Below are 72,089 nucleotides of genomic sequence, written 5' to 3' on the forward strand. Positions count from 1 at the left end.
AAGAATATACAGTAAAAGGCATTATTGTCTCTACTGTACTGTACACTGCCATAAAATAGCCTGGCACTTGCTGCGTAAACACAGCACTGAAGCTGATGTAGCAAAAGCAATAAGCTTTCCATTAAAATCCAGAGAAAGGAAGCTGCACTTAGACCTGATCAGGAACAAGGGAAATCGGGTCCACAATAATGAGGTCTTAAAATCTGGTAGTGGAACACTTGTTTCAAGTCAGCAAACTTCCAACCCAGTGAAACCAGGTGATTACATGCACTGTATTAACTGTGCAGCTTTACTCAAAAGAAAGGCCCTGTGGAGGCATATGTCCAGATGCAGGCTTTCACAGAAATGCAGCACACACAAATCAGGCAAAACTCAAATCCAGTCAATATGTGCCTTTGCACAACCTGTTCCTGATGGTATCAGCAAAAAATTTTGGGACCTGGTCAATGTAATGCATCAAGATGATGTTTCTGATGTGAATTCAAAAAAAGAAAACCCTTTTGAGGCTTGGTGAACATTTATATGCCAAACATGGACACAAGTCCAAACACGAATACATATGGCAAAAAATGAGAGAGATGGGAAGACTTATTGTGCATTCAAGATGAGCAGGAAAACTTCAGAGAATTGAAGACTTCTTCATACCTTCCAATTTTAACCTGGTGGTGGATGCAGTCAAGGATGTTGCAGGTTTTAATGATGACAAAAATACATACAAAACTCCATCCTTAGCTCTTAAACTATGTCATACTCTTAAAAAAGATTGGCAATAGTGACACTCAAATGGCAGAGTCCCCCAGTGAAGAATTTCTTGAAAATCTTCGAAGAGCAAGACTCTTCAAACTCTTAGAGAAGAAAAGTGGAACAACCCTCAACTCCTTCCATTCACTGAGGACGTGAAACAAATGCATATGTACCTGGAAAACTGCAGACAGGTCTTCCAAAACCAGCTCAAAACTGACCCAAATAAAAAGAACTGGTCCAAGCTGGCCAATATCACGCTGTGTGAGGTGATACTTTTAAATCGACGAAGAGAAGGGGAAGTTTCAAAGATGCCACTTAATGCGTTCACACTTAGAGACACTTCTGCCGTACAGTCAGATGTGGCGCTTGGACTCTCTGAGCTAAAACAAAAACTTTGTCGGCATTTTCAACGAATAGAGATTAGGGGGAAATGAAACAGAAAGGTTCCCATCCTCTTAACTCCTGACATGTTATCATCAATGGAGACCCTTGTTGCACACCTGCGGGCCTGTGGTGTGCCAGATGAGAACCCCTTTTTTTTCTCCCGGCCTGAGGCTGACACTCACCTAAGGGGATCGGATGCCATCAGGCACATTGCAAGAGAGTGTGGGGCCAAACATCCAGAAACTCTGTGCTCAACAAAGTTAAGGAAACAGTTAGCCACTCTATTCACTGTGCTTAACTTAAAGGATAATGAGATGGGCACACTTGCCAGTTTTCTTAGGCCATGACATCCGGGTCCACAGGAAATATTATAGACTCCCTGAAGGCACACTGCAACTGGTGAAGGTCAGCAAGATTCTGATTGCCTTAGAGCAAGGTCGACTGTCGGAGTTCAAGGGGATGAGCATGGAACAAATACAAATAGATCCCCAAGGTAAAGAAAATATAATCTTTTATTAGCGAATAGATGTTTTGTGTACATATTTAGTTTGGTTATGCCTCATTTTCACAGGAACTGCCAGAAAATATTGACACGGATCCCTCAGACACAGAGAACTCCTCTTTTTCGTCTCATTCATCAGGTGGGTTACACCATTTTTAGCTTGTTTTCACCTTTAAAGCAGAAGTGTAACTCAACCCTTCTGTTATTATTTTAAAGAAATCTCAGGATCCTCTAAAAGAAGCCTGGAAACCACCCCAGAGTCAGAATCTGCACCCATAGGTATCCTACAAAGTTTTACATGACCCTTTTTAAAAAATATATATATATATATATATATATATAATAATTATTTTAATTTTATGTAACCAATGAGAGTGGTGTATATTGTTTCAATTTTCCAGGAGCATCCTCAACACCAAATAGAGCAGCACAAATGTCTGACGATGATGATCCAACATCAGGTATTTTATGCATGTAACCATAGCCTTTAGTCTTTTGTAAAAACAGGGTTTTACTGCTAAATACACATTTCAGAAGTCTTAGTCTTCATCACTACCAGTTTAAAAAAACCCTTGTGGGCCCACCAGAATTAACAGGTGTTTGTAATCAGATTGTTGAGTAAGCGAGTGCAAGCATGTTGTCTGTGACTTTTCTTTTTATGTTCATCAACAGGACCCTCAACAAGTCAGAAAGCATAAGAACTTGCAAAGCCTGAGGGTGAAACACCAAAACCCAGTATGTATCACACCACACCGGTTTATTTTGAAGAAAGTTAAAAACTGTGCAGCGTTATTCCGATGACTGCAGGCTTCTTTAACAGCATTGATATTCAACTAAAATTTAAAGAGATCCAGTTAGAAAAAATGTTGTAAAATATAAAATCACTTTGACCATATTCATATGAATGTTATTGTGCAGTGAACATGTGGCTCAGGCCACTTATTTTCTGTAATCTTCAGATTTGAGTGGGCATGTTTACTCAAAACCTTTGTTTTGTCTCATACTGGCATTTTTGGAACATAGGACACACACTGGTTTAGTGCTCCCTGTGGAACATCTTAATAAAAATGAGTGTCTATTCCAGTGTTGTCAAAGACAGTTTCCCCATTAGGATCTGTTAGCCCTCCAATTAATCTGAAGCCCTGTCCCATCCATACGGGGAAGGAGGGAGGAAAAAGGGATTTTTTCTCAACAAACTTATTTGTTAACAGTAATTAATAATAATAATAATTTAATGTTCAATCAAAAACATTTATTTGACAAAATTTTATGTCATTTTATAATAAAATATATTGTGTTATGATGCAGCAGAGCCACCATGGTAACTTTTAAAAAAGTGCAATCTATTATGCCAGTGAGAGAATGCTGGTACTGGTTGTATGAACGGGTCGGTGGTATGGTGTCTAACCTGCTTGTTGGCACTCTGGCAGCAGTAGTTCCATGGTGCTTGCCAGTACAGTTTTATGCCTCCAGTGTTGTGGATTTTGATTTCTGACATGTCACTCATCAGTGAGCTGCTAATTAAGAAATAATCTAATCTAGAATAGGAATGGTGAACTGAAGAGAAGAAGGTGTATTCTCTTAGTGTGGGATGGTGAAAGCGCCAAGCATCACAAAGACCAAAATCCTTCATTAACAGTTTCTTAGGAATTCCAGACTCGATGATTTCCTGTGGCATTACATGCCTGCAGCAGCAAAGGACTTGGAGTAACGTCTGTCTCCTTCCTAGCAGCACCTGTCCTCCTCCTCTCCTCTTCAGGTAGCCTGATCACCTCTCCTTGTGTGTTATGGTAGATTATCTGATGTTTAATGAAGTTTGTTGGCTCCACACACACATCAAACTGCGCATCATTGCTGTTTGTAGAGTTGAAATATCTCCTCTCATCACGGCGTTTCAGACTGATCCCTGAGCAGTGGATGAACGATGTTGCTGCAATGCGACACTGCTTCATTTTCAAACATGCCTATAGCAGGCACAAGAAGAAGTAATTCCTACTTATCCTGGAAGTTTAGTTAGTAAATGTTGGTATAGGATGGACAGCTTGATACACACCCAGTCTTTGTATGTAAATAAGTCCCAACCGCGCCAATATTCTACGCTGTGATTGGACTAACCGCGCAAAGCCCCGCCTTAGCCAGTAAATATTATCAGAAACTTAGAGAATTCAAGTTAGAAGAATTGTGAAGTAAGAAAAAAGAGAGAAGTTCGATTCGAATTCAGAAGAATGAATGAAACAGATCTGTAAGAAGAAATAAATCCATGGATTAACATTAGTTGTTCAACTTTGTTTTTGTCTTTGTCCTCGTTATTTATGTTTTTTTTTTATATATTTTTGATCAAAGCAACCCAAAACCACTGCTACGCAACTAAGATAGAAACTTTTAGTATACAGCTCGAGATATGTTCAAAACCTGCTGAATTTTTATGACTTTTTCTGTTGAAAGACACTTTGGGAAGCCAGTCCAAAGTTCTAATCTTCAGAGCCACTTCAGTCAGAAGCGTTCTGATTAATAATGCTTAATTGTGGACATATTCAAGGAAAGGCTCTGATTGTGGTTTCCAAAACTTCTGGAAACACCGTTTTGCCAGTTGAGAACTAAAGACCACGAGGTTCGCCTTGGAAGCTGAACCAGACCGGTTCCGGACGGGCTGTCTCCTGCTGAGCATCTACCCAGATTTCAGGGAAGTCTTGCTCCGCTAATAGGCCCTACCGTCTGCTCCATGTAAGACTGAATCGGACTTCCAACTGGGCTTAGCTGGTATTTTTTTAAACTCTAAACTAAGTTCCCCTTTCATTCCAAATTTCCATTCAGTTTATTTCTTTGATTCAAATTGGTCATCCTTGAATTGCCTTACCAAATTCCTTCCTGTTTACTCTGTTATGTGCTGACAGAAATTAACTAAATGCTGTTGATTAGTTTAGTTATTTTCCCATATTCCAAACTTCACAAAGTCCAGATATTATTTCCTTTATAATCTGTGGCTTGGTTTAAATGTTATTCATTATTCTTACTTTATTTTCCTTTATTCTGCCTTATTTCCACTGTCTTTTAAGCTGGTTCACCCCCCTTTAGAAAAAGTACTCAGCAGCATTTTTTGTGCATGTGTGTGCTGTTTTATGCTTGGGAACCAAGGTCGAGCTGTGGATAAGAAGAAAAGACATGATTGGGCAAGAAAAAAGACCACTGCATCCCTAACTCTTATCTTTAGTGGAAAAACTCTGTAACCTGAGATTTGTGTAATTCTGGGAAGGACTTCATTAATCCCCCTTTATAATGTATTGTGATGTGTGAAACAACTCAGTGTGTGTATCATACTTGTCTGGTGCCCATACTCCTTGCAAGTAAATTTGTATACATGGAATAACGCCCTGAGGTTCTTCTTTGTGTAGAAGGTTTAGTTTTGCAATGCATGGTGTTGGGAAAGAATTTTCCTAACAGTGACCAAAGAATGAGGAGAAGAGGGAGTGAAAGAAGGAGGGGTCATAAATATTTGGACCATACATATTTGCAATGCATAACATTTTGAATAGATAATGTAACTGTTTGCCTAGAGTTCGACAAACTGATTACACATATGGAAACTAGACTGTTAAAAGAAGATCTATTGTTGAGTTTGATAAATGAGTTTCTTGAAGGAGGACGATGTCTGCCTTAATTTTCTGCAGCCGATTGAAAATCTTTAACCTCTTTTCCCTTGTACCAGCTCCACGCACATTTAAAGTAACAAACCTTAACGTGTCCATCATCCGACAAATAAAAAGAGAGCTATATGCATATTACTGTGTGCGTGTGTGTGTCCTACTGTTTCTCCACATGCATGTGTATCTCCCAGCTGAGTGTGTAACATGGATCTATGTATTAAATGTCTGCATGTGTGCTTGTGCTGTTCCCTCATACATTGCACGTGTGTTCGTGTGAATCATGCAAAATGATAATGAGTGTCAGCAAGCTGGGCCTGATGTTCCAGCGTGTGCGTGCACCGCAGTTTGCATTAATATAATGACAGCTGGGATTACCATTAATCGTGTAAAGTTCGGAAAGAAGAAGAGGGAAATGTGAAGAGCGACAGTGCCAAAGGAAAAAAATTTTTTAAAACCAAATCTGTTTTGAGAGCAGCATAGCGGAGACGGGCAGTGGAATTACTGTTAACTAAATGATCTTTTATGGAAGTTTTATGCATTGATAATATCTAGTACGAAAATACGAAAATTAAAGCACATACCGACATGTCAGTAGAGCCACGGAGTGATGTTCCCGTCACGGTACAACTGCCCACTAATAAATAATTTATCCACTGCGATGTCAGCATGAGTGCCTTTGATGCAATGGATTTTCTCCTGATGGGAAACAGGACTCTTCACCTACCCAGGACCTCTCTCGGATATTGGTCGTTTACTCCGAAGTTCGTTCCCTTCAGCCCTGGTTCTTCACCTGCTCCTTCTGTTTGAAGTTGACGAACTTCGCTACACTGAGTCTTGGTCTGCTGGCCCCAGGTTTCCTTGCACCCAGCTGATGAACCCTATAAAAGGAGATGTTTTTTTTTTTTTACCATTTTCTGGAATCCCTGCAAATACCAGATTCTCTCTTATGCTCTGCGCCTGCAGATCAATCACCGTTTCTTTGATCTTTTTATTTTCCTCAGAGAGTCGGGTCAACCCCTCGGTGAGGGATTTTACAGACTATCTGAGGCCATCATTTTCTACAGCCAGGGTTTCAACCTGCTTCTGGTTGAGTTCCAGTGATTCACATAGTGCCTGGAACTCTTTGTGGAGAATCTCCACCAGACTCATACATGCATCCAAACTACTAAGATTCTTATCTATCGAGATAAGAATGTCTGTTGAGTCATTCAACAACATCAGCGTCACTCTTATAATTAATAGCCACACAGTTCTTTAATGAAGCTTGATTATTAGTGTGATATTCATGGAAGACTGTTTAGGTGTAGGTAAGAAGGTTATGATGTTCACCAGAAACTAAAGGTATTTCCCATGGGTGATATGAATGTGAAGGAGTCTTCTAACTTCAGTGCAAACTGTGCTGTGTTTGAGTGACTCTTAAGTATGACTTGCCTTTGGTCCACCAAACTTGGCTCATAGTCCTTAAGGTAGAAAAGAGGTTGTACTTGGTGTGGGCGTGATGATTCTGGGAAAGCTTCACTGAACAGGTAACTAGGATGCAAGGAAAACACTATCTGGCTTGAAGGACCAAATAGTGTGATATTCACGCAAGACTGTTTATGTTTTGATAAGAATGTTATGATGTACACCATGGGGTGTCGGTCAGAACACATAGCATTCTTTGGTAAGATTAACTGTCTTTACTGTCACTCGTAAACAAACAAAATAAAAGGTAGAAAACAAACCACAACAACTGTACAACATTTCTTGTTTTATAGACCACACACACATTCATTCACCTATATGTCAGTCCTGTAACCCCACACCTGTAAGCCTGTGGTTGCATTACAGGACTGACTTATAGATGAATAGCCTCGTTTCCATTTTCGGGGTTTGGGTCAGGTCGGTACTGTCCGGTGCAATATTGAATGGTCCAGCTAATTCTGGTGAGCGTTTCTACAGCAAGTCGGGTGGCGGTGTTTAGACCAAATGCCTAGCGTGGCGTCATACTAGTGCGACGACAGCAAACAAGACGCTACTGAACAAACAACAATGGAGGCCATTCAGCAGCTTGTTTTTGTTTTGCTTAGCTTGTGGTTCTTTATACAAACATCACAAGCCGTATTGTACGAGAGAAGGTTGCGGGAGGCAAAGAGAAACACAGCTGAAAAGAGAAGAAAACTTCTGGTTTGGGTCTTTTATTTATTTTTTTTAAACCTTTATTTAACCAGGTAAAAAACCAGTTCTCATTTGCAAACTTGCGGTGGTAAGCGAGTTCATGCCATGTTATCATGTATGTCATGTAGTTGTACTCATATGTTTACTAACTTGTACAAAATAACCTCTGTACCCAAAAAAATATTACATGGGTAACTTAAATATTAACTGCACTGTAATAAAAAGGAGACGTGCAAGATATTCTCCAACTTCAATGCAGCAGTCTTTTGTTAACTTCTTGTGTTTATGAAAACAAAAACATAAACATAACTTTTCTTTTTTTTCTGCAGATGCTTCTTCTTTTGTTGAAGCAGCACCAGTCATTTAGGCTTTCAGCCGGGCCAATGAGTGGTGGGATGTGATAGTCCCGGAGTTCACACACATGCAGTGGGTCCAGAATTTCCAAATGTCTGAGGAAACATTTTCATACCTTTGAGCACGGCTACATCCAGCAATGGAGAAGCAAAACACCAACTTCAGAACCTGTTTGCCCCTGAGGAAAAGAGTTGCCATTGCACTGTGGAAGCTGGCAACCAACAGTGAATACAGAAGTATCATCTTTTTGGTGTCAGTAAATCACCAGTGTGTGCAGGACTTCTGTAAAGCTGCCTGCACATTGTTAGTTCCCGAAATGATTTGTTTTCCGGACCGGGAAAAGCTTGAAAAAATGGCTTAATACTTTGAGAACAGCTGGGGCCTTCCACAGTGATTTGGTGCTATTGATGGCTCACACATGCCAGTAATACCACACCGATTACTTCAACAGAAAATACTGGCATTCCATCATTCTCCAGAGAGTTGTTGATGGAAAGGACTATTCTGGAGCGTGAATGCAGGAAAGCCTGGGAGTTTGCATGATGCTGTGATTGTCCACACTGTAAGACTTGGTTGGGCAGGGAGGCCTGTACCCTGTTTGCACAAAGAATATTGGGGGTGTGGATGCTGGCTACTATGTGTTGGGGGACCAAGGTTATAATAGTTTTGGAGTTTTTTTATTGGTTTTAGTTTTTATTTCATTTCATTTCACTTTTTATTTTCATATTCAGAAAGTTTTGATTAGCTTTTAGAGCAAATTTTCTAGTTTTTATTAGTTTTCATTTTTAAAAAATGCTTAGTTTTAGTTTAGTTTTTCTTAGTTTTAGTGTTAGTTTTAGTTTTTTGTTTGTTTTTTCTAAAGTGGAGTATTTGCCAGGTGCAAAATTCAAAATAATCAGAATAAGCACTGCTGCTTCTGAGATAGTGTGCTAGGAAAAAAATCAACATACTAAAGACACACATCAACATAACATGAATCCATTTAAGAGACAATTTACAGTCCTTGGCATCCAGGAGTCTAAATGAGCTCAATCTGACTAATCATGAACAACCCCAACAATCCAACAAACTCTAGACCAGAGGTTTAATTCATTCAGATGAAACAATTCACAATTAACTAAATAAAGAATTGCACTAAAGGTGCAGCAACTTTAGTACAAATCACTGCAGCTGATTATCAGTACAGGACCTCACATGTTATACTGGACATGATAATGAAGTGAATATTTTAGACACTGAAAGTGCACGTGTCTGATAGAACACAGAGCCAGCAGCTGGTTAAGATACTGATCTATATCAACTGGATGTTGATGTGCTTTTCTTTTCTTTTCAGACTTAAAAGTTTAGTCTCCCAGAAAGACCAGGAGAAAATCATCCATGAATCCATCTCCAGTAGCTGGATTACTGTAATGTTCTTTTAACAGGACTTCCTAAAAAGAGCATTAAAAATCTGCAGCTCATCCAGAACGCTGCTGCTAGAGTTTTATCTAAAACACATCTAAACACATCACACCAGTTTTGAAACCTTTAAACTGGCTTCCAGTCAGTCACAGAATAGACTTTAAAACCCTTCTGATTGTTTACAAATCCCAGAACAGTTTAGGCCCAGAATACATCTGTGATATGTTCAGAGAATATAAACCTAGCAGAGCTCTTAGATCCAAAGACTCTGGTCAACTAAACCAGACCAGAGTCCAGACTAAACATAGAGAAGCAGCATTTAGCTGTTATGCTGCAAACAAGTGGAACAAACTGCCAGTGGAGATTAAACTTTCACCAAATGTAGACACTTTTAAATCCAGGTTAAAAAATATTTCTTTTCTCATGTGCCTATACACGAAATCTCCACGGTAACCCTTACCAAAAAGTAGTATACTTTAAGTTTATTTTATTAAGTATACTTAAGTATTAAGTAAGTATTAGTATACCAAGTATACAACAGAACATATACTAGTAGAGGACTAGAAAGTGTACTGAATTAATACTTTTTTGGACTAAATTGGAACATTTTTAGTTTATAAAAGTATACTTTAAGTATACTTCATGGGGTAATTTTAAGTTTAAAAAAGTAAATTTTCAAGTACAATACAAGTCCAGTCTCTATACTTGTAGTGTACTAGTTATATACTTCAAGTCTACATTTTAGTTTATTGAATTATACTTTAAGTACACTTTTATAAGTAAGTAAGTAAGTAAATGTTTATTTATATAGAACCTTTCAAGATAAAATCACAAAGTGCTTAACAACAAGATAAAACACCAAATAACAGTAATACAGAGATAATAAAAACAAATAAAACTAAGTAAAAGCAAGTTTAAATAGATGTGTTTTTAGCTGCTTTTTAAAAGAGATCATGGAGTCCACAGATCTCAGGCCTAGAGGAAGTGAGTTCCAGAGGACAGGAGCCACTGCTGCAAAGGCTCTGTCACCCTTAGTTCTCAGCCGTGTTGGTTTAACAACCAGCAGATCTTGATGACTCGATCTCAGGGACCTGCTGGGCATGTAGAGCTTTAGGAGATCCCTGATGTATTCAGGTGCCTGGTCATGTAGGGCTTGATATGTAAACACCAGAATTTTAAAATGCACCCTGTAATAGATGTAATAGCCAGTGCAGCTGGATTAGTAGAGAAGTGACATGGGTGAATTTGGGGGATTTAGTTATCAGCCTTGCAGCAGCGTTCTGAACCAACTGGAGACGGTCAAGCGATTTTTTTGTTTAAACATGTGAAGAGGGAATTACAGTAATCCAGTCTGGATGAGATGAAGGCATGAACGATCATCTCCATCTCAGATGATGAAACAACTGGGCGCAGCTTAGCAATGTTTTTGAGGTGATAAAAACAAGAGCGAGTAAGTAATTTTACATGTGCATCTAAGGACATTGCAGGGTCAAGGGTTACCCCAAGGTTCCTGACCGAAGGCTTAATGCATGAGGCAAGTGGGCCAAGACTCTCAGGTAAAAATCTGTCAGGGGCACAAACAAGGACCTCGATTTTTTCATCATTAAGTTGAAGAAAGTTATCATTCATCCAGCTCCTGACAGCATCCAAACACCCAAGCAATGTCTGAATCTTAAAAACATCCTGAGGTTTAAAAGAAATAAAAAGCTGAATATCATCAGCATAACAATGATAAGAAATATCTTTAAAAGAGCCAATAATGTGCTGCAGAGGCAGCAAATATAAAATAAACAATTAAAGAGGACCCAGAACAGACCCCTGTGGAACACCAGAATCTAGAGCTGAAGAAGAGGATTTAAACTTTGCAGCAGCCACGGAGACTAATCTCCCAGAGAGATAAGAGGAGAACCATTTAAAAGCAGATCCTGAAACCCCCACCCAGTGTTTCAGCCTGTCCAGCAGGATACGATGATCTACAGTGTCAAAAGCTGAGGTCAGGCCCAGTAACAATAACACAGAACAATGACCTGCATCGCTCTGCATCAGGGTGTCATTGGAGACTCTAAGCAGGGCTGTTTCAGTGGGGTGAGCCCTGCGAAAGCCAGACTGAGGATGATCCAGGATATGGTGTGTCTCTAAAGCAGCTGTAAGCTGCTTAGCAACAATTTTTTCTAAAATTTTAGAGATAAATGGCAAATGTGAAATAGGTCTATAGCTGCTAAAAAGGGAGGGATGGAGCTTGGGTTTTTTTAAGAGTGGATGAATGACAGCATTCTTGAAATAGTCAGGAACTTGACCAAGCAGCAGAGAAGAGTAAATTATTGTGAGGACACAGGGACCAATAGCCAGGAAGACACCTTTAAAAAGGGATGTAGGTAGAACATCAAGAGAGCAAGAAGATGCCTTCATTGAGCCAACTAATGTCACCAGCTCGGATAAAGAAACAGGTGAAAATTTATCTATAATCACAGGCCGAGATGGACTGGGAACAGACAGAAACACAGCTGATGGAGACAAAGAGCTTCTCACTGTTTTGACTTTATCAGAAAAAAAGGCTAGGAATTTTTCACAATCCTCATTTTAATGGTGTTAAATAACACTTTAGGATTACCACAACTTTTTGTGATTAGATCTGAGAAGTAGGCAGCCCTTGCATCTCTAACAGCATCATTAAAGGAAGCCAGGAGATCCTTCAAGTAAAGCAGGTGGACATGCAAACCAGTTTTCTTCCACAACCGCTCAGCCCTTCTACAGCAACATTTTAGACAGCGAGTGCTGTCGTTTAACCAAGGGGATAACTTAGCAACAGAAGCAAATCTAGTTTTAACAGGACATACTTTATCTAAAATGGAAAGACTAAAATCATTAAAAAGATCAATGGAGCGATCAAGGTCGTCATCAGAGGATAAGACTAAATCAAAAGCATCAGAAAAAACAGCAGCAGTAGAGGAGTCGAGGATACGAGAGCTCACCTCTCTCCGAGCAGGAGAGATCAACACAGGAAAGGACAAGTTAAAAAAAATACAGAGGTGATCAGAAATAAAAATGTCCTCAGAAAAAAGACAATCAATATCCAACCCCAAAGTAAAAACAAGGTCTAATGTGTGGCCTTTGGCATGTGTGGGCACAGACACATGCTGGGTAAAATTAAAAGAATCCATGACACTGATGAAACCTCTGGCAAAGAGGTCAGAGTCATCATCAACATGTATGTTAAAATCACCAACTATAACCAGGCCGGACAGCTTCAAAGTGGAGGATAAAAAGGTACTAAATTCAACTAAAAACCGACTGTTTGGACCAGGTGGACGGTAGACAATCGAGCAGGAAAAGGGGGTTTTATCACCCACTTTAATCAGCTGCAGTTCAAACGAAGCAAAGTGTCCGACGTTCACGGATTGACATGCAAAACGGGCCCTAAAAACCGCAGCAACTCCGCCTCCACGGCCAGATGTCCGAGGCTGACCGATGAAGGAGTAACAAGCTGGGCAGAGTTCAATGAGAGATGAAAAGTCCGAGGAACGCTGCCAGGTTTCAGTCAGAAGCAGGAAATCAAGATTTTTAGAGAGAATTAAATCGTTCAACACCAAAGTTTTATTTGATGCAGATCGGGCATTAAGGAGAGCCATGTTCAGAGGGGCAGAAGCCTGTTTTTTTACAGAGACAGCCCGAGTCAAGGGCCGCAGGAACTGTGGATTAACTCCTTGATTCTCTGGTAATCCGCTCACAACGGGAAAATGAGACCAAGCAAACGAAGAGTTTGGATGAACACTCCGAAGATAGCAAGGCCTCAGAAATCCAGGCCCTGCATGTCCAGGCAGGGACGCGGAGGAAAACTCTCACCCATGGAAAACGACCGAGCACAGTTGACCATGAATGCTCGACGTCGCTTACCGGACACTCCACGCTTCCAGAGCAGCCTGATCATCACCTGGACACCAGCTCTTTTTCCTCTCCTCCGCGGTCTGCGTGATCCCGAGACGCCAGATGAGAAACCAGCCTCCGGGAGTAGAGAATGGAGAACACCAGCGCACGGAGATGAGGTATCCTTTCTGATCATGAAAGATCCGATGGATAAAAGTGTCAGGCGGTCGTAAACTATAGCAGCAAAAACGTTAGTGGAACTAAGCAAAAACAGCAGAGCAAGAAACAGCAGTAACGCCGCTTTGCTAGACAGACAGCTGCCGGTAGCGGCAAAGCCAAACACAGGCGCCATCATACCGGAATTGACTGAGAATTACAAGCCCCCCCCCCCCCCCCCCACACACACGCAAAAAAAGTATACTTGTAAGTTTGCCTATATTACTTTTGGCATACTATTCATATACTTGAAATATACTTCAATTTTTCTTAAAGTGAATTTAATCAGTATGTACACTAGACTGTAATGTATTTACAAAATCAAAAGACAGAATGTTTAAAACAAGTTTGAAATATGTATTTACAATTTTAAAACATAACATACAGTATATTTGCAAATACCTGCATAAACCATTAAATACATGCTTTTCAAAAACATGTAAACTCTAAAACAAAAGTCCTTTCCTGAAAAAAGTTAAAGGAAAAAGTGCGCATTTGCTTGTAAACATGTAACCATAACAGTCTCTCCAATATCAAGTCTTTCTTTGCCAAAGGTTTTGTAAAAATGTAAAACAAAATAGTGTCTCAAACTGACAACTAAAGCCATTCCTTTTTTTAAAAAAAAAAAAAAAAGAAAAGGTAAAAGAAAAATGCACATTTTGAGGAACAAAATAACTTGAGGCAAACAGAAAGGCTACTTTTATGACTTCTTTTCATTTACTTGCTTGGCATAGCTTATGTTGTTGCATTTCTTTCTAATGATTGGTCTCACATCTTGCATGGCGATATCAAGGAACTTCGTCTGGGCATGGACTGTGAGTAAAAATACATACAAAACAAAACATTAGTTTAATGTTATTTTTATTCACCATCTGCAACTAACACATGTGTCACATGTACATTTCTGAACTTACATGCAATTAACAGAAACTGCTATAAGCACATACATCACATCCCAATCATCCCAATAGACTTAAAAAACAACAGTGGTAACTGCAATGGCCAGCATGCAAGCAACAGATGCAAACCCTCTAATTTACAACTGAAATATTATCTATTGTTTAAAATACAGTATACTATCTATTAAAAGTGACCATACTTGTATCAATATAATTTTTAGCATTACAGTACATGAAACATTATAGTTATTTTCTAATAAAAGAAGGGGTAAAGCTTAGGCCTGTTGCGATAACAAATTTTGCTGTGCGATAAATTTTGTAAGAATTTATTGCAATTAGCGATAATATTGCGCAAAGCTGTCATGTGTTGTCATTTTGAGACCATTTTCAACTAATATGACAATACTTGTTATGCCATAATAATGCAAATATACCCTTTCAAAGATAAATAAACCTCATTTCTAAAGAACATTTTACACTGGAACTGGAAGAAATTTTAAATATGGTAAAGTAAGATAAAAAAAAAAAAAAAAGATCGCGGCTAGCAAATTCATCACACTAATTTTTTTTCTTACCGTGCAATTAACTGACTTATTGCTTATCACGACAGGCCTAGTAAAGCTATTTGTATGGATTTATTTTAGAATGAGTTTTGTCTTAAATTAAATGAACTTACCAAGTAGAGCATCAAGCTTTGTGATATCCAGTTGTGGTTTTGACTCCACATCTTTGTGAGCCCCTGACTGCCTCCCAGTCAAACTTGAACTGGACAATGTTTCTGTACCATAGATGAGCACAGCAAGATCCCCAATGTACAAAGAAGAACTTGCAGTCCACAGAGACTTCAGCTTTCCTCTTGGGACTTTTACATCATAGTTTGGCACAAGAGGCACCTGCAAAACATTTGAATTTTACTCACGAGGTAATGACTAAACAATATACAGTATTCTTTGAAAATCTACTTTATTTATTCATCTGTTCAGTGAATATGCACAGGCCTATAGTCTATAGACTAACTTCATAACATGAGAAATCTGGGGATTTATCATAACATCTCCTAATCCTAATCTAATTTTTTTTTTTTTTCTTTTTTGTTTGCTTCCGGCGCTGTAGGAGACGGCTGCCTTACCAGTGTCTCTTAGGCACCCGAGTGTTTCTTTCCTTCTTTCTTTCTTATCGTTTTATTCCTTATTTTACATATATATATATCCTATTGAATATTTTGAACTCTAGCATGGCACTTGCACGTCATCTTGTTTATTCAAAAGAGGAACTTTTTGCATTGAAGACTAATGTCAGAATGCAGCACAACGTACCGACAGAGCTGAGGAGGAAGTACAGAGGCTGCAAGTCAGGATCTAAGCTAAACGCTGCTCGACAACGTTTTAAGCCAGTGATCCCCTCTGTACTAATGGGGAACGTCAACTCACTACCTAACAAGATGGACGAGCTGTTGGCACTGAACAATCAACGGAGTCATAGTGAGTGCAGCTTCACAGAGACATGGCTCACTGATGCGATACCAGATGCTAATGTGGATCTACCGGGTTTCACTGCTGTGAGAGCAGACAGAGACACGAACGCCTGCGGTAAGAGCAGAGGTGGGGGGCTCATCATATATGTGAACAAACATTAGTGTTGCCCAGGACATGTCTCAGTGAAAAGGAACAGTGTTGCCAGGACTTGGAACTGTTAGCCGTTAGTCTGCGGCCATATTACTTGCCGAGGGAGCTTAGTCACGTGACCGTGCTTTGTGTTTACATCCCGCCGAGCGCGGAAGCATCAGCTGCCTGTCAGAAGATACATACAGTAACAAGGCTGCAGACAAAGCAAGAGATGGGTGCAGAAACTGGTGGGTCTACAGATGATGTAGGTGCTGACCAAGTAGATGCAGGAGTAGAGATTTTTTCAATGACATCCTTTAGCTGTGCAATTACTGCTGGAAGCTCTGTAAAGGGAATAAAAACAAAGAGTGAAACAAGGAAACAAAAGCTTGTGTCATTACTGTGTCCTGGGACTGTTTAAAAACTTTACATTAGTCATTTGTGTTATGAAGAACATGGGTGGAGGTGGAGCTGATTAAGGAGAAACAGAAAATAGGAGGAGACTGGATCAGCCACCTTAAAATAGAGGAGTGAGGGCTGGTAAGGGCCATTTTCAACACTTAGCAGCTGATCCCAGCTCTCTATTTGTGTTCATTTTTGACGTCAATGCTCCATTACTGGAGTATTTATGATAAATTATGTAGGTTAATGGCTGCACAGAACACTAATGTAATTCTCAGTTTAAATGGTCATTTCGTTGTATTTGGGAAGATTTTTCAGCCATTATATTTCTGTGTTTCTATTTAAATGCAACAAGCTACCAACTTGTCACATTGACAATAAAACAAATTAATGTTCTGGATTTCTGAATCGCAGAGATTTATAATTTGCTTTACTTGAATTAATAAACAGAAAATACCTTTGATGGCATTTAGTATTTCTTTCACATGGTCGTCTTTCAGTCTCTTGATTTCTCTCTGAAGCTCTTTTAGTTTCTGCTGTGACACACTCCAGTTTCTGGGCAGCTGGTCCTCTGATCTGATGACTCCTCTTTTGAGTTAGCTAACTACACCCCCCCCCCCCCCCCCCCCCCAAAAAAAAAACAGAATAAAATCAAAGAATCAGTCTTCTCTGTGTCAACAAAATTCAATCCATAATTATTGCATCACAATTAAAATAGTCAAATATTTTACCTCTGAAGACGCTTTGTTTGCCAGCTGCTTCTTCAACTCTTCAACCATTTGGTTTGTGGACTCTTTTGTTGTACAGGTTTTTGCTTCTCTTCTGTCAAATTATAATTCAGTTTTGTAGTTTTATAAAAGGAATTTGTGTTAAAATCTATGTTAATAATAACTTAGTAATAATTACTCAATCTACTACTGATGGATCATACATAGATTCTGAAATGTGTAAATAGTCAAAACAAAAATCATTTAACTATGAACTTGGCCAGTTATTATTAATCCATTTTCTATATCGCTCAGTCCAACTCAGGGTCGAGAGGTTTGCAGGTGAGAGGCAGGGAACACCCTGGACATGTTGCCATCCGTTACAGGGCCAATTAATAAATGTATTTAATTATCTACTGATACTAGTAACCAAGATTCACACATTTATCTAACAGTGTATAAAAAAACAAAAGAGGTACTGAAATTTTAAACGATGCGTATCTATACAAATTTAATGCATACCTGAAGAAATAAAGAAATGCCACTTCTAAATTACAATCAGCTGTTGTCATACTGTCTTTTTATCCCAGCAACTACCTTTACTGGTAGTACTTGATGATCATCCTCTTCCATATCTTTCCACTTGCTGTTTGGCTTACTCTTCCTCTTGGTTGCTTCTAGCCAGATGTCTTCACCTTTAATGAAAACCTGTCGCTTCTTGCAGAGATCACTCTAGTTGTCTGTGTAAGAAACGTCAAATTAAGAGCTTGAATGTGTGATCTGTCTTTGGATATATATGTATATATATATATATATATATACATATTAGTGCTGGACATGTTAATGCATTAATCGCGTGTTAACGCAACGCTTAATTAACGGCGTTAAATTTTTTAATCGCGAGTAAATTTTTATTTATTTTTTTTTCTGGCCGCTGGCTTTGATGACAGACACATGCCATGTTTCCCTTCCCTGCTGCAGCGGTGCGTCTGACGTGATCGGGAGAGAGCGGGTTTGTTAAAATAAAGGGTGTGTCCCAATTCAGGGTCTGCACACTTCGAAGTAAGAATTCGTCGGCCACATATGTCATCGCGGTGCGCGAAGTACTGTCCCAATTCACAGAATTTGAAGGACCCTCCCAATCCACCCTTCGAATCCGCACTTCGTTTGGCCTCAAACGAAGGCTGCTGGTGATGCATCCTTCACGGCCGCTTTTCTCCCACAATTCATTGCGCACAGGACAGTGGCGAATCAGCAACCTCAGAAGAGTCGTATTAAGTTTAAATAAAGTTTTACTTAAAAAAAAGTATGTTTTTTAACTACAGTTTAGTATAAACGTTACAAAATCAAGTACATTTAAAGCATGTTTGTTAAATGGTGACATTAAAATTCGGTAATATTTGATATTCTTTTAAGGGGTTAATGAAGTGTGTACCGGCTGGAAAACAACAGAGCCTCAAACCGTTTTTTTTTTTTTTTTTTTTTTTACTGTGGGTGTTGCCGCTCCGTGTTCAGTGTCTACTGATGTTTCCTACGAGTAATTTCTGAGGTTTAAGTGATTCAACGTCCTGTGTTGTTGCTATGGAAAATTCTTCTAGACTAGGTAGGCTGTCCCATTTCACAAACGTTAAGCAGAATTCGAAGTGTGTAGACTACGGAGGACACTCTGTAGCCTACGTAGTCTGCGCACTTCGAAGCGTGCAGACCCTGAATTGGGACACAGCTAAAGAGATGTTTTCTGTCTGGAACAGGACGAAGAAAAAAAGAACCGAAGTTTCTCTTTGTCAGAATACATGCAGATGGACAGAACATCGTAATTATTGGACGGGAAACTTTATTATTATTAATTTTTTTAATAAATGTGGTTTTAATTTATGCATTTATGGACACTGTCGGCAGTCACTGGCAAGCTGCCGGATTTCTGTGCTGGTGTGTGCCGAGCTACGAACAATCAGGCTGTGGCGGTACAGGAGCTGAATCGTAAACTGGAGGCTATTCCAGTTCTGGATGGCAAACTGGTTGCGCTTTCTGGGCTTGTACGTGAGGTGGTCACCAACTTGGAGAAGTTGTCAGCTCGGCTGGATGGAAATTGACCCAAAAATTCGGATCATTGGGAGTCGCCAGTGGGACCACTGAGAGACTTAAGGCAGACGAAACAGCTCTGGCCTGAACCAAAACAAATGCTGTTATCAAATTTGGCTCCCTGTGCTGGCCTTGATGGCTGGCTGAAAGCTCCCTGGAATGTTTTGTTGATGGACGCTCAGTCCCCCACCCTCCCCTCACCCTCTTCACGGGCGATGGACTTCAACCTGGATCAGCCCTCAAGGATGCCCCACTATCATCAGGTGGCAGAGACTGTGAGGGAGAACTGGGGCAAAGTTCATATGCTCTCTTCTACGCACACACACGCACCACACTCAAGTACACCACTACAGATACACCTCCCCGTTATTCACTGCCTTGCTGTCCTTCCACCTCCCTCCACTCCCGGGCAGTGGGTTGATTGGACGCGCTCTGAGAATGCAGCTGCGTCTGCACTTGCTGCAATGGGAGACCCCCCCTCCCTCCCCCCGCCACGTGTTTCTGATGTTGTGATTGTCTGACTTATGTTCTGTATGTACTGAGGAGTGTTTTTTGTATCTCAATAATGGGCCCTTAGGCCCAGTGTGGAGATGCCTTTTTTATCCTCTCCAGCTACATCTTACTCCCCTAATGTTACCTTTCACCTATATCTAAGACAAGGAGCGCTGTAGAAATGGCTGCTCCGTCAGTATGCCTGTTCTGTTTGTGTCATCATATGTTGTTTTGTCTAGTCTTGGATGGGTTGTACTGAAAACATGAATTTCCCTGCAAAGGGATTAATAAAGTATTTTTCATTTCATTCATTTCAAGACAGCAAAGGTAAGACTTTCTGACTTTTACAAACTTGCAGCATAAATCAGGTGTTTTTCTGCCTCTGGTTCGGTGAATCTTGGTCATATCGACATAAAACTTCCAGCTGTGGAATCTGTGAGATGTGAGCTTTCAGTAGAGGAGCCATTTGTTCGTGTTCATGCCGTGGGGGGAACATGGGGAGACATCATCTGTGTTTACATATTTTTCAGACTTTGTGTAGCTGCTCTTTAAAAAAATTGTTGTCTTAACTGTGTTTGTTGGTGATAGAAATGATAGAAATGGTTTTACTGAGCTGGTAGCTGAGATTCTGGATTTTCTGTGGATACCACACGTCTACAGACCTGACGCTAAACCCGGAACGAGATGTTAACCCCTTAACTCCTGGTAGCGGAGGCTGAAAATGAAAGTTTAGAGAAATTATAGGCCAGAAACCTGGATAATGAAGCACTGAAGGTGCATGGATGGAAGTTATTGTGCATATTGTGAATATTTCTCTCTCCTCACCATCTAGAAGCTGTGAGATTCTAATCCTGCTTTCTGTCTGTTCACCTGATGCTGATATTCATCAGATATTGTTCTTCTGTGTTTAGAAGGAAGCAGCTTCACAGCCTTAAACTCATCCGGCTGACTTTTTACCTTTTAGTTAGTAAATCCTGAACATTTCATCCTTCTTTCTCATAAATATGTGATTTTATAAATATATATGAAGAAATATTTTAACTGTTGCTGTTTAAAGAGAAAACTGCTGCTAAACCTGTTGGTGTGTTTAGTGCAGGGGTCTGCAGCCTTTCCAATCCAAAGAGCCATTTTTCCCTCAGCCAGCTAAATAAAACTACTTTAGAGACACAAATGTTACGAGACTTTTCAAAAAGGCAAGTTAATATATATTTTTAATGAAGAGCCACCATAGGATGTTTGTTATTTTTGAAGAACCACATTTTTATTTCCATTTTTAGATTTTAAAATAAAGAAAAACATAAAACCTTTATTAAAAAAAAAAAAGAGGATAGACAGACTTTCTGCTAATTAATGTAGATATTTGTGGAAAATGATGTAAAAGAAAGGGAAAAAAAAGTCCATGGTTTCCAACTTAATGACAAGAAAGATTTAAAAAAAAATATTTTAACCACGTATTTAGAGGCATAGTGGTAGGTCCAGGGAGACACTTGCAGCTCCAGAGTTGCAGGTTGCAGACCTGGAGTCTAGTGGAGTACCACAAGCTAAGCATGTAGGTCAGCTATCATTTAAAATGAGTTTAAGAGTGCTAAATTTATACTTATATGCTGAATAACTTATATCACTGTATTCTGCCACTTTCAATACTTGCTTATTTTAATATTTTGCCATGGACTAACCTTGTTTAAAAAAAAACCAAAACAGTCACATTGGCGCGTAGATCAGCTTTTGTTGAACAGCTAGCTTAAGCCCCACTTTGAGAAGTGGGCTGACAAAAGTGACAGATTAAATCAGTACTATCAAGGTATAGTTGAGGGGAGACATCTTACCACCAAACATTAAAACCTTTGCTGTGAAAAGCGATGGGCCGTCAGACCTTTTTCTGCCTTTAATGTCCCACTTTACCTCCATCCATCCATCTTCAGCTTCTAGGTTCGGACACTGGGTTATTAATTTTGGAAATTGTTGTGGGTCATCAGTACTCATCCACGAAATCTTCCCAACTTCTACAATCTTGTCCTTGAAATAATAAATGGCAAATGCCATTGTGGTAGCTTAATACTGATAATCAACTTTAACTATGTGTGTCCCTCCTTTACTTGAGAACTGACTTTTTTTTTTTTTTTTTTTTTTTACGACCGTTAACTGCCGAGGAGGGTGCCAATTTGAAATTGGCTCCCATTGGCTGCCAGGTAGGAAGGCGGGAACATAGGCAGGAAGTGCAATGACGCAGTTGCAGTGAAAGCTGGAAAAAAGCTTCTAGCTCATCCAGCCAACATGGCAGAGCATCGCAGACCTTATAATAGATATTTTGAGGATTACGCAGCAGAGATTCCAAGGACTACCAAGTACAGATGGAAATGGCATATTGTTAGCTGAATAACTTTGGCTTAAGTTTATATAAACAGTTCTTCTCAAATTTATTAATACCCTTCCATTAAAACAAAGGCAAAACATATAGTCAGTTTATCATATAGTTTACAATGGTTACTTAAATAACTACAGACTGAAAAAGTAATAAATACAATTTTGTTAAATTATAATTTAATTAAATCAGACAGTGTTTTTAAATTTAATTAGGCTGAAAAAATATTAAAAAAAAAAAAAAAAAAAAAAAAATACTGCTAATGGTGGACCAAAATACCTGTCAATAGGTGCAAAAGTCTTATTGAGAGGTAAAGAAAACACCTGATTGCAATCATTTCCTCAAAGGATTGTTCAACAAAATATTAGTCCATGAGTTAGTCAATCATAAAATTTTGATTTATTATTACTTTTGTCAATTTGTACTTAATTTAGTGACAGCAGTTTTTCCCCCTTCTTTAATGGGACGGTATGAATAAATTTGAGGATTGTATATATGTATATATATATATATATTAATTTCTATACATACACTATGCACAATATCATTTGGCGGCATCCTCCCACAAAAAATGTTGGAATGAGTTTATGTACAAATGCACTCAGTATACCAAAGGGGAATTTAATGTCTTGACTAATAATTGACATTTACATTTGAAGTGAAGAATTACTGGACAACACACAAGATCTCATGAGTCGGTCTATTGCTTCCCACCGAGAATTTAATGATGATATCAACAGTAGGAGCTCCTCCACACCGAGGCCTTTGGATACAGTCTGTCAACAGGTAAATATGCAATGACAGTTTTAGTTTAAGTGTAATTGTTTTATGTCCAAGTAGGCATCAAATCTTAAAATATGACAAGACATCTTCTATTACCAGGATACATTTCCCCATATATCTGGGTAATTTTCATATCCTTGATTCAGTTTTAAGAATCTTCCCTAAACTGTGCCGTCAGCTCCCCAAGTAGGTTCAATCGTTAGAACATGTCATATGCCACATCACTGATTTATTTATTTCTCATAACACTGAAAGCAGTTGCGGTCTAAAGCACTTTTAAGTTGTCTAAAAATGAAGTTGCACACCTAGTCTGTTTATGATTTGGTGATGGGACTTGTGATAAAGGGAGTTCATTCATGCTGTTTCAAATTATCTTTCTCTTGTTAATCTGTAGAAGGCTAATCATAATGATGATGTCAACACAAATGGTCACATGAGTAACAGTTCAACCACTGGATGGGAAGATCTCAACAATTCCAGTAGTGAAGTAGAGTTCAATAATGAGAACTTTCCTACGACCACCCTGTTGGATATGGACATTCAAAAGGTGTGCTTGTAAGAACAGTTTGGCACCTTTGGAATGTTTCTGTTTTTTGTTGTTTTTTTTTTTTTTTTGTCTTTTTTCTGGGAGGGATGCCCTATAACCCATGCATAGTTATACTCAGAGGTCTTCTATTGACACCCTCAGCAAAGTGTCAGCAGTGCATATTTTACTGTAATAGTTCAGTGCATTCATACTAGCTAACAGACAGTTTAGCTTAATTGTGGTGCACGATCACATATGGTATCCTATTTGAACCCAAGTGTCTTCCTTCGTTCACATGTAGAATGATAAAGATAAGGAAATCAACATAGAAGAAAACTTGAGTAACACTTCTAACAGTGAAGATGAAGATGATGAGTGCAACCCTGAGAACCCTACCACAGAACTATTGGATGTGGACCTTTCAGAGGTAAATGTGGAATTTTGTATCGGTTTTCTTTATATAAACATGTACACTTTTAATTACTTAAAGTAAACTTTTTTTCTTTGTCAACCTTAAGAATGAGGAAGCCCTGCCACACTCCGAAGAAGAGAGCTTGATTGATGCTGCCAGTAATGAAGGTGAAAACCAGACTGATCATGAAGACTAGATGGAGGGGAAAAGTACTAGAGAAAAAAATCCTGAGTTTCCAGTGGTAAGTAAACAGTGGTTCAGTAACACATTGTTAGTACTTTAGCCCATTACATAAAATTAGAGCATTTGGAGACAACAACATAAACCGTTGTTCCCATCTAGTCTGCAGATATATCTCTACTGTACCTAGATCACGAGTTGCAAATATCATGGGTTAAATAGCATTTTTAATAAATTCTAATATTTTGTGTAAACTGGGGAAAGTTACTTTCTTGGCTGTGAAGCAACTGTTGTGAATTTTGTAATAAGGGTAAAAATATTTTATAGACTGATATTACTGTTTAAGTTTCCTGCTACTTATTATCATTTATACATGGCTTTTCTATCTTTTTTCCTGATATCTATAGGGCAGTGAAGACCAAGCAGATGGTGACAAGCCCCTGTATCCTGGTGCACCTGTTACAAAGGGAGAATGTCACAGTGCATGGTCGGCGCTGAGTTTTCCCAGCCATCCCTGAATGCATTCTCCCTCCAACTCTGCTGATTGCTGATGCGCTCCACCTGGTCTGGGCTCCTTATATACCAGTCTGTGACAACTCTTCTCTGCCAGATCGTCTTGGTTTTTCCTTGTACGCTTCCAGCCTTTCTCTCCTGCTTGCTTACCTGATCTCTGACCTGTGACCCGTTTTTGGACCTGGATATCCCGACTCAGCCTGCTCCCTGTCTGGTAAACCCTGCCACTCTGTCTCTGATCCTTGACCTGTATTTCGACCTGGAAAACCCGATTCTGCCTGCTCCCTGTCTGTTGACTCTGCCTGTGATTCATTCTGACCGGTACTCTGACCCTTGGACTGTCCTCAGGATTTGGATTTTGGATTACGGATCTTGCCCCCGGCCATCGGAGAACTCTGGAGGATTCCCGGAGACCTTATTCAGCCCGGATTATCCACTTCTGTAACTATCAGAGAAAACTAATTGTCTTTCTGGTTCTGCAGTTCCCACAGCCCTGGCCTAGCTACTATCACAACATCACGGTCCCTGAAAACCAACCTGCTGGTTTCCATCACCGCCGCTGGTACGTGAGCAATATCTATCGTACATTCCTGTTTGTCCTGGCTGGATTCTCACCTGAGCTCTCCCACCTGCAGGCTAAGCTGACTGCACAAACCAGACCTGATTTTCCTGCTGAAGTTCTCATCACCTCAATAAAACTGTTTTCACCTATTCCTCAGCTCCAACTTATTTGTGGTCCAGTTTGCTGATCCGTGACAGTGAAAGTTTATTGATGCTGATGTCCTATGTGCTGCACAACAATTTAACGAGCAAAGCACCGATTCATTTACTGGAACTATTCAACATCATGTTTCCAGGTCTGATTCCACCTTCACATTATCTTTTCCACAAAGACTTTGGAAGTTCATTGCAGTCTGACGTTCACTTTTATTGTGAAAAATGTTTAGCATACCTTGGCATTAGTGCACATTGTCCTTCTTATTGTACCTTATGCAACACAGCATTTGATGCCAACACAAGTTTAAAAAAGGGTTTTTACTTTCTTGGACTCCCCCTTCATATGCAGATCAAACAACTTCTGCAGGAACATGATGTCAATCTTACGGAAAAAAGAATATCCTTTGGAGTTTTAACTGACATACAGTCTGGTGGAGAATATCAAAAATTGTGTGACAGTGGAGTTCTTGGAAGAGATGATTTGACTGATTTGGAATTGCGATGGTGCGCCAGTGTTCAAAAGCTCTAAATTCAGCATTTGGCCAATTCAGTGCCAGATAATTGAACTGGAGCCAGAGATAAGGAAAAGGCACATTTTGATGTCAGCATTATGGTTTGGACCAAATAAACCATCCATGTTCACATTGCTGACACCATTGGTTAAAGAAGCTTCATTATTAGAGACTGAAGGTATTGGCTGGCAAGACAGAGAAGGACACAATCGTGTTTCCAAAGTTTTTTTTGCTGGTTTGTAGTTTTGACTCTGTGGCTCATCCATTGCTTCGCAACACTAAACAATTTAATGGCTTTTACAGATGTGACTTTTGCTTGCACAAAGGTGGTAAATCGTATCCATATGAACAACCTGAACCCCCACTTAGAAATGAGAAGGATCATTTCAGTCATGCAATGTCAGGTACAACTGATGTGCCAGGGTATGGAGTCAAAGGGCCATCTCCTTTAATGCAACTTAAATACTTCCAAATGATAAATGGCTTCATTCCTGAATATCAACAAAATGTGTGCCTAGGAGTCACTCGGCAACTCTCTACACTGTGGTTTGATACAAAAAACAGTGAGTCCCCTTGGTACATGGGTAAAGAGACTGATGAAGTTGATAGGCGACTTGTAAAAATGAAGCCACTTGTTGAGATTACAAGGTCACCAAGGTCACTGACAGAAAGAAAGTTCTGGAAAGCTTCAGAGTGGCGAGCATTTCTTCTTTTCTATTCTCTACCTGCGTTTGGCATATATACATTATTGCAGGATAAAATAAAGACTGAAAGCATCTAAAAAAATTGTCATTGTGTTCCAAAGACTGTGTGGGGAAAAACAACATGACTTTTAATATACACTTGCAAACACACACTGCACAGAGTGTCAAACAATGGGGGCCATTATGGGCTACATCAACCTTTTCATTTGAGTCAAATATGGGCACACTAATGAAATATTTTCATTGAACACAGTATGTCCCATCACAAATAGTCATAACATTTCTGTTGTGGAGAGAACTGCCAGAAAGGGCCAAGAAGACTATCCACCCAGAACATGAAAAAGTTCAATCTTTTGTTGAAGAACTTTACTTTAGTAAAAGAAAAACAGAAAACTGTAAAATACTAAATGAAAGTGTCAGAGGTTTTGGCCATCCCCCGGTGCAAAACAGTATTTAAATGTCATTCAGGCTTGCCATTACAAAGTTGTTTGGAAATCTAAGCAACTGCTTCTGGTCATACAACCGTTTTTTGATCAATGGAGTTTTGTATCACAGTCAAAACTATGACAGACTAAAGAAGAGATGCAACAGTGCTGTCTGCTTGAAAGATGGTACATTTTGTTTAATTAATGACTTGGTTATTTTTAAACAAACGTGTTCACATCCAAATTCTGCTTTTTGTTCATGTGCCAAACTGTTGTTTTAGTTGAGGTACTTAATAAATCAGACAGGACTGTATGTAAAGATTCACAGATCAATGTAAAAAGTACTTTCCTATATGAGGTTAAAAAAAACTGAAACTGTTAATGCTGTCTGGCCTGACATGATTAAAACAAAATGTGTTCTTGTTGAAACAGATGACACTGTGTACATAACACCATTGCCAAACCCTTATGAAAGGGACTAGAACTTGGTCAATAAAGTCAAGTCAAATGTTTCTCTGTTTTTGTGTATGGTTTTAAGTTACATAAAGGTAATGCAATTTAGCACACATACTGTTTGCAGTAAACTTTTAAACTCCAGCACTATGATCTTGAACATGCAAGTTTATAACAGGGGTAATACCTCAAAGCAAATGTGTGTAGTGAAAAATATTTTTATTCTGCTAAATGTAAACACAAGTCACTTCTATACTTCAATCCATATTAAATAATACTTTGTAGCAGTGTAATTAGTGAACTTCAAGTATACTGTGTCAATTTTAGTATAAAATAAGTATACTTGTAGTACACTTGAATATACTACTTTTTGCTAAGGGAACTTTTTAACTCATCTTGCTTTTAATCATTTTAATGTAATTTATTATTTTATTGTGATTCTATGTGTAGCCCGGATACAATAATCTTGTATTTGGTGTAAATAATAGTAAAAAGTTTAAAAGAAATGTTGTAAAAGTGACAGAGTCATATTTAAAGTTCATGTAATGTTATGTGTAGTTCATATAAAATATGTTCAAGGTTAAAATCAGCACTAATAGCTCATTCTGTTTATAACAGAGCCATGTGTGACCACAATCTAACTTGTTTGTTTTGAGACTGGATGTTTTTCCATCTTTGAAATATGATTGGTTATCAGTGAGCTGTCAGACCAATGCAACTGTGTGAGGGGCGGGATTAGACAGCATGATTATGTGCACTGTAGTGGGACAGTACGTGAAGCAGACGTAGCGTGCATTAGGAAGATAGCAGAGAAACATGTTCAAGCCTGATCGCGGTGGATGCCGAGTTTGCCGTTTGGTGTAGGACATTGTAACTCTGGCAGGTAAATGCTGTCTCTTTGTTTTACTTGAAGTTGGGCCAGAACGGGACAAAAATTGTAAAACAATGTGTGTATGCTAATCGCGATTAGCCTATTAGCTTGTTAGCACATAATACCACATTATGCTCTATTGTTGGTGCATTTCTGTGAGCTACTTTGACAGTTTGATGAACTTGGATAAAACAATATGAGACTCTTAGACAAGCAGATTGATTAAGAGAGTGTTTGCATGCCCACAAAGGGAGAGGCCTAGGAGACTTTCCTTGGACTTTGTGTGGAGCATCAGGATCCGGGTTCCGGTTGGACAGCGCATGCCACGTGGAGGGCCGCAGCTACAGACGTCTATCCGCAGCATACCATTCTGCCTACCGTTTTCCATCCCTCAACATGCAATTACAACTCCTCCTGGTTCAACAGACTGATAAGCCAAGGTTGTGAGTAACAAAACTAATCGTACTGGCCATTTTTTTTTTAGCTTGTTTGCAAGTGAAAGGGTCATCCAGTTTCAGACCACAACGTTCCCAAGCTTCGATTCAGGCCTGCAACTTTTGGTTTATTTTGAGGACTGAATTAAAACAGCCCAAAGGGGTGCTGTTTGTTCGTTTGTGTTTTTGCAAGTGTCAGACTGAGTAAACACAAAGTGTTTGGATATTGTGTTTAAATTTCTGTTTAACTTTATATGAGTGTAAAGAACACCTGAATATAACTTTATTTTACTAAAACACTTGCTTACACTCTGCCAGTGAGTCTTTTATATTATATTTCATACTTAAGTACCTGATCTATTTTGAATGTTTACATTTATTAGTTTTAGGTTATTTGGAGGCACCGGAATTATTTGGGATTAAAACAGGTAAATATAAAAAAAAAAGCCCAGGGCCCCGCCCATAGTATCATAATATTAGTAAAATTTCAGAGTTACATGGGACGGGTGCTACATATGTGTTGCTGTCTTTCATTATTTCTTAATATCTGTAATGCTTTTGTTTTATGTAAAGTACTTTGAATTGTCCTGTACGTGAAATGTGCTATACATATAAACTGCCTTGCCTTCTGTACTAAACATACATAAACTACTGTCCAACATTGTAAACAAAAACGAATTTAAGCCTCTCAAATTCAGCTTTTCAAGATTTTGTGTGCGACTGTGTGTGTATTTCTGTTTGTGTGTTCTTGATTACATGGTTTGCGAAACCAATTTTTCTGGTTACACACCAGCATTACAAAACCATTTGGTTTACGAAACCACATTAGATGTCCTCGTAATTTAAGAATTTTAAAGTCTTATAACTTTTGAATAAATGTAAGTAATATATATATGTGTGTGTGTACCATAGTTAAATAACTATTATTTTCAATTTATTTCGTTTTTTTGTTTTTAATTAGCATCCCATTGTTTTTATGGCCTGTACAAATGATGGTTCCTTAAACCATTGTGTGTGTGCGTAAACGCTGAAGAGTGGCCTCTGCAGGTGGGAAAAGGAACTGCAAGGCAACGCCAAGTTACACATTTTCCCGGGCTGACATACACAACGGCGGGAAATTTTAGCTACGTGACCAGCACTTCCCACGGATTTTCGGGTGGTGACCAGTCCTACCGTGGGTTTTGTGCTGATTTTGTTGTGGATTTTTTTTAGCTGGATTTGTAATTCCTTTGGATTTTGGACCCATGATTATTTTTTTTAACCATCTATTCAAGCGATGAATTCAAAAGTAAGTTTTTCTGTTTTAATACATGTCTAACTATATGAAATAGTGTCCGTGGACATATTTGATCTAGTAAAAATAGACATTATCACTTGTTAAGGTTTACATGTGTTTAATCGTGTAAAACTGACAAGAAAGACATAATTAACTATTTCCCTTTAATTAAATGCCCCAACATTCTTGTAGGCACTTATCGGATTTGTAGTTTAATGGTTGTTCTTTCTAAATAAAATAAAATAAAATCTTGCTGTATTTGTTGCCTATTTTGTAAAAAAAAAAAAAATAAAGTCCATGGGAATTATTTGTATCATTAGTAAATATTTTAGAAAAACAGTGTTTTTATTAATATTTATTAATCACAATTTTTACATTTCTGAAATACAATAAAATCACCTTCTTCAAGAGACACGTTTTATGACGCTTAGAATAATGAAAAAAAAAAAAAAGGTTCCTGTCATGACCCCTCCCATCTGACCTTCCTTCAGCCAATCATACTCCCTTCTGTCTTCATTGCTTTTTTCCTCTCTGAAAAAAACCCTCTCGGACTTCATGCTGCTGAATGTTACAGAATTTGCCAACTGAAGTGGAGAATCTAACAGGTAAAACTTCAATATTTTGCCAAGTTTATACTCCAGCAACCAGTGAGATGCAGTTTTACCGATCATTTATGGTGACGAATATTGTCCGGAAAGTTACTACTAGCTAGTTTCGGATACATGCTAAAGCTAGCTTTCTTTGAAGACACGTGCCGTTCCACACGCGCTGCACTGGGAAGTCTGCAGTAGTTAATCACTCCAAAGATCTCCCAGACATTTTCCACCTGGACCCTTTCTCTGGAAGATCCGTAGGTTTGACGATACGAACATAACATTAGTTCTGATAGAATCTTTATGCTTGCGGGTTGAAATAGCTGCAGTGTTATGGAGTTATTTTTGTGTTTTTATTAAATGCAACAAAAATAGTGATTTGAGAGTGGAAAAATTATCTGAAAGGAAAAAAATATATTTGATATAAATATTTTTCACACTGATAGCAAAAAATAATAATATTTGAGACTAAAAAAAGTTTTGAGATAAAGTATCTTGTTACAGCACATTTAAAAAATAATTTGACATTTAAAAAAATAATTTCCTAGAAAAAAAACCTCTCTCAAAAGCCTTTCTTTACTCTCAAATATATATTTTTTTGCTATCAGAGTGAAAACTTTTACTCTTCCAATTTTTTTTCTCTCTCAAAGCTTTTTTCTTTTCTCTCTCAAAACCGAAGTCTTTGCTATCGTTTCAAGATTTTGCTATCGATGTGAAACTTGTGTCATGGGCGGGTCCATGTTACTATTGGTCATTCTCAACCGAACTGACAGCTGGGTGGTGATCATTTCTCCATACTGATCACGCCTTTTGTGTGTGCTGTGTCATAATCTTACACAAATATTGGAGTCTCCGCCGCCAAAAACAACATATCAATGCATATTCACTATGTCTGCACCTCTCAGTGAATCAATGGTGGATCACAGCGCAGGGATAGCAGGAGTTAGTCATGAATATTAATGAGAAAGGCGTAATCAGTATGGAGAAATGTCAGCTGTCAGTTCGATAGCAAAAAAATATATATTTGAGAGTAAAGAAAGGCTTTTGAGAGAGGTTTTTTTTCTAGGAAATTATTTTTTTAAATGTCAAATTATTTTAAATGTGCTGTAACAAGATACTTTATCTCAAAACTTTTTTTTAGTCTCAAATATTATTATTTTTTGCTATCAGTTTGAAAAATATTTATATCAAATATATTTTTTTCCTTTCAGATAATTTTTCCACTCTCAAATCACTATTTTTTTTGCATTTAATAAAAACACAAAAATAACTCCATACAGTGTCTGACTGTGACTAGTGTTTAATCACCACTGCCTCACTGACACAAGAATTTGCTCAGACAGGAATTTTACATCTAGTCGGGCAAAAAGATTTTTGTGTTGGTGCAATACTGCATATTATCTCTTGCTCATTTTTTTTTTATTTTGTATTTATTTTTATTTAGTTTCCATTATTCTTAGTAACATCATCAGTATATATAATCACTGATGATGTAGGTAAATTTAATTTCTTTGCACATTTATTAATTTGGTACTGTTTCAACATTAGACTCTGCTTATGTTCTGAAATTGAGTAGAATGATTTTGTGTAAATTATTTATATTCATCATTATTGTAAGTTGGTATGTTCACCAAACCCACAAACTGTTTTTACTTGACAGAAAATGAGACCACAAAGGGTGAAAATCAAACCTGCAGATGAGGCAGCACATTTTTCATCCATTGGTATAGATAAGGATGGTTTTGATGTGAAATATATCAACTTATTCAAAGGTGGGTTACTATAGATCATAGTGAGTTTCTTTTGGCATAATGTGTTTGACTGTTGTGGTCAATCAATACTGACATTTTCTATTCATTGTTAGGTCGAGGAGTGTTTAGTAGATGCCACTTTCAGAAGGGAGAGTTTCTCATAGAATACCGAGGAGATGTTATAAGCAAACAGGAACATGAAAGCAGAATGAAACTGTATCATGATGCGTTAAAGGTCTTCATGTTTGAATTTCGCTTCAATGGAAAACAGCTATGGTATGTAAATGAGAGTACTTTGTTCTAACCACACATTTTAAGTTTTGTGGTACCCAGATAAACAAAGTAAAGCTTTCTGCCTACTCTATATCGGTATAGAAAGATGTTATAGAAGGTGTTTTTTTTTTTGTTTGTTTGTTTGTTTTTGTTTTTTCTCAGTCAGATTAAAGATTTTGTCATTTCAGTATTGATGCAGCAAAAGACGATGGCTCTCTAGGGAGACTAGTTAATGATGACCATGTGAGCCCAAATGCCAAAATGAAGATGATCAGGGTAAATGGACAACCTCATCTCTGCTTATTTGCTATTAAGGACATCAAGCCAGGAGAAGAGATAACCTACAATTATGGAGACTCTGAATGGCCATGGAGAGAAAAGGTACATTTAAGCATGCATGAATACATACATATATATATATATATACACACATACATACATACATACATACAGTGCTTTCGGAAAGTATTCACAGCGCTTCACTTTTTCCACATTTTATTATGTTACAGCTTCATTCCAAATTATATTAAATTAAGCTCTTACCTCAAAATTCTACACACAATACCCCATTATGACAAGGTGAAAAAAGTATTTTTTTTTAAGTTTTTGAATTTATTAAAAATGGAAAACGAAGAAATCACATTTACATAAGTATTCACAGCCTTTGCTTAATACTTTGTTGATCCACCTTTGGCAGCAATTACAGCCTCAAGTCTTTTTGGATATGATGCTACAAGCTTAGCACACCTATCTTTAGGCAGTTTCACCCATTCTTCTTTGCAGTACTTCTCAAGCTCCTTTAGGTTGGATGGGAGACGTCTATGCACAGCCATTTTCAGATCTCTCCAGAGATGTTCAATCGGATTCAAGTCTGGACTCTGGCTGGGCCACTCCAGGACATTCACAGAGTGGTTCTGAAGCCACTCCTTTGAGATCTTGGCTGTGTGCTTTGTGTCATTGTCCTGCTGAAAAATAAACCGTCGCCCCAGTCTGAGATCTCGAGCGCTCTGGAACAGGTTTTCACCCAAGATGTCTCTGTATATTTCTGCAGTCATCTTTCCTTCTATCCTGACTAGTCTGCCAGTTCCTGCTGCTGAAAAACATCCCCATAGCATGATGCTGCCACCACCATGCTTCACTGTAGGGATGGTATTGGCCTGGTGATGAGCGGTGCCAGGTTTCCTCCAAACATGACGCCTGGCATTCACACCAAAGAGTTCAAGCTTTGTCTCATCAGACCAGAGAATTTTGTTTCTCATGGTCTGAGAGTCATTCAGGTGCCTTTTGGCAAACTCAAGACGGGCTGCCATGTGCCTTTTACTAAGGAGTGGCTTTCGTCTTGCCACTCTACCATACAGTTCTGATTGGTGGATTGCTGCAGAGATGGTGGTTCTTCTGGAAGGTTCTCCTCTCTCAACAGAGGAACGCTGGAGCTCTGCCAGACTGACCATCGGGTTCTTGGTCACCTCCCTGACTAAGGCCCTTCTCCCCCGATTGCTCAGTGTAGACGGCCGGCCAGCTCTAGGAAGAGTCCTGGTGGTTCCAAACGTCTTCCATTTACGAATGATGGAGGCCACTGTGCTCATTGGGACCTTCAAAGCAGCAGAAATTTTTCTGTATCCTTCCCCAGATGTTTTTCCCCAGATTATGAGATGTGTGCTGCAGAAGTTTGGTTCAAGATGGTTAGAAAAATGGTTCTTCTCCTTATATAATATGGTTATATCTTCAACTATGGTTCTGATCTATATACAGTAACCAGTAGCCTATATGTTGCTGAATGAAGCTTCTTTTGTGTGTAAATGTATGTAGCCATGGTTTATGAAGACATGTCTGGTTTACAGTAACCAGTAAATTACATGATGGTGATTCGAACTACATCTTTTTGTTTTCATGTTCTTCCTCAGACACTTGGACCAGCCACAGTCAGGAAAAGCTCCGACTCTGCTGTAATTACTTCTGAAAAGGTTTGTATAGTTGTCAACATGATTTAGAAAATAATTGCACATCTAAATGGTGAACGTGATATAGGTTGATGGCTGGTTGGTGGTAGATAGAGAAGAAATGAAAGCTTCATTTTGTGTGTAATTCTGTTAAATCATGGTTTATGAAGAAATGTCTGGTATAGAGTAACCATTAACTTAAAGGCTGGTTAATAAAGCTTTCTTTTGTGTGTAAATGTATGTAGTCATGGTTTATGAAGACATGTCTGGTATAGAGTAACCATTAACCTACAGGCTGGTTAATAAAGCTTTCTTTTGTGTGTAAATGTAAGTAGTCATGGTTTATGAAGACATGTCTGGTATAGAGTAACCATTAACTTACAGGCTGGTTAATAAAGCTTTCTTTTGTGTGTAAATGTATGTAGCCATGGTTTATGAAGACATGTCTGGTATAGAGTAACCATTAACTTACAGGCTGGTTAATAAAGCTTTCTTTTGTGTGTAAATGTATGTAGCCATGGTTTATGAAGACATGTCTGGTATAGAGTAACCATTAACTTACAGGCTGGTTAATAAAGCTTTCTTTTGTGTGTAAATGTATGTAGTCATGGTTTATGAAGACATGTCTGGTTTACAGTAACCATTAAATCATATGATGGTGATTTGAACTACATCTTTTTGTTTCATGTTCTTCCTCAGACACTTGGACCAGCCACAGTCAGGAAAAGCTCCAACTGTAGTGAAACCACCTCTGAAAAGGTTTGTATAGTTGCCAACGTGATTTAGAAAATAGTTAAACATACAGATTTTGAACATTATGAGATGTGTGCTGCAGACGTTTGGTTCAAGATGGTTAGAAAAATGGTTCTTCTCCTTATATAATATGGCTATATCTTCAACTATGGTTCTGATCTATATACAGTAACCAGTAGCCTATATGTTGCTGAATGAAGCTTCTTTTGTGTGTAAATGTATGTAGCCATGGTTTATGAAGACATGTCTGGTATAGAGTAACCATTAACTTACAGACTGGTTAATAAAGCTTTCTTTTGTGTGTAAATGTATGTAGCCATGGTTTATGAAGACATGTCTGGTATAGAGTAACCATTAACCTACAGGCTGGTTAATAAAGCTTTCTTTTGTGTGTAAATGTAAGTAGTCATGGTTTATGAAGACATGTCTGGTTTACAGTAACCAGTAAATCACATGATCGTGATTAGAACTACATCTTTTTGTTTCATGTTCTTCCTCAGACATATGGTTCTCATAGGGTTTGTATAACTCTGAATTTCAACAATCTTTTTAACATGTACATTTGTATTATGCATATTTTTTATATTTGCTACTCCCATTTTTTATATGTTTCAGGAGTTATCTGTTTTTTCACATCAACTTATGAGCCCCATCCAACATAATCTTGGTAAGAAGAAACATTGATACATTTAACTCTTAATATATTTTTATGGTGGTCCCTCGTTTATTGCGGGGGTTACGTTCTGAAAACACACCGTCATAAATTAAATCTGCAAAATGACGACCTTACTAATTTTTCACAATTCAAATGCATGTTAAGGCCTAATTATCCCTCCTCGGAGTGTTTATAGAACTTTTCCAAACTATAAAGAACTTTTTCAACATTCTTCAGCACTTTATACACTCTCATAAACTTACATATATTTAACAATGTGAATTTCTTAATAATTACCTACCCCTAAAATATATGACATGCATACAAAAAAATCTGCGAAACAGCGAGACCGCAGAAGATGAACCGCGATATGGTGAAGGACCACTATCTGTCTATATCTATCTATATCTATCTATATATATATATATATATATATATATATACACCATATATCTTTCAGCAATGCATTTATAATTTTTTTTGCTTCTTTTTCTGTTTTGTTTTAATTTTTTTTCTTTGCTATTAGATTGCATTGAACATGATGTTGTTTCTACTGAGATTTCTTCCTTGGAGAAATGTTCAGTTTGCCTGGGACCATTTTCCCCTTTAAAATGGAGGGGACTCAAATGTGTAGGTTGGTATTACTGTTATGATTTTTTTAAGCTTCTTTAAAAATCGTCTATAGTAACTAAACTTGTAACTATTGAACTGAGTCAATTATGGAATATATGAGAAGGAATAAATGTTTCCTTGAGAGGCAATGTAGTCAATGAAGTTTTCTCCCACTATTGAGAGGTGGCAGAGGGAAAGAGTGGGCTTGAATTTCAACATGGAATTGTGGGTCTTGTGTCATACAACTTTGGAATGGTGTTGAATAATATTTACATGTTAATTTTGGAGTCCCATCCTAGTTAAGTTGTAATTGGCATATTTTACTGGAATTTTGTGCTCCTCATATCTCACAGATTCACAAATAGATTTTTTTAAATGACTTTTTCTTGTTTTGTAACTAATATTGTGACTCAAATATTGATTTGCTATTTGTGTTTTCCTATTTCTTTAATTTTATTATTCAAACAGATTGCACAACTACATGGCATGTACATTGTTTCCTCGCAAAAGAGAAAAGACAAAAGCAGCAGGTAATTGTTATCAATATTTTGATATTTTTGTATATTAATATTATTAGGAGTTGTTGATAAAGGGGTATTTACAATTCACATGTTAAAACTAAAGTAAAAAAAAGTCAATACTTGCTCATTTCTTTCCAAAACATCATTCAAGCAGAGGAACTGTGTGTCTGAATAAATTTGATACCGTGTCTGATTTAAGTAAGATCAATTTTAAAGTACCCAACCCCTTACTCCACTTTTTCGTTCTCTAATTACCCACAAGTGCTAAAGCGACATTGTGGAAAAGATGCTTTTTTTCTTCTTCTTTTTTTTTTAATGAAATTTTGGAAAATATCAACAAATCTAAATGTAGCAAAGTCTAAGTTTGCTGGCTGTCATGAAGTGCTTCTGTAGAGATCACTTATCTTTTATTTTTTCTGTTTATTCTCTCTAACATTATATTCAGAATGAATGTGACACATCAGAAGAAGAATCCGATAAAGAGCAGGATCCAGATTATGTTCCAGAATCAGCAACAGATACAGAAAAAGAAGAAGAAAAGTATGAAGAAGAAGGCATCACCATCCTGAAAAACTCAGAAGTTACAATTGTTAAAGATCCATCAATTTTAGACTTGGATACAGGTGACACCAATGACGCCCCTGTAAAAGCAACACATGCAAAATCTTTGAACATAGATCCTAAAAAGACTCTAGTTGGAAGGAAAAATTTCTGCTTTTTTTGCAAGGAGGCTCATTCTAAAATAGCCAGGCATTTCAACACCCATGCAAAAGAGGATGCAGACATAGCGAAAGCTCTCAGTTTTCCTCCAGGCTCCAAAACAAGGAAAAAGTTGCTGGAGCAGCTTCGAAACAGAGGAAACTTCATTTACAATAATGAAGTTTTGAAAAGAGGAAGTGGTTCTTTAAAAGTGAAGCGAAAATCTAAGGCTGATCATAAAAAATATGAATATTGTGTCCACTGCAAGGGTATGTTTCTTCGAACTGAACTTTGGAGACATATGAGAAGATGCCCCTTCAGGTCAGAGGATGACAAACAGAAAGGAAGACAAAAAGTTCTTGGACTTGCATCTGAGTTGAAAGCAGGGCATGCAAAAACTATAGAAGAAGAAGTGCTTAGGATGCTAAGCCGTATGCATGATGATGACGTAGCAAGTATTATTCGCAATGACTCTTGTCTTTTGCGTTTTGCTGAGTCCCTTTACAATAAACACGGACATGACCCTTCCAAACATGAATATATCCGGCAAAAGATACGTGAGCTTGGGAGACTTCTCCAGACCCTCCGAAAGAGGTCACCAGACATGACAATAGAGGATGCTTTGAGACCCAAAAATTTTCTAAGTCTTATCAAGGCAGTGAAAGAGACAGCTGGTTTTGACAAAAAGAAAAATGACTACAAAACTCCAAGCATTGCCTTGAAACTTGGACACTCATTAGTAAAAGTCAATGATATTATTACCTGCCATGCGCTTATTGCCGAAGATGAGGACGGAATTAAATCTTCAAAAGCATTCATGAAGCTTTATCGGGCAAAGTGGTCTGAATATGTATCACACAGTGCCTTGAGCACAATTGCTGATAAAAAGTATAATAAAACAATGAAATTACCACTCACCGAGGATGTCACAAAACTTCACAGCCATCTTGACAAAAGGACTGAATTGGCATCAGAGGCATTAAAGAATGAAACCACAGCGCATAGCTATTCAAGTCTGGCAAAAGCAACACTGACAAAAATAGTTATTTTCAACAGGAGACGAGTTGGAGAGGTCTCAAAGATAAAGTTGAAGAATTTCCTTGAACGAGACCAATCAAACACACATGAAAAAAGGGGTCTGTCTGACTATGAGCAAAAGTTGTGTACCTATTTTGAGCGAGTAGAACTGAAAGGGAAAAGGGGGAGAAAGGTAGCGGTGCTACTAACACCTAACATGACAAAAGCCCTGAACTTGCTGGTGGAGAAGAGAGAGGAGTGCGGAGTGCCAGTTGAAAACGAGTACTTGTTTGCCATACCAAACTGTTTGACCTACTACAGAGGACACGAATGTCTCAGAAAGTTTGCAGATGAGTGTGGCGCACAGGAGCCTGAATATTTGCGGTCAACTCGGCTGCGCAAAGAAATGGCAACCACATCCCAAATACTGAGTCTGAAAAACAATGAACTTGATCAACTTGCAGATTTCATGGGACATGATATAGCTGTACACAGACAATTCTACCGGTTGTCTGAGCCCACAATACAAAGTGCAAAAATTTCAAAAATCCTTCTTGCTCTGGAAAAAGGAATGCCACATGAGGTCTGAGGCAAATCTCTTGAAGAAATTGGAGGTATGTAAATGGTTTCAGTTTTGAAGATTGCATTTTTATTACAGATTCAAGTCTGCTGAATTGTGACAACTGAAAAATTAATACTATAAAATGAAAAATATACAGAGCTTTAAGTGACACAACTTTATGTAGATATTACTCTAGTAGAACTTTTGTAGTTTTGTTGAAACAGGATTCATTATAATATAAAAAAATGGACTTTGTTTTCCCTTGGTTTGACCAAGTTAATCAGAGCCCCTTCATGTACTAGAAAACTTTGTAGGTAATGCAAGATAAAAACAAGCTGTCTGACAGCAGTTTGTCTCGGTTCACTTGCAGACTATCCAGCAACTAAACAGAAAAAAGCATGAAGAAGATGAAGAAAGTGATGCAGATTTTTGTTTGGGTATGAAGAAAAACAAAACAGACAGCATTTGTTCAAAGAACGTATGTTCTACACACCACAATAAAATTAGGAACCTCAAGACCAGAGTCCTGCACTGGTCCAATTTTACCAACCCGAACCCGTCCCACATGCATTACGATGACCAAACCCGAGCTATTATCTCCTTTGGAAATCTGGACCCGATAATTTATGTAGGCTATAACCTGTAACACAACCCACACGTTAACACAATTACATAATTGTAAATCCACCCTGTCCTTCCGTCATTAGGCTACTTTTCTATATTTGTTCTTATATCTAAGGTGATTGTGATGTTGTTTTGTCATTTTCATTTACAATTAAAAAAATGATGACAACACAGTAAATATAGCCTATGTTAAGGTTAGGCAGAACTTATTTTTTTCGTATAATTTCACACTAAATTACAACCAGCTCCCTTTAGTCTGTTATTTTGCTACTTGGAGGGCTTTATTCATGTGATTGGGAGAATGCTGTGTAAAGCAGATGTCATCCACCATCCCTGGTTCCAGCTGTGTTCTCTGATCCTGAATCACAGAACCAGCAGCAGAAATCTCACTGGCTGAGCAGGATGGCGAGAACTGTCCTCGCAATAAGTGCAAGGTTCGGAAATACTCCTGAAAAGCTTCAAAATAAAGTCGATCTCGGCGCCTGATCAGTTAAAGAAAAGGGGGAAAAAAAAAAACCAAAAACTCATGTTCACAAAAATAAGAAAAGGGGGAAAAAAAAATCTGTGACACCTCCTGCACTAAATAAATATCTGCCTATGTGATATTTAATCTATGTAATTTCTACCTTTGGTCTGCTTGAGTCAAGTGCAGTTTGAATAGAACCAAACCAAATGTGTGAAAGGGAAGGTGTGAAACTTTTCGGAACTCCCCACCCAATCGCACAGAGTCCCTCAGACTATCCTGGTGTGAATGCCCCCTGCCACCCTGTGGAGGAAACAAATTTGAGCCGCTTGTATTTGTGATTGTGTTCTGTTGGTCACACACAGCTCATGCCCATAGATGAGGGTCGGAACATAGATTGACGATTAGACATGGCCAAGCTTTTGTCTTCATAGCCGAGTTTGAAGCGGTTGGGAAGACAATCAGCACTTGTAAATCCGAGACTCAGTCCTCAGCCAGAAAAGGGTAAAATGTTCTCTCCAAGTCGTTAATGAGATTCTATCCCAAATGGAGTATTTCACATATCTTGGGGTCATGTTCTTAGTTAAGGTTAAGGGGAGGATGAAACCAGGGATTGACAGGTGGATTGGTGCAATGTCTACAGTGATGCGCACTCTCCAGCAGCCTGTGGTGGTAAGGGAGCTGAGCCAAAAGGTTAAACTTTTAAATTACTGGTCATGAGGTGAGAAGTTTAGAAATCCGGAAGAGGGCTCAGAGTACAACTGTTGTTCTTAAGCATTGAGAGAAGCCATTTTCTCTGCTTAGGCAGCTGTTCTGCAAACTGACCCTGGATAAGTGGCAAGAAGATGGATGGATGGAAAGTTATAAACAGAAACAGTGACAAAGGGCTGAATAACCCACACAGAATTTCCAGGAAGCACGCACATGTAGACTGGTTGGGCAAACCCCATGCTCCCTCCAAGACCCTGCAGAGGGTATACAGCCAGTCCACTGTTACATGGCCAGGATAAAAACCACACTGCTCCTCTTTTCTTCAACAGACCCTCCTTTCCAGGACCCCTGGATAGACTTTAACAGGGAGGCTGAGGAGTGCAATTTCCCTGTAGGTGGAACACATCCTCTGATCCCTTTTCTTGAAGAGAGGGACCGCCATGCTAATCCTTTTTTCACCACAGTATCCAAGTCTTCCCAGTCACACCTTTCCAGGTCTCACTGTCATTGTCCACATGAGCATTGAAGACCCCGAGCAGAATGATAGAATTCCTTGCCCATTCCAACTCAGAATGAACCCAACATTCTCCTCCCATCACAGCTGGTGAGGCCATGGAAAGGAGGGCCCATACTACCTCTTCCAATTATACGCGGCCAAGCCCCATTGATACAGAGCCAGCCAATATGCACTCCCATCAGGCCCTACTCCCAGGCCTGGCTATATAGGGAAACCCCAGGCACCTATGTCCGGGCAAGGAAGAGCAAAGTCCTTAGAGTTAATTATAGGAAGTCATTTTAAAAAACCAAAGAAAATAATGAAACCTATTTCATCATTTTACCACTTTGTTTGACTCATCATTTGCAGTGAACACTAATTTAAAACTGAAACAAAAACTGTAAACATTAGATAGAAGTCACAACTTAATCACCACAGCATTGGCCTTTAGCTATCCAGAGTCAGATACACCGATGGCAGTGTTTGCTGCATTTGTATAAGACCATAGCAGCCATCTTCTTCTAATTTTACATTTGTTTAAATTGTATAGTAGTGTAGTGTATAACATCATATACTTTTAATAAGTATTCCATGAAGTTGGTCAATGAAGACTATGTAAAAGAATTTTCTTTGCACTCATTTGTTTATGATCCAAAATCTACAAATTTAGATTTTTGTCACTGACACTTTTCCCAGATAACACAGACGATGAAGAGGATACAAGTGAAGAAGAGGATGCCATTTCTGATGGTGACACACCAAGGGTAAACGCTTCTCAGGAAGTGTTAGGTATGTATTATGAGTGTCCACCAAGAGAATCTTTTACAAATATTTAGAATTTTAAGAATTTTCCATCAAAGGTATATTATGAATTAGGATTGAGGTGTGCTGCCCTAAAAAAATTTAAAAAGATTTTTGAAATCCTGCACTTCCCCTAAAACCTACCAGAATCACAACAAGAAATTGCTCTCTCCATCAAGGTTGCTTTGATGTGTAGTAGATATTCTGCATAGTTGTTTCTATGAATTTGATTGGATGTCTGCAAGAAAACAACAAAAAAAAACTGTTATTACACTACAGGTTTCTAAAGGTAATTTTCTCAGGATGGGAGCCAATGTTGGATGTTTAAATGTCCAGATGAAGCTCCTACACATGCTGTGTTGTCTATTTGGAGGCTTTCATGTGTTATAAGTTTAGCTTTCATTTTTATTAATATGGTTGGATCTGATGCCTTTAAATAGTCTTTTAGAACAATTTTATTTAGAATTTTACAATCCAAACCTTTAAAGTCTTGTTTTCTCAAAATGAGATTTTTCTCAACTTCTGGGTCTAAAATCTCCACTTCAGAAGCACTTACAGAAACAACCTGTCTCTACAGAAGGATTTTTGATATCTCATCCATAGCCTTCATTAAAAAACACTCAATGCTCAATGTTAAAGTACATGACAACATGATCAGAAAAAATGGCTGAACAAGTAAGGTTCAGCTCAACCAAATTGCATCTGTTCCAGTTTAATACTTGTTTAAAACAGTATCAATGCTAAGCTGTTCATTATTAATCTTGCATGTCCCCAACTTGGAATTTTTTCAATTTCAGCCACTTGTGCGATTGAATTTGACACCCCTATTCTACAAAGAACATGGCAACATGGCTCAATTTCAACATACAGCCATCCTCAAATTATGCATACACTCCCAATAAAGATTAATAAGATTTACTGCAAGATTTACAATAGTCACTTAAATAGCTGGAGACTGAAAAAGGTAATAAATAAAAATTTGCTAAATTATAATTTAGTGAAATAAGACGCTGCTCCTCCACATCGAGAGGAGCCAGATGAGGTGGCTCGGGCATCTGGTTAGGATGCCTCCTGTTCCAGGCACGTCCCACCGGAAAGAGGCCCCGGGGGAAACCTAGGACGTGCTGGACGGACTACATCTCTCGGCTGGCCTGGGAACGCCTCGGGATCCCTCCGGATGAGCTGGTGAATGTGGCCGGGGAGAGGGAAGTCTGGGTTTCCCTGCTTGGGCAGCTGCCCCCGCGACCCGACTCCGGATAAGCGGAAGAAGATGGATGGATGGATGGATGAAATAAGACATTTTAATAGATTTGAGTTTAAAAGAATATTAAAAAGAAAACAAAACTGAGCATCTTAGCAAACATCTTAGCAAACACCTCATACTGACTGTCAGGCACAATGGTGTACAAATGATAATGCGGGCTGGTTTTGCAGCCTCAAAACCTGTACTCCCGTTAGTCCCTGAGTAGACCATATACTCCTTTTGAAACTCCTGAAACTGGATCATCAACAGGACTCTGGAACACAACATGAGATTACAACAGAATGGCCGAAAAGTAAAATTAACTGCTACAATTTTCCAGATCTCAACCTCACTTAACTGATGTAGTGGGACCTTAACAGAGCTGTGCAGTGGTAAAAGCTGCAAACCTAAATTAACTAGTCTAATGCTGCAAAGAAAAGTATTTCCACTATCCCAGGCAACCATATGAGAAACTGATGTCATTCAGAAACCAAATACTATTATTGCTGTGAAATGTCTTTGTTTTTTTTTTTTGTTTTTTTTTTTGTTTTTTTTCTGCATGCTGCTAGATTATGGAGAGGATCTGGATTTTACATGCTGCTTTGAAAAGAGATTGTAACATTGCTTTATGAAATTTCAAATTCAGACTTCAAATTTACTTATATAAAGTATTACTTAGTTTACTGTAGTTAAATGCATTCTTTCTGTGATCCCAATTCAGACTCTGATAAAAACACAAGTGCACCCGTGGGACCATCAAGAAATCCAAAGAAACGATTGGCTGAACACAATGGTATGGTCTAAATGGATCGTAACTTACATCAAAATGTTCACACTGTAGAACAGATCTATAGTAAAGTTAAAAATTATAATTGGGGCAGTGGTAGCCTAGTGGTAATGAGGCTGGGTTCAAATCCTGGTTTGGCTACACAAGGACCCCTGTGGGATCTTGAGCAAGGCCCTTAACCCACAATTACTTACCAGGTACCATAATATGGCAGCCTAATGTTTTTAGTGCAACTAGGATGGGTAGATAAAGAGAATAATTTCTTAAATGGGATTGAAGTATAATTTATTACCATCAAATAATATTAGTAACAGTGTGCTCAATTAAAATGCTTTTTTTTTTTCTAAATGATTCAGACTCCATGGAAGGAGGCCTGGGGACATTCATGGGACCTTCAGCAAAGAGACGTTTTGCAGGACACAGTGGTATGGTCAATTTGAATTATAATTTATGCCCAGTACTCTATCCAATTTCTAAAAATAGTTGGGACATTAAAATAAAAACACAAACAGAATGCAGTCTTAGTCTCATTGAGTACTATTTCAGTCACAAGAGACTATAGAAAAGATCAATATTCATTCATTCATTTTCTATAATGATTAGTTCAGTTTAGTCACGGAGCCTATCCCAGCAAATGGCTGAGTGAGTGGGAGGTACACCCTGGACAAGTTTCCAGTTCATGGCAGGACCAACACAGATGAAACGCTCACTCCTATGGAGAATTTAGAGTGACCAATTTACCTTCCATGCATGTCTTTGGATGATAGGAGGAAGCCGGAGAATCCAGAGACTGTATTTCAGGCTTACAATTACTTTAAAACTCAGTGGCAAGAGTTCTGGTGAGGACCAGAGGGCGGCAACACATTACACCAGTTTTAAAATGGCTCCATTGGCTCAGGATTTATTTTTAAGTTTTTTTAGTGGTTTATAAATCTCTTAATGGTCCTGGGCCTTTTTTTATCTGACCTGCTTTTGAATTATGAGCCTTTGCAAACCCTGAGGTCCTCTGGTACCAGCCTTTTAGTTGTTCCTAAAGTCAGAACTAAAACATATGGCTAGACCTCTTTTTATTATATTGACCCTTGACTGTGGAACAGTCTGCCAAAGAGCCTGAGGACTACAGAAACTATGAATGTTTTTAAAAAGAGGCTCAAGACCCACCTTTTTTAGCTTAGCTGTTAACAGATGTTTAATTGTTTATATTTTTATTTTATTTAATTTCTTTTTATTAATTTTTTTAGCACATTATTTTATCAAATGCTTTATGTATTTTTTATTATTGCTGCTCTTATTTGTTGTTATTGTTTCTTATGTTCATTTAATTTTTGTTTTATCTCCAGTGTTTACCTTATTGGGATCCTCCACATTGGGGGCTTTGCCTGTTCGGTCTCGGGTGGTTGTTGCCACAATGTTCACCCCTCTCTGGGTGGTGGGTGGTCCTGCACCATAGCCTTATGGCTGTGATGTGGATCCCGGCCTGCCTTGATCTGGGTGGTCGCTATGGCAGCAACGATTTTTAGAATAAAAATGATTTTTAGAATAGTTAAATGTCTCACTTTTAACAGTTATATTTTCTGTTCTATTATAATTTATTGGTTTGAGATTTACAAATCAAGTGTCCCAACCTTTTCGGAATTGTGGGTGTACAATAAAGGTTTCATACAAAATGCTTATTTGATTAGAAAGTTTCTGAATCAGTTTAGAGTTTTAAAAAAAAAGAAATGTAAAAGTACATCCTCTCTGTTTTCCTGATTTAGAATCCTCAGACAAAAGCTCTCCCATGTCTGCTGGGCCTGTATCCACGAATGAACAAAAACATTCAACAGGACAAAAAGGTACAGTCAAATTGGAAAGTAAGTTACACCTGATGAATACTATAGAGGCAAGGTCCTCATGCATGTAGACCTGTGAATGTTTCATTCAGGAAAAAAATGACCAAATTATGCCAATACTTTCAACTCAGGACCTCCAAGGAGACTTGGTAGATGGATTTACTTGTTAAATGATTTATTTACAGGAATGTTAAAACAGTATTTTGTGAAGCATGAGGTCCCACATTCTGTGTCTTGTAACTTTTGTCAATATATTGAGTATCTTCGAAGACATTTCATTTTAATATTTACTTATTTGCGCCTTATGTCATCTTGTTTGATTTTTAGTAGCTGGCAGAGGGACATATCACAGAAGACCATGGACTAAGGCTGAGAGGAACGCCGTAATGCGGCATTTTAAGACTCACATTATGAAGGGCCATTTGGCTTCTACGAGAGAATGTGAGATGTGCAAGAAATGTGAGCATCCAGCTTTAGAAAAAAGAACATCCCAAAATATTAGGGATTTTGTTCGAAACCAGGGACTTGCTCTGAAACGTCGGTAACTTAGTTAGTTACAGTTTGGTGCCTTTGTTTAACCATTTAAGCTTTGTTGTTCAAACTTCAGTTAAATTTTACTTCCATTTCAGATGTTATTGCTATACCAACATGTCTGTGTGCATGTTAGGGATGAACTCCGAATCACAAATACAATGTTCAGGGAAACACTGTAAAGTGTAAATCAGGGATCACTGACTCCAGTGGCCCTCATCTGCAGGTTTTAGGTGTTTTATGTTTTTGCTAAAACATGATTCAAATTAAATGCTTCTGCAAACACCTTTTTTGCCAAGTCACAAGTTCTGTACAATTTCATAATGACCCTATTTTAATCATCACTTAAGTGTTTATATTCATATGCCAAAAAAACCCGAGGGATCTCCTGCCAGGCCTGGATCGGGGCATCAGTCAACCCCTGCATACTCCATGGTGTGGTGTGGCAGCAGACGATGGAATGGGACATTATGCCCCAAAAGTGCTGAATTCGATTCATGGGCCGTATTCCTAAAGATTCTGAGAATTCTCTTGGAGAGCTCCTAACTTAGCCTTGCAAAAGGTCTCGACTGCGGAGTGATCCCAGAACATTGTCAAATAACTTGAGCAAGGAATGGCCAGAAACTCCTATCTTATGCTGGCCGTATGTCAGAAGACTTTAAAAAGATTTGGAAATGACTCTAGAAAACTATCAGCTCACACCTGCTCACATCTTACAACAGGTGCCTACTCTCAGACTGATATTTCACAAAGACTGTGAATCTGGGAATTACTCATCATTATTAAGTGTGCCTTTGCATCTCCACCAGGTGTTACACCGACTTATCAGAATCTGGAGGCATGAATGAGTTTTCTATTCATTTCTCATTTGTTAGATCATTATACTGCAACACATAAATAATCCACAGCAGACATTTACTTCTTATAACCATTTGCTCCTCTTTCTGGACGGTCCACCTACATCTTTTCATCACCGGTTCTTGGTTGTCTTTTTTTTGTTTTTTTATTTTTTGTTTTTTTGTTTTGTTTTTTTCTTTCTGTCCGTTTTTGCCGGTGTTCTGACAGTCAGGATTCCTGTTTCTGCTTTTGTCAGAGCTCATCTATTGGTTGTTGATTGTGTTACGTCACTGCAACTTGTGATAATATCAAACACATTTGATATTGTCGCAGATTACCACCTTAAACCTAACGACTGAGATGACGGGAGCGTGCTCTGACTCCAGTAAGACTCCTAAGATTTATAAAAGGCGTTCAGTTTTTGAAAATCGTTTGGTGTAAGCCCAGAATTGGTAAGTTGTGGTTGACCATGTTCTAAAAAATACACTTTTGGAGATGATGGGCATAGAATGGACTGTCAGATCAACAGACCTAATCTATATGAAGACTGTCTTATTATAGATAATATTTTACATAAAAATGTTAACTAAAAAGTAAGCTATACTTAAAAAATTATCCAATAAGAATAAGTGAAAACGCAGGCAAAAAAACAAGACAACTCAGGTCCACTTACACAGTATTCACATGCTGATAGTTAAACTTATTTGCTTACATTTATTAACCATGCCAATAAGTTTTGTACTTTCAATTTTTTAACTGCATTTTGTGTTAACATTTTGTATGTTACCTGTTGCTAAATACCTCAGTGTTGTGATGTCTTCAATTTCCTGTGATATTACATTGTGGTGTTTGGTTGGGGAAGGAAGCACATCTGAAATGAGGTGAGACAACCACGAACATGATTCCTGCAAGATCCAATCTGTTGGCTCCCTGTTAAATCCAGGATAGAATTTAAAATTCTTCTCCCCACATATAAAGCTTTTCATGACCAAACTCCATAGTGTGTCAAAAATCTTATGGTTCCATATATTTCCAACAGAGCACTTGGCTCTCAGACAGCAGGTTTACTTGAGGTTCCCAGATTCTCGAAGAGTAAAATGGGAGGCAGAGGCTATCGGGTCCCTCTCTTATGGAACCAGCTCCCAGTGTGGGTTTGAGAGGCAGACACCCTCTCTACTTTAAAGATCAGCCATCAAACCTTCCTTTTTGATAAATCTTAAAGTTAGGGGTGGTTAGCCATCTCTTAGTTATGTTGTCATATGCTTAGATTGCAGAGGGATGTCCATGATGCACTGAATCATGGAGACCATATGTCTTTATATAAGTATTGGCATCATTAATGTATTTCTCCTCTGTCAGCAGGTTTGTCTCTCTTTCCTGTCCTGCAGCCCCCCCCCCCCCTTCTGGTCTGAGAAGACCTTCTGGTCTCCCCCCCCCTCCCCCCTTAGGCCCGAGATATGGTCAGAGGACCATAGCTTGGTACCTAATTGAAGTCTCTTGTGAAAAAATTCCTCTCGATATTTGCCTGTGCAGTGGGGTGCACAGGACACAACCCTGTAGGAAAAATGGTGCTTTTCAAACAGGCATATCAGCCAGGACCAGTAGAGGGGATTTAAATAATAATATATAATTAGGTGAAGAGAACTCATAATGTCAGTCCCCTTAAACCATAATATTGTTAAGTTTGTGTGTTTTATGTAAACAGACCTCATAAACCAGCCTGGTCTCTTATACCACAATCTTGACATGACCCGATAAACCTGTGAAATGTCAACTTCAGATTTCTTTATGTTCTGAACAAAGAATTTAAATTTTTAAGTCAGGTTTATCTTCTAACAGTCAAATAAGAATTTTTGAGATAGTTTTTATGTTGATCTGATGCTTGAAAAGGTGGGTCCTCATAAACCAGGAAAAACTCACATTGGCCTCAAATACCATGAACACCAGTATGTGTGTGTGTGTGTGTGTGTAACTGAGAGTGTGTCTGTGACTCACGCTCCTTCCCCATGCTGCTTAGCCTAGCTGAAGCTTATCTTTCTGTGGAGGGGGCAGAAAGGCTACCTGGTCCAGGTACTCCTGCTTAGCCTTCTTGTGCAGCTTTTCAAATTTCAGATTCGTGTTTTTTCCTTCCACATATTGTACCACCTTCTTCTTCTACAAGGCACTTTATCTTTGGCATAGTCATAACAAAAGAAATCCCAAATAGGACTCTCCTCGCTTTCTCCTAACTTTCTCCGTAGCATCACGCTAGTCGGCTCGGGCGGACACGCTGTTAACACGTGACGTCACGGACCTTCAGGTGCCGTACGACGCAGACACCTGGAGTAAATCCGGCAGAGCGAAGTAAATAGATTTCATATCAACCCGAGGCCTTAATGTATGAAATAAATTTACAAAAAATGAAAACAAAGGACATTTTTGCCTTCATTTTAGTTCGTTTTTAGTTCGTTTTGTAAACACACAAAACAGTTTCAGTTAGTTTTCGTTTTTTTAAAAATTCTCCTTTTTATTTTTATTTCAGTTAACGAGAATGTTTTTTTAATTTTAGTTTTCGTTTTTTCGTTAGTTTTCATTAACTATAATAATCTTGTGGGGGACTCCTAAAATATTTGTTCACCACCTGTAAATAAATCATCAGAACGAAGAGTGTTCAAAAATCCACATTTTTAAAAGAAGGCAAAAACACCAGAGACTGAGTAGAATTGACAATTCTTTGTTGAGCCAGTAATAAGAAGCAATACATATCTGTCAGAGGAGGCCTGTTAGCTTAGCTTCTGGTCCACTAATACATGAAGTGTTGGAACCCTTTGGTTCAGCCAAAAAGACCTGCCTACCTAAATTATCCTCCTCATTTATAGTGATACAATGCATTGTGGCTATGTGCGTGCATGTAGTGCGCATTCATGTGAATGTGTATTTTGCAAAGTGGGCCCTCCTTCCTCCGGGAATTTGATTCCTCCAGGTCCTCTTTCTAGGGTACATCAGAGCTGAAAAGAAAAAGGTACTTCGCTCTGCCCTGTTATCTGTCTGCCTTTCTGTGCTGACTCCCTTATACCTTTTCTCACAGTTTCACACAAAGGCTGCTCTTTAAAAATTTCTCTGAGTTACTGTGAATTCCGTTCTGCTTGGAGTGAGAAATAGATAAGTAAGAAGATACGCCAATATTTACAACCACTCCCTACTGGACATCCAGAACATTTTCAAGGTCCCTTGTTATTTTCTCAGTATTGAACTCAGTAACCCTGTATGAGTTTGTGTCCTGTTTGTGAATGCATTATCTGTAAGCTGTGAAGGAATAACAACCACTATATAATAATGTAGCTCTATTAATTAAAAGCAGAGCCTAATAAATGTTACTAAAATCTAAGGATAAAATGTAAATTAGTAAATGAATAATAATGTTTGAAAAATATTTGCAACACTGCCTACCCTTTACAGAACTGGCTTCTGAAACCATTTCAGACAGTGGACACATGACAGCAGAACAACAAACCTATAACAAAAAAACATGCAGGGTCGTATTTGAAAATGCATTTGGGAGACTTAATGGTTGGTGGCAATGTCTTTTAAAGAGGAATGACAGGGACATTGAACTTGTCAAATCCATGGTGCTTATTTGCTGTGCTCTTCACAATCTTTGTGAAAGTCATGGAGAAGACTACCAGCAGGATTTGGAAATGTTTCCAGAAGAGCCAGTAGTTCGAAAAAATCGGGATGCTGAAGGAGAGGGGAGTGAAGTACTTCAAGCTCTGATGTGGCACCTCAACACTTAACATGCTTTTTCAATGTTACATAAAAGCGGACACACCCATAGCATCTACATATTTTTCTAAGTGATTGTTTGATTTAATAAATTCTGTTACCTTGTTCATTTCCTTGTGTTTTTTTATTATTAAACTTTTTGTTTGAGTCTGTATGTGAAATATCAGCTTAGCAGATGCATAAGTGTTGCTGCTACAAGGCACTACGATCTTTCTTTAATAAGCCTTTGATCTATCTGTTATGGTGGTGTTTTGTTCTTTCTTGACTTTAAAAAAGCCTTTGATCTATTTGTTAAGGTGGATTTATATCATTTATTGACTTTAATAAAGGCTTTGATCTATCTATTATGGTGGTTCATTCAGTTTATTGACTTTAATAAAGCCTTTGATGTATCTGTTATGGTGGTGTTATGTCCTTTCTTGACTTTAAGAAAGCCTTTGATCTATTTGTTAAGGTGGCTTTATATCATTTATTGACTTTAATAAAGGCTTTGATCTATCTATTATGGTTGTTTGTTCAGTTTTTTAACTTTAATAAAGCCTTTGATCTACCTGTTATGGTGGTGTTTTGTACTTTCTTGACTTTAACAAAGCCTTTGATCTGTCTATTATGGTGGCTTTATTTCTTTTCTTGACTTTAATAAAGCCTTTGATCTATCTGTTATTGTGGTTTATTCAGTTTATGGACTTTAATAAAGCCTTTGATCTATCTGTTATGGTGGTGTTTTGTCCTTTCTGGACTTTAACAAAGCCTTTGATCTATCTATGATGGTGGTTTTGTTTTATTTCTTGACTTTATAAAGCCTTTGATCTATCTATTATGGTGGTTCATTCAGTTTATTAACTTTAATAAAGCCTTTTATCTATCTGTTATGGTGGTGTTATGTTCTTTCTTTACTTTAATAAAGCCTTTAATCTATCTGTTAAGGTGGCTTTATATCATTTATTGACTTTAATAAAGGCTTTGATCTATCTATTATGGTGGTTCATTCAGTATATTGACTTTAATAAAGCCTTTGATGTATCTGTTATGGTGGTGTTATGTCCTTTCTTGACTTTAATAAAGGCTTTGATCTATCTATTATGGTGGTTTATTCAGTTTATTAACTTTAATAAAGCCTTTGATCTCTCTATTATGGTGGCTTTATTCCTTTTCATGACTTTAGTAAAGCCTTTGATCTCACTATTATGGTGGCTTTTTTCTTTTCTTGACTTTAATAAAGCCTTTGATCTATCTGTTATGGTGGTGTTTTGTTCTTTCTTGACTTTAAGAAAGCCTTTGATCTATTTGTTAAGGTGGCTTTATATCATTTATTGACTTTAATAAAGGCTTTGATCTATCTATTATGGTGGTTCATTCAGTTTATTGACTTTAATAAAGCCTTTGATGTATCTGTTATGGTGGTGTTATGTCCTTTCTTGACTTTAATAAAGGCTTTGATCTATCTATTATGGTGGTTTATTCAGTTTATTAACTTTAATAAAGCCTTTGATCTCTCTATTATGGTGGCTTTATTCCTTTTCATGACTTTAATAAAGCCTTTGATCTCTCTATTATGGTGGCTTTATTTTATTTCTTGACTTTATAAAGCCTTTGATCTATCTATTATGGTGGTTCATTCAGTTAATTAACTTTAATAAAGCCTTTGATCTATCTGTTATGGTGGTGTTATTTTCTTTCTTGTCTTTAATAAAGCCTTTGATCTATCTGTTAAGGTGGCTTTTTATCATTTATTGACTTCATTAAAGGCTTTGATGTATCTATTATGGTGGTTCATTCAGTTTATTGACTTTAATAAAGCCTTTGATGTATCTGTTATGGTGGTGTTATGTCCTTTCTTGACTTTAATAAAGGCTTTGATCTATCTATTATGGTGGTTTATTCAGTTTATTAACTTTAATAAAGCCTTTGATCTCTCTATTATGGTGGCTTTATTCCTTTTCATGACTTTAATAAAGCCTTTGATCTCTCTATTATGGTGGCTTTTTTCTTTTCTTGACTTTAATAAAGCCTTTGATCTATCTGTTATGGTGGTGTTTTGTTCTTTCTTGACTTTAAGAAAGCCTTTGATCTATTTGTTAAGGTGGCTTTATATCATTTATTGACTTTAATAAAGGCTTTGATCTATCTATTATGGTGGTTCATTCAGTTTATTGACTTTAATAAAGCCTTTTATGTATCTGTTATGGTGGTGTTATGTCCTTTCTTGACTTTAATAAAGGCTTTGATCTATCTATTATGGTGGTTTATTCAGTTTATTAACTTTAATAAAGCCTTTGATCTCTCTATTATGGTGGCTTTATTCCTTTTCTTGACTTTAATAAAGCCTTTGATCTATCTGTTATGGTGGTGTTTTGTTCTTTCTTGACTTTAATAAAGCCTTTGATCTATTTGTTAAGGTGGCTTTATATCATTTATTGACTTTAATAAAGCCTTTGATCTATCTGTTATGGTGGTGTTATGTCCTTTCTTGACTTTAATAAAGGCTTTGATCTATCTATTATGGTGGTTTCTTCAGTTTTTTTTAACTTTAATAAAGCCTTTGATCTATCTGTTATGGTGGTGTTTTGTACTTTCTTGACTTTAACAAAGCCTTTGATCTCTCTATTATGGTGGCTTTATTTCTTTTCTTGACTTTAATAAAGCCTTTGATCTATCTGTTATGGTGGTTTATTCAGTTTATTAACTTTAATAAAGCCTTTTATCTATCTGTTATGGTGGTGTTGTGTCATTTCTTGACTTTAATAAAGCCTTTAGTCTATCTGTTAAGGTGGCTTTATATCATTTATTGACTTTAATAAAGGCTTTGATCTCTCTATTATGGTGGTTCATTCAGTTTATTGACTTTAATAAAGGCTTTGATCTATCTATTATGGTGGTTTATTCAGTTTATTAACTTTAATTAAGCCTTTGATGTGTCTGTCATGGTGGTGTTATGCTTTTCTTGACTTAATAAAGGCTTTGATCTATCTATTATTGTGGGTTATTCAGTTTATTAACTTTAATAAAGCCTTTGATCTATCTGTTATGGTGGTGTTTTGTCCTTTCTTGACTTTAACAAAGCCTTTGATCTCTCTATTATGGTGGCTTTATTTCTTTTCTTGACTTTAATAAAGCCTTTGATCTATCTGTTATGGTGGTGTTTTGTTCTTTCTTGACTTTAATAAAGCCTTTGATCTATTTGTTAAGGTGGCTTTATATCATTTATTGACTTTAATAAAGCCTTTGATCTATCTGTTATGGTGGTGTTATGTCCTTTCTTGACTTTAATAAAGGCTTTGATCTATCTATTATGTTTGTTTGTTCAGTTTTTTAACTTTAATAAAGCCTTTGATCTATCTGTTATGGTGGCTTTATTTCTTTTCTTGACTTTAATAAAGCCTTTGATCTATCTGTTATGGTGGTTTATTCAGTTTATTAACTTTAATAAAGCCTTTGATCTATCTGTTATGGTGGTGTTTTGTCCTTTCTGGACTTTAACAAAGCCTTTGATCTATCTATGATGGTGGCTTTGTTTTATTTCTTGACTTTATAAAGCCTTTGATCTATCTATTATGGTGGTTCATTCAGTTTATTAACTTTAATAAAGCCTTTGATCTATCTGTTATGGTGGTGTTATGTCCTTTCTTGACTTTAATAAAGCCTTTGATCTATCTGTTAAGGTGGCTTTATATCATTTATTGACTTTAATAAAGGCTTTGATCTATCTATTATGGTGGTTCATTCAGTTTATTGACTTTAATAAAGCCTTTGATATATCTGTTATGGTGGTGTTATATCCTTTCTTGACTGTAATAAAGGCTTTGATCTATCTATTATGGTGGTTTATTCAGTTTATTAACTTTAATAAAGCCTTTTATCTCTCTATTATGGTGGCTTTATTCCTTTTCTTGACTTTAATAAAGCCTTTGATCTATCTGTTATGGTGGTTTTCTTTCTATCCTTGACTTTAATAAAGCCTTTGATCTATCTGTTATGGTGGTGTTTTGTTCTTTCTTGACTTTAATAAAGCCTTTGATCTATTTGTTAAGGTGGCTTTATATCATTTATTGACTTTAATAAAGGCTTTGATCTATCTATTATGGTGGTTCATTCAGTTTATTGACTTTAATAAAGCCTTTGATGTATCTGTTATGGTGGTGTTATGTCCTTTCTTGACTTTAATAAAGGCTTTGATCTATCTATTATGGTGGTTTATTCAGTTTATTAACTTTAATAAAGCCTTTGATCTCTCTATTATGGTGGCTTTATTCCTTTTCATGACTTTAATAAAGCCTTTGATCTCTCTATTATGGTGGCTTTATTTTATTTCTTGACTTTAATAAAGCCTTTGATCTATCTGTTATTGTGGTGTTTTGTTCTTTCTTGACTTTAATAAAGCCTTTGATCTATTTGTTAAGGTGGCTTTATATCATTTATTGACTTTAATAAAGCCTTTGATCTATCTGTTATGGTGGTGTTATGTTCTTTCTTGTCTTTAATAAAGTCTTTGATCTATCTGTTAAGGTGGCTTTATATCATTTATTGACTTCAATAAAGGCTTTGATGTATCTATTATGGTGGTTCATTCAGTTTATTGACTTTAATAAAGCCTTTGATGTATCTGTTATGGTGGTGTTATGTCCTTTCTTGACTTTAATAAAGGCTTTGATCTATCTATTATGGTGGTTTATTCAGTTTATTAAGTTTAATAAAGCCTTTGATCTCTCTATTATGGTGGCTTTATTCCTTTTCATGACTTTAATAAAGCCTTTGATCTCTCTATTATGGTGGCTTTTTTCTTTTCTTGACTTTAATAAAGCCTTTGATCTATCTGTTATGGTGGTGTTTTGTTCTTTCTTGACTTTAAGAAAGCCTTTGATCTATTTGTTAAGGTGGCTTTATATCATTTATTGACTTTAATAAAGGCTTTGATCTATCTATTATGGTGGTTCATTCAGTTTATTGACTTTAATAAAGCCTTTGATGTATCTGTTATGGTGGTGTTATGTCCTTTCTTGACTTTAATAAAGGCTTTGATCTATCTATTATGGTGGTTTATTCAGTTTATTAACTTTAATAAAGCCTTTGATCTATCTATTATGGTGGCTTTATTCCTTTTCATGACTTTAATAAAGCCTTTGATCTCTCTATTATGGTGACTTTATTTCTTTTCTTGACTTTAATAAAGCCTTTGATCTATCTGTTATTGTGGTGTTTTGTTCTTTCTTGACTTTAATAAAGCCTTGGATCTATTTGTTAAGGTGGCTTTATATCATTTATTGACTTTAATAAAGCCTTTGATCTATCTGTTATGGTGGTGTTATGTCCTTTCTTGACTTTAATAAAGGCTTTGATCTATCTATTATGGTGGTTTGTTCAGTTTTTTAACTTTAATAAAGCCTTTGATCTATCTGTCATGGTGGTGTTTTGTACTTTTTTGACTTTAACAAAGCCTTTGATCTCTGTATTATGGTGGCTTTATTTCTTTTCTTGACTTTAATAAAGCCTTTGATCTATCTGTTATTGTGGTTTATTCAGTTTATTAACTTTAATAAAGCCTTTTATCTATCTGTTATGGTGGTGTTATGTCATTTCTTGACTTTAATAAAGCCTTTAGTCTATCTGTTAAGGTGGCTTTATATCATTTATTGACTTTAATAAAGGCTGTGATCTATCTATTATGGTGGTTCATTCAGTTTATTGACTTTAATAAAGCCTTTGATCTCTCTATTATGGTGGCTTTATTCCTTTTCATGACTTTAATAAAGCCTTTGATCTATCTGTTATGGTGGTGTTTTGTCCTTTCTGGACTTTAACAAAGCCTTTGATCTATCTATGATGGTGGCTTTGTTTTATTTCTTGACTTTATAAAGCCTTTGATCTATCTATTATGGTGGTTCATTCAGTTTATTAACTTTAATAAAGCCTTTGATCTATCTGTTATGGTGGTGTTTTGTACTTTTTTGACTTTAACAAAGCCTTTGATCTATCTATTATGGTGGTTTATTCAGTTTATTAACTTTAATAAAGCCTTTGATCTCTCTATTATGGTGGCTTTATTCCTTTTCATGACTTTAGTAAAGCCTTTGATCTCACTATTATGGTGGCTTTTTTCTTTTCTTGACTTTAATAAAGCCTTTGATCTATCTGTTATGGTGGTGTTTTGTTCTTTCTTGACTTTAAGAAAGCCTTTGATCTATTTGTTAAGGTGGCTTTATATCATTTATTGACTTTAATAAAGGCTTTGATCTATCTATTATGGTGGTTCATTCAGTTTATTGACTTTAATAAAGCCTTTGATGTATCTGTTATGGTGGTGTTATGTCCTTTCTTGACTTTAATAAAGGCTTTGATCTATCTATTATGGTGGTTTATTCAGTTTATTAACTTTAATAAAGCCTTTGATCTCTCTATTATGGTGGCTTTATTCCTTTTCCTGACTTTAATAAAGCCTTTGATCTCTCTATTATGGTGGCTTTATTTTATTTCTTGACTTTATAAAGCCTTTGATCTATCTATTATGGTGGTTCATTCAGTTTATTAACTTTAATAAAGCCTTTGATCTATCTGTTATGGTGGTGTTATTTTCTTTCTTGTCTTTAATAAAGCCTTTGATCTATCTGTTAAGGTGGCTTTTTATCATTTATTGACTTCATTAAAGGCTTTGATGTATCTATTATGGTGGTTCATTCAGTTTATTGACTTTAATAAAGCCTTTGATGTATCTGTTATGGTGGTGTTATGTCCTTTCTTGACTTTAATAAAGGCTTTGATCTATCTATTATGGTGGTTTATTCAGTTTATTAACTTTAATAAAGCCTTTGATCTCTCTATTATGGTGGCTTTATTCCTTTTCATGACTTTAATAAAGCCTTTGATCTCTCTATTATGGTGGCTTTTTTCTTTTCTTGACTTTAATAAAGCCTTTGATCTATCTGTTATGGTGGTGTTTTGTTCTTTCTTGACTTTAAGAAAGCCTTTGATCTATTTGTTAAGGTGGCTTTATATCATTTATTGACTTTAATAAAGGCTTTGATCTATCTATGATGGTGGTTCATTCAGTTTATTGACTTTAATAAAGCCTTTTATGTATCTGTTATGGTGGTGTTATGTCCTTTCTTGACTTTAATAAAGGCTTTGATCTATCTATTATGGTGGTTTATTCAGTTTATTAACTTTAATAAAGCCTTTGATCTCTCTATTATGGTGGCTTTATTCCTTTTCTTGACTTTAATAAAGCCTTTGATCTATCTGTTATTGTGGTGTTTTGTTCTTTCTTGACTTTAATAAAGCCTTTGATCTATTTGTTAAGGTGGCTTTATATCATTTATTGACTTTAATAAAGCCTTTGATCTATCTGTTATGGTGGTGTTATGTCCTTTCTTGACTTTAATAAAGGCTTTGATCTATCTATTATGGTGGTTTGTTCGTTTTTTTTTAACTTTAATAAAGCCTTTGATCTATCTGTTATGGTGGTGTTTTGTACTTTCTTGACTTTAACAAAGCCTTTGATCTCTCTATTATGGTGGCTTTATTTCTTTTATTGACTTTAATAAAGCCTTTGATCTATCTGTTATTGTGGTTTATTCAGTTTATTAACTTTAATAAAGCCTTTTATCTATCTGTTATGGTGGTGTTGTGTCATTTCTTGACTTTAATAAAGCCTTTAGTCTATCTGTTAAGGTGGCTTTATATCATTTATTGACTTTAATAAAGGCTTTGATCTCTCTATTATGGTGGTTCATTCAGTTTATTGACTTTAATAAAGGCTTTGATCTATCTATTATGGTGGTTTATTCAGTTTATTAACTTTAATTAAGCCTTTGATGTGTCTGTCATGGTGGTGTTATGCTTTTCTTGACTTAATAAAGGCTTTGATCTATCTATTATTGTGGGTTATTCAGTTTATTAACTTTAATAAAGCCTTTGATCTATCTGTTATGGTGGTGTTTTGTCCTTTCTTGACTTTAACAAAGCCTTTGATCTCTCTATTATGGTGGCTTTATTTCTTTTCTTGACTTTAATAAAGCCTTTGATCTATCTGTTATGGTGGTGTTTTGTTCTTTCTTGACTTTAATAAAGCCTTTGATCTATTTGTTAAGGTGGCTTTATATCATTTATTGACTTTAATAAAGCCTTTGATCTATCTGTTATGGTGGTGTTATGTCCTTTCTTGACTTTAATAAAGGCTTTGATCTATCTATTATGTTTGTTTGTTCAGTTTTTTAACTTTAATAAAGCCTTTGATCTATCTGTTATGGTGGCTTTATTTCTTTTCTTGACTTTAATAAAGCCTTTGATCTATCTGTTATTGTGGTTTATTCAGTTTATTAACTTTAATAAAGCCTTTGATCTATCTGTTATGGTGGTGTTTTGTCCTTTCTGGACTTTAACAAAGCCTTTGATCTATCTATGATGGTGGCTTTGTTTTATTTCTTGACTTTATAAAGCCTTTGATCTATCTATTATGGTGGTTCATTCAGTTTATTAACTTTAATAAAGCCTTTTATCTATCTGTTATGGTGGTGTTATGTCCTTTCTTGACTTTAATAAAGCCTTTAATCTATCTGTTAAGGTGGCTTTATATCATTTATTGACTTTAATAAAGGCTTTGATCTATCTATTATGGTGGTTCATTCAGTATATTGACTTTAATAAACCCTTTGATATATCTGTTATGGTGGTGTTATATCCTTTCTTGACTGTAATAAAGGCTTTGATCTATCTATTATGGTGGTTTATTCAGTTTATTAACTTTAATAAAGCCTTTTATCTCTCTATTATGGTGGCTTTATTCCTTTTCTTGACTTTAATAAAGCCTTTGATCTCTCTATTATGGTGGCTTTTTTCTTTTCTTGACTTTAATAAAGCCTTTGATCTATCTGTTATGGTGGTGTTTTGTTCTTTCTTGACTTTAAGAAAGCCTTTGATCTATTTGTTAAGGTGGCTTTATATCATTTATTGACTTTAATAAAGGCTTTGATCTATCTATTATGGTGGTTCATTCAGTTTATTGACTTTAATAAAGCCTTTGATGTATCTGTTATGGTGGTGTTATATCCTTTCTTGACTTTAATAAAGGCTTTGATCTATCTATTATGGTGGTTTATTCAGTTTATTAACTTTAATAAAGCCTTTGATCTCTCTATTATGGTGGCTTTATTCCTTTTCATGACTTTAATAAAGCCTTTGATCTCTCTATTATGGTGGCTTTATTTTATTTCTTGACTTTAATAAAGCCTTTGATCTATCTGTTATTGTGGTGTTTTGTTCTTTCTTGACTTTAATAAAGCCTTTGATCTATTTGTTAAGGTGGCTTTATATCATTTATTGACTTTAATAAAGCCTTTGATCTATCTGTTATGGTGGTGTTATGTTCTTTCTTGTCTTTAATAAAGTCTTTGATCTATCTGTTAAGGTGGCTTTATATCATTTATTGACTTCAATAAAGGCTTTGATGTATCTATTATGGTGGTTCATTCAGTTTATTGACTTTAATAAAGCCTTTGATGTATCTGTTATGGTGGTGTTATGTCCTTTCTTGACTTTAATAAAGGCTTTGATCTATCTATTATGGTGGTTTATTCAGTTTATTAAGTTTAATAAAGCCTTTGATCTCTCTATTATGGTGGCTTTATTCCTTTTCATGACTTTAATAAAGCCTTTGATCTCACTATTATGGTGGCTTTTTTCTTTTCTTGACTTTAATAAAGCCTTTGATCTATCTGTTATGGTGGTGTTTTGTTCTTTCTTGACTTTAAGAAAGCCTTTGATCTATTTGTTAAGGTGGCTTTATATCATTTATTGACTTTAATAAAGGCTTTGATCTATCTATTATGGTGGTTCATTCAGTTTATTGACTTTAATAAAGCCTTTGATGTATCTGTTATGGTGGTGTTATGTCCTTTCTTGACTTTAATAAAGGCTTTGATCTATCTATTATGGTGGTTTATTCAGTTTATTAACTTTAATAAAGCCTTTGATCTATCTATTATGGTGGCTTTATTCCTTTTCATGACTTTAATAAAGCCTTTGATCTCTCTATTATGGTGACTTTATTTCTTTTCTTGACTTTAATAAAGCCTTTGATCTATCTGTTATTGTGGTGTTTTGTTCTTTCTTGACTTTAATAAAGCCTTTGATCTATTTGTTAAGGTGGCTTTATATCATTTATTGACTTTAATAAAGCCTTTGATCTATCTGTTATGGTGGTGTTATGTCCTTTCTTGACTTTAATAAAGGCTTTGATCTATCTATTATGGTGGTTTCTTCAGTTTTTTTTAACTTTAATAAAGCCTTTGATCTATCTGTTATGGTGGTGTTTTGTACTTTCTTGACTTTAACAAAGCCTTTGATCTCTGTATTATGGTGGCTTTATTTCTTTTCTTGACTTTAATAAAGCCTTTGATCTATCTGTTATTGTGGTTTATTCAGTTTATTAACTTTAATAAAGCCTTTTATCTATCTGTTATGGTGGTGTTATGTCATTTCTTGACTTTAATAAAGCCTTTAGTCTATCTGTTAAGGTGGCTTTATATCATTTATTGACTTTAATAAAGGCTGTGATCTATCTATTATGGTGGTTCATTCAGTTTATTGACTTTAATAAAGCCTTTGATCTCTCTATTATGGTGGCTTTATTCCTTTTCATGACTTTAATAAAGCCTTTGATCTATCTGTTATGGTGGTGTTTTGTCCTTTCTGGACTTTAACAAAGCCTTTGATCTATCTATGATGGTGGCTTTGTTTTATTTCTTGACTTTAAAAAGCCTTTGATCTATCTATTATGGTGGTTCATTCAGTTTATTAACTTTAATAAAGCCTTTGATCTATCTGTTATGGTGGTGTTTTGTACTTTTTTGACTTTAACAAAGCCTTTGATCTCTCTATTATGGTGGCTTTATTTCTTTTCTTGACTTTAATAAAGCCTTTGATCTATCTGTTATTGTGGTTTATTCAGTTTATTAACTTTAATAAAGCCTTTTATCTATCTGTTATGGTGGTGTTATGTCATTTCTTGACTTTAATAAAGCCTTTAGTCTATCTGTTAAGGTGGCTTTATATCATTTATTGACTTTAATAAAGGCTGTGATCTATCTATTATGGTGGTTCATTCAGTTTATTGACTTTAATAAAGCCTTTGATCTCTCTATTATGGTGGCTTTATTCCTTTTCATGACTTTAATAAAGCCTTTGATCTATCTGTTATGGTGGTGTTTTGTCCTTTCTGGACTTTAACAAAGCCTTTGATCTATCTATGATGGTGGCTTTGTTTTATTTCTTGACTTTATAAAGCCTTTGATCTATCTATTATGGTGGTTCATTCAGTTTATTAACTTTAATAAAGCCTTTTATCTATCTGTTATGGTGGTGTTATGTCCTTTCTGGACTTTAAAAAAGCCTTTAGTCTATCTGTTAAGGTGGCTTTATATCATTTATTGACTTTAATAAAGGCTTTGATCTATCTATTATGGTGGTTCATTCAGTTTATTGACTTTAATAAAGCCTTTGATGCATCTGTTATGGTATTTTTTTTTTCCTTTCTTGACTTTAATAAAGGCTTTGATCTATCTATTATGGTGGCTTTATTCCTTTTCATGACTTTAATAAAGGCTTTGATCTATATGTTATGGTGGTGTTTTGTCATTTCTTGACTTTAATAAAGCCTTTGATCTCTCTATTATGGTGGCTTTATTCCTTTTCATGACTTTAATAAAGGCTTTGATCTATATGTTATGGTGGTGTTTTGTCATTTCTTGACTTTAATAAAGCCTTTGATCTATCTGTTATGGTGGTTTTCTTTCTATCCTTGACTTTAATAAAGCCTTTGATCTATCTATTATTGTGGTTCATTCAGTTTATTAACTTTAATAAAGCCTTTGATCTATCTGTTAAGGTGGCTTTATATCATTTATTGACTTTAATAAAGGCTTTGATCTATCTATTATGGTGGTTCATTCAGTTTATTGACTTTAATAAAGCCTTTGATCTATCTGTTATGGTGGTGTTTTGTTCTTTCTTGACTTTAATAAAGCCTTTGATCTATTTCTTAAGGTGGCTTTATATCATTTATTGACTTTAATAAAGCCTTTGATCTATCTGTTATGGTGGTGTTATGTCCTTTCTTGACTTTAATAAAGGCTTTGATCTATCTATTATGGTGGTTTGTTCAGTTTTTTAACTTTAATAAAGCCTTTGATCTATCTGTTATGGTGGTGTTTTGTACTTTCTTGACTTTAACAAAGCCTTTGATCTCTCTATTATGGTGGCTTTATTTCTTTTCTTGACTTTAATAAAGCCTTTGATCTATCTGTTATTGTGGTTTATTCAGTTTATTAACTTTAATAAAGCCTTTGTTCTATCTGTTATGCTGGTGTTTTGTCCTTTCTGGACTTTAAAGGTCCCATATTATACAAAATTCACTTTTTAATGGTTTTGGAACAGTCATACTGGTCCCCCCGCATGTGTAGGAGACCCGTAAGTGTGAAACTCTTTCAGGCGCTCTCTCTCCCCCCTGCTCCACCTCTAGGGAAGTAAACGCTGAAGTGAGCGAGTTTGAAAGCGTGTACGTTAAGACGTCATAAGGGACAATAACCACTCCCCACAGAGCGATGGACCTGTCTACCGGCTCTCAAAGCCCGCCCTCTAAAAATCACCTAGCGCCCAGTGTTTATCCTTTTCAGCAACCCTCGTTAGCGGACATGGCTAAGCGACAGAAGCACTGTTCTCTTTGTGGCTGCATAAATGAACACGAAATGTTTTTTTTACTTCCATCCACTGAACCCACGAGGACTGAGTGCATTAATTTTATTTTTGGAGGAAATGTACCCGGAAAACTTCCAAAGGTTTTGCATGTCTGTGGCCAGCATTTCAAAGAGGACTGTTTCCACAACATGGGGGCATGGAAAGCAGGCTTCGCCAACCGTTTGAAGCTGAAGCCAGGTTCAATACCAACTGCCCGTGACACAGCTGGCAGGTAAGAGCTGGCAGTTATTTTATCGTTTCGGCCTTATTAGTCTGATAGCTTGAAAATATATTAGCACTGTTGTAAATGTAGCCAAGTCACTGTTTCTACTGTTTGTATCCGGTGCCATTGTGCATCAGATTGGTGAGCGTAGCTAGCTGTGTTCTCCGTGCGTTTCGGTTTGGGTCGGGAATGGGGGCTTCAGGAATGGGTTCCGGTGTTCCGGCGTTTGTTTATCCTTCACTACGCTGTAATCAGCGTCTAGTAACCGCTAAGGCCTAACCTGTCAATCACCTCATGACGGGCGATGCGATGGGCGGAGCCAACAGCTGAGCTGCTCCACCAGGGTTCCGCCCACCATAAACGGCACATTTCTGAAGCTGCTAAAAAGAGGGAGGTGAAGAGAAGCCGCTGCACTCAAACTGAGGGTCGATTTGTCCATACCATGGCGGAAATATTTAATTTAGATATTAATGAATGGTCTCAGATTGGGAATAAAGTGTATAATATGGGACCTTTAACAAAGCCTTTGATCTATCTATGATGGTGGCTTTGTTTTATTTCTTGACTTTATAAAGCCTTTGATCTATCTATTATGGTGGTTCATTCAGTTTATTAACTTTAATAAAGCCTTTTATCTATCTGTTATGGTGGTGTTATGTCCTTTCTGGACTTTAAAAAAGCCTTTAGTCTATCTGTTAAGGTGGCTTTATATCATTTATTGACTTTAATAAAGGCTTTGATCTATGTATTATGGTGGTTCATTCAGTTTATTGACTTTAATAAAGCCTTTGATGCATCTGTTATGGTATTTTTTTTTTTCCTTTCTTGACTTTAATAAAGGCTTTGATCTATCTATTATGGTGGTTTATTCAGTTTATTAACTTTAATAAAGCCTTTGATGTATCTGTTATGGTGGTGTTATGTCCTTTCTTGACTTTAATAAAGGCTTTGATCTATCTATTATTGTGGGTCATTCAGTTTATTAACTTTAATAAAGCCTTTGATCTATCTGTTATGGTGGTGTTTTGTCCTTTCTTGACTTTAACAGAGCCTTTGATCTCTCTATTATGGTGGCTTTATTTTTTTTCTTGGCTTTAATAAAGCCTTTCATCTATCTGTTATGGTGGTGTTTTGTTCATTCTTGACTTTAATAAAGCCTTTGATCTATTTGTTAAGGTGGCTTTATATCATTTATTGACTTTAATAAAGCCTTTGATCTATCTGTTATGGTGGTGTTATGTCCTTTCTTGACTTTAATAAAGGCTTTGATCTATCTATTATGTTTGTTTGTTCAGTTTTTTACCTTTAATAAAGCCTTTGATCTATCTGTTATGGTGGTGTTTTGTACTTTCTTGACTTTAATAAAGCCTTTGATATCTCTATTATGGTGGCTTTATTCCTTTTCATGACTTTAATAAAGGCTTTGATCTATATGTTATGGTGGTGTTTTGTCATTTCTTGACTTTAATAAAGCCTTTGATCTATCTGTTATGGTGGTTTTCTTTCTATCCTTGACTTTAATAAAGCCTTTGATCTATCTGTTAAGGTGCCTTTATATCATTTATTGACTTTAATAAAGGCTTTGATCTATCTATTATGGTGGTTCATTCAGTTTAATGACTTTAATAAAGCCTTTGATGTATCTGTTATGGTGGTGTTATGTCCTTTCTTGACTTTAATAAAGGCTTTGATCTATCTATTATGGTGGTTTATTCAGTTTATTAACTTTAATAAAGCCTTTGATCTCTCTATTATGGTGGCTTTATTCCTTTTCATGACTTTAATAAAGCCTTTGATCTCTCTATTATGGTGGCTTCATTTCTTTTCTTGACTTTAATAAAGCCTTTGATCTATCTGTTATGGTGGTGTTTTGTTCTTTCTTGACTTTAATAAAGCCTTTGATCTATTTGTTAAGGTGGCTTTATATCATTTATTGACTTTAATAAAGGCTTTGATCTATCTATTATGGTGGTTCATTCAGTTTATTGACTTTCATAAAGTCTTTGATGTATCTGTTATGGTGGTGTTATGTCCTTTCTTGACTTTAATAAAGGCTTTGATCTATCTATTATGGTGGTTTATTCAGTTTATTAACTTTAATAAAGCCGTTGATCTCTCTATTATGGTGGCATTATTTTTTTTCTTGACTTTTATAAAGCCTTTGATCTATCTGTTATGGTGGTGTTTTGTTCTTTCTTGACTTTAATAAAGCCTTTGATCTATTTGTTAAGGTGGCTTTATATCATTCATTGACTTTAATAAAGCCTTTGATCTATCTGTTATAGTGGTGTTTTGTACTTTCTTGACCTTAACAAAGCCTTTGATCTCTCTATTATGGTGGCTTTATTTCTTTTCATGACTTTAATAAAGCCTTTGATCTCTCTATTATGGTGGCTTTATTTCTTTTATTGACTTTAATAAAGCCTTTGAACTATCTGTTATGGTGGTGTTTTGTTCTTTCTTGACTTTAATAAAGCCTTTGATCTATTTGTTAAGGTGGCTTTATATCATTTATTGACTTTAATAAAGCCTTTGATCTATCTATTATTGTGGTTCATTCAGTTTATTAACTTTAATAAAGCCTTTGATCTATCTGTTATGGTGGTGTTATGTTCTTTCTTGACTTTAATAAAGCCTTTGATCTATCTGTTAAGGTGGCTTTATATCATTTATTGACTTTAATAAAGGCTTTGATCTGTCTATTATGGTGGTTCATTCAGTTTATTGACTTTAATAAAGCCTTTGATGTATCTGTTATGGTGGTGTTATGTCCTTTCTTGACTTTAATAAAGGCTTTGATCTATCTATTATGGTGGTTTATTCAGTTTATTAACTTTAATAAAGCCTTTGTTCCATCTGTTATGGTGGTGTTTTGTCCTTTCTGGACTTTAACAAAGCCTTTGATCTATCTATGATGGTGGCTTTGTTTTATTTCATGACTTTATAAAGCCTTTGATCTATGTGTTATGGTGGTGTTTTGTCCTTTCTTGATTTTAACAAAGCCTTTGATCTATCTATTATGGTGGTTCATTCAGTTTATTGACTTTAATAAAGCCTTTGATGTGTCTGTTGTGGTGGTGTTATGTCTTTCCTTGACTTTAATAAAGGCTTTGATCTATCTATTATGGTGGTTTATTCAGTTTATTAACTTTAATAAAGCCTTTGTTGTATCTGTTATGGTGGTGTTATGTCCTTTCTTGACTTTAATAAAGGCTTTGATCTATCTATTATGGTGGTTTATTCAGTTTATTAACTTTAATAAAGCCTTTGATCTCTCTATTATGGTGGCTTTATTTCTTTTCTTGACTTTAATAAAGCCTTTGATCTATCTGTTATGGTGGTGTTTTGTTCTTTCTTGGCTTTAATAAAGCCTTTGATCTATTTGTTAAGGTTGCTTTATATCATTTATTGACTTTAATAAAGCCTTTGATCTATCTGTCATGGTGGTTTTCTTTCTATCCTTGACTTTAATAAAGCCTTTGATGTATCTGTTATGGTGGTGTTATGTGCTTTCTTGACTTTAATAAAGGCTTTGATCTATCTATTATGGTGGTTTATTCAGTTTATTAACTTTAATAAAGCCTTTGATCTCTCTATTATGGTGGCTTTATTCCTTTTCATGACTTTAATAAAGCCTTTGATCTATCTGTTAAGGTGGCTTTATATCATTTATTGACTTTAATAAAGCCTTTGATCTATTTGTTAAGGTGGCTTTATATCATTTATTGACTTTAATAAAGCCTTTGATCTATCTCTTATGGTGGTGTTATGTCCTTTCTTGAGTTTAATAAAGGCTTTGATCTATCTATTATGGTGGTTTCTTCAGTTTTTTTTAACTTTAATAAAGCCTTTGATCTATCTGTTATGGTGGTGTTATGTCCTTTCTTGACTTTAATAAAGGCTTTGATCTATCTATTATGGTGGTTTGTTCAGTTTTTTAACTTTAATAAAGCCTTTGATCTATCTGTTATGGTGGTGTTTTGTCCTTTCTTGACTTTAAGAAAGCCTTTGATCTATCTTTTATGGTGGTTTTATTTCTTTTCTTGACTTTAATAAAGCCTTTGATCTATCTATTATGGTGGTTTATTCAGTTTATTAACTTTAATAAAGCCTTTGATCTATCTATTACGGTGGCTTTGTGTTATGTCTTGACTTGAGTAAAGCCTTTGATCTATCTATTATGGTGGTTTATTTAGTTTATTAACTTTAATAAAGCCTTTGATCTCTCTATTATGGTGGCTTATTTCATTTCATGACTTTAATAAAGCCTTTGATCTATCTGTTATGGTGGTGTTTTTTCCTTTCTTGACTTTAATAAAGCCTTTGATATATCTGATAAGGTGGCTTTATATCATTTATTGACTTTAATAAAGCCTTTGATCTATCTGATATGGTGGTGTTATGTCCTTTCATGACTTTAATAAAGGCTTTGATCTATCTATTATGGTGGTTTATTTAGTTTATTAACTTTAATAAAGCCTTTGATCTCTCTATTATGGTGGCTTTTTTTCATTTCATGACTTTAATAAAGCCTTTGATCTATCTGTTATGGTGGTGTTTTGTCCTTTCTGGACTTTAATAAAGCCTTTGATCTATCTGTTAAGGTGGCTTTATAGCATTCATTCACTTAAATAAAGCCTTTGATCTATCTGTTATGGTGATGTTTTGTCCTTTCTTGATTTTAACAAAGCCTTTGATCTCTCTATTATGGTGGCTTTATTTCTTTTCATGACTTTAATAAAGCCTTTGATCTATCTGTTATGGTGGTGTTTTGTCCTTTCTTGATTTTAACAAAGCCTTTGATCTCTCTATTATGGTGGCTTTATTTCTTTTCTTGACTTTAATAAAGCCTTTGATCTATCTGTTATGGTGGTGTTTTGTCCTTTCTTGACTTTAATAAAGGCTTTAATCTATCTATTAAGGTTGCTTTATATCATTGATTGACTTTAATAAAGCCCTTGATCCATCTGTTAAGGTGGCTTTATATCATTTATTGACTTTAATAAAGTCTTTGATCTATCTATTATGGTGGCTTTGTTTCATTTCTTGACTTTAATAAAGTCTTTGATCTATCTATTATGGAGGTTTATTCAGTTTATTAACTTTAATAAAGCCTTTGATCTATCTGTTATGGTGATGTTTTCTCCTTTCTTGACTTTAATAAAGGCTTTGATCTATCTATTATGGTGGTTTATTCAGTTTATTAGCTTTAATAATGCCTTTGATCTATCTATTATGGTGGCTTTGTGTTATGTCTTGACTTGAATAAAGCCTTTGATCTATGTATTATGGTTGTTTATTCAGTTTATTAACTTTAATAAAGCCTTTGATCTATCTGTAATGGTGGTGTTTTGTCCTTTCTTGACTTAGTAAAGCCTTTGATCTATCTGTCAAGGTGGATTTATTTATTTTCTTGACTTTAATAAAGCCTTTGATCTATCTATTATGGTGGTTTATTCAGTTTACTAACTTTAGTGAAGCCTTTGATCTTTCTATTATGGTGGTTTATTCAGTTTACTAACTTTAATAAAGCCTTTGATCTATCTATTATGGTGGTTTATTCAGTTTATTAACCTTAATAAAGCCTTTGATCTATCTGTTATGGTGGTGTTTTGTCCTTTCTTGACTTTAATAAAGCCTTTGATCTATCTATTATGGAGGTTTATTCAGTTTATTAACTGTAATAAAGCCTTTGATCTCTCTATTATTGTGGCTTAATTTCTTTTCTTGACTTTAATAAAGCCTTTGATCTATCTATTATGGAGATTTATTCAGTTTTTCAACTGTAATAAAGCCTTTGATCTCTCTATTATGGTGGTTTAATTTCTTTTCATGACTTTAATAAAGCCTTTGATCTATCTGTTATGGTGGTTTTCTTTCTTTTCTTGACTTTAATAAGGCCTTTGATCTATCTATTATGGTGGTTTTTTCAGTTTATTAACTTTAATAAAGCCTTTGATCTATCTATTATGGTGGTTTATTCAGTTTATTAACTTCAATAAAGCCTTTGATCTATCTGTTATGGTGGTGTTTTGTCCTTTCTTGACTTTAATAAAGCCTTTGATCTATCTGTTATGGAGGTTTATTCAGTTTATCAACTTTAATAAAGCCTTTGATCTCTCTATTATGGTGGCTTTATTTCTTTTCTTGACTTTAATAAACCCTTTGATCTATCTGTTATGGTGGTGTTATGTCCTTTCTTGACTTTAATAAAGCCTTTGATCTATCTATTATGGTGGTTTATTTGGTATATTAATTTTAATAAAGCCTTTGATCTATCTGTTATGGTGGTGTTTTGTCCTTTCTTGACTTTAACAAAGCCTTTGATCTATCTATTATGGTGGCTTTATTTCTTTTCTTGACTTTAATAAAGCCTTTGATCTATCTGTTATGGTGGTGTTTTGTCCTTTCTTGATTTTAATAAAGCCTTTGATCTATCTGTTAAGGTGGCTTTAAATCATTCATTGACTTTAATAAAGCCTTTGATCTATCTGTTATGGTAGTGTTATGTCCTTTCTTGACTTTAATAAAGGCTTTGATCTATCTATTATGGTGGTATATTCAGTTTATTAACTCTGAGAAAGCCTTTGATCTATCTATTATGGTTGTTTATTCAGTTTATTAACTTAAATAAAGCCTTTGATCTATCTATTATGGTGGTTTATTTAGTTTATTAACTTTAATAAAGCCTTTGATATCTCTATTATCGTGGCTTTATTTCTTTTCATGACTTTAATAAAGCCTTTAATCTATCTGTTAAGGTGACTTTATATCATTTATTGACTTTAATGAAGCCTTTGGTCTATCTGTTATGGTGGTGTTATGTACTTTCTTGACTTTAATAAAGCCTTTGATCTATCTGTTATGGTGGTTTTATTTCTATCCTTGACTTTAATAACGCCTTTGATCTATCTATTATGGTGGCTTTCTTTCATTTCTTGACTTTAATAAAGGCTTTGATCTATCTATTATGGTGGTTTATTGAGTTTATTAACTTTAATAAAGCCTTTGATCTATCTATTATGGTGGCTTTGTGTTATATCTTGACTTGAATAAAGCCTTTGATCTATCTATTATGGTGGTGTTATGTCCTTTTTTGACTTTAATAAAGGCTTTGATCTATCTATTATGGTGGTGTTATGTCCTTTTTTGACTTTAATAAAGGCTATGATCTATCTATTATGGTGGTCTATTCAGTTTGTTAACTTTAATAAAGCCTTTGATCTATCTGTTATGGTGGTGTTTTGTCCTTTCTTGGCTTTAATAAAGCCTTGGATCTGTCTATTATGGTGGCTTTGTTTCATTTCTTGACTTTAATAAAGCCTTTGATCTATATGTTATGGTGGTGTTTTGTCTTTTATGGACTTTAACAAAGCCTTTGATCTATCTGTTATGGTGGTGTTTTATCCTTTCTTGACTTTAACAAAGCCTTTGATCTCTCTTTTATGGTGGCTTTATTTCTTTCTTGAGTCTAATGAAGCCTTTGATCTCTCTATTATGGTGGATTTATTTCTTTTCATGACTTTAAAAAAGCCTTTGATCTATCTGTTATGGTGGTGTTTTGTCCTTTCTTGACTTTAATAAAGCCTTTGATCTATCTGTTAAGGTGGCTTTATATCATTTATTGACTTTAATAAAGCCTTTGATCTATCTATTATGGGTGGCTTTGTTTCATTTCTTGACTTGAATAAAGCCTTTGATCTATCTATTATGGTGGTTTATTTAGTTTATTAACTTTAATAAAGCCTTTGATCTATCTGTTATGGTGGTGTTTTGTCTATTCTTGACTTTAACAAAGCCTTTGATCTATCTATTATGGTGGTTTTTTCAGTTTATTAACTTTAATAAAGCCTTTGATCTCTCTATTATGGTGGCTTTATTTCTTTTCATGACTTTAATAAAGCCTTTGATCTATCTGTTATGGTGGTGTTTTGCCCTTTCTTGACTTTAATAAAGGCTTTGATCTATCTATTATGGTGGTTTATTCAGTTTATTAACTTTAATAAAGCCTTTGATCTATCTATTATGGTGGCTTTGTGTTATGTCTTGTCTTGAAT

At 36.2% G+C, this 72,089-nt stretch overlaps 3 long non-coding RNA genes across 3 annotated transcripts; 2 read left to right on the forward strand and 1 right to left on the reverse strand.

Annotated features, from left to right (window-relative positions):
* Positions 1–16,003: 16,003 nt before the first annotated feature.
* Positions 16,004–17,547, reverse strand: LOC121655500. The gene is made up of 4 exons (XR_006013223.1): positions 17,476–17,547; positions 16,903–16,993; positions 16,629–16,775; positions 16,004–16,113 (listed from the first exon to the last, which is right to left on the reverse strand). It is a non-coding gene; the product is annotated as an uncharacterized LOC121655500 (long non-coding RNA).
* A 5,127-nt stretch (positions 17,548–22,674) lies between these two features.
* On the forward strand, positions 22,675–24,191 carry LOC121655504. Its single transcript, XR_006013225.1, has 4 exons — positions 22,675–23,144; positions 23,425–23,550; positions 23,642–23,776; positions 24,123–24,191. It is a non-coding gene; the product is annotated as an uncharacterized LOC121655504 (long non-coding RNA).
* Positions 24,192–29,958: 5,767 nt separating this feature from the next.
* LOC121655371 lies at positions 29,959–32,612 on the forward strand. The gene is made up of 4 exons (XR_006013182.1): positions 29,959–30,225; positions 31,874–31,985; positions 32,078–32,240; positions 32,426–32,612. It is a non-coding gene; the product is annotated as an uncharacterized LOC121655371 (long non-coding RNA).
* Positions 32,613–72,089: the final 39,477 nt, after the last annotated feature.

This window comes from Melanotaenia boesemani, chromosome 2 (genome assembly GCF_017639745.1).
Source record: "Melanotaenia boesemani isolate fMelBoe1 chromosome 2, fMelBoe1.pri, whole genome shotgun sequence".
Classification (NCBI taxonomy): domain Eukaryota; kingdom Metazoa; phylum Chordata; class Actinopteri; order Atheriniformes; family Melanotaeniidae; genus Melanotaenia; species Melanotaenia boesemani.